Raw genomic sequence first — 72089 nt, forward strand, 5'->3', positions numbered from 1 at the left:
ATTCTGCAGAACTGTTTTCCGTGCTTTTACGAACGAGCTTCCTTGCAGTTTACGCTTACATTTTAATCCTATTAATAACTGCAATCTGTCCTCTACGATTTTACGAACGAGTTTCAACATTTGGACGTAAAACTGCATTCAGACGTAAATCGGCTTTCTTTGCTCAATCATCAGATTTCAGTTCACGTTTACGTCTTGGTTTCAACTGCATACTGCCTTCTGCGAGTATACAAACGAGTTTCAAAGTTTAGACGTAAATCTGCGTCTAACTGCGTTTAGACGTAAATCTGCGTTTAGACGTAAAACTGCGTTTAGACGTAAAACTGCGTTTAGACGTAAAACTGCATTTAGACGTAAAACTGCGTTTAGACGTAAATCTGCGTTTAGACGTAAAACTACGTTTAGACGTAAAACTGCGTTTAGACGTAAATCTGCGTTTAGACGTAAATCTGCATTTAGACGTAAATCTGAGTTTAGACGCAAAACTGCGCTTAGACGCAAAACTGCGCTTAGACGCAATCTGCGCTTAGACGCAAAACTGCGCTTAGACGCAATCTGCGCTTAGACGCAAACTGCACTTAGATACAAACTGAGAATTTGCTTTTGCATCATAATAGTTTTTGAACAAACGCAGCTTTTGGTTTTTAATCGCTGTAAGATTTCCGCTGCACTAATTCACCCCCCCCCCCCTCTTAGTGCTCTCGATCCTAACAAGAAAAAGAAGGAATGAGAGTAAGAGAGAGCAGGTGATTGTGCCTCGATGTAGTTACGGAGAAAGAAAGAAAACGAGTGCAGAAAACGAAATAGGGAGAGGAGATGGAGGAAAAGTAGACAAAGGATTCGAGCGTACACCTTCTTCGAATCTTTGGATCAAACCTTCGAAAGGCAAGTTTCCCGCTTGTTTCGATCCTTTCTATTGCAAGTGTTTCGATCCTTTCTATTGCAAATGTTTCGATCCTATCTATTATAAGTTTCTTGATCATTTCTCCTGTAATTGTTCTAATTTTTATTATTGCAAGTATTATGATCTTCCTCGTGCAAGTATTCTTATCCTTCCTATTACAAGTGTTCCGATCCTTCCTATTGCAAGCTTTCAATTATTTCATAGTGCAAGTTTCCCGATCGTTTCTCCTGTTATTGTTCTAATCTTTCCTATTGCAAGTGTCTTGATCTTTCCTTACTATAATTCTATCTCTACATTTGATTTGAATATGAGGAACTTTGAATTGATCTAGCCTTGCATTTGATATATCTCTTGTTTAGACATATCGATTCGAATCTGTGCAACGTCTGAGATTCTGACCTTTCTACCTTGTTATGATTATAACTTCATGTATTAACCTCTGATTTGGACAAAAATTATTTAATCAGAATATAGACTAATAAACCTTTCTTTTGATAGCTTTCTTGAGTATATTGGAGCACGATTGATAGTTTGAATCATTTGTTCAATGTGCCTCTTGAATTCTGCCAGAAATCGAGCTTTGGTCGATTTTGCATATTCTGATTTCATTCCTTTGGAAATTGATATCCTTTATCTTTCTTATTCAATTGAGCTTTATATTACTTCTTTGAATTCTTGTATTCTCTTGTCCTATATGTATTTGGATACCTAAATCTATTATGTAAACTTCATGTTTGTATCGTAATGTTTCATAAAGGCACATGTACATTTCGTTGGTCCGCATGTGCTTCCGATATGTCCCAATTTATTGTTCACAATACCCTTTTGTACTCTAGTGTTTGTGGGATTATTTGGACCTTTGCTAGAAATGGTAAAGGGTATGTGCTTAGAGCCCGCGATACTCTAGATTATGTTTGGTGGTCATTCAGAAATGGATGGACCATATTATGTTTGGAATCCCACTTCACCATCTATCTGTTTGATATGAAATTCAGAGCCGACCTAGCACTTGGGTAGGGTGAGAGGGCTCGAGTAGGAAAGGGCTACCCGTGGATGGAGTCGAGAACTCGTCACGTCGTGGAGCCACCACTGAGTTAAACCTCACATGCACTATGCTATGGTACGACATTTGAGCTTCTATATCGTATTCGTTCTTTGATATGCTTCGAAATGGTCCATATGTCATTGATATGTTCCGAAATGTTTCATTTGTCATTCATATGCTCCGAAATGTTTCATTTGTTATTGTTACGCTTCGAAATGTTCCATATGTCATTGATATGCTCCGGAACATTTCATACGCTATTGATATGCTCCAATTACTATATGCTCCATCTGTTATGAACCAAATAGGTTTTGAATGACATGACACATATGATTTTGTATCTAATGAGATGGTATCCTTGAGAATTCTTGTATTATGCCTTGTATTATGATATCTTACTTGTTTGAAACCGTTCCTTTTGTTCTGAATATGTTTTTTTACTTGCTAAGCTGTTTTTAGCTCACTCCGTTGTTATATAAATCTTTCAGCTCAGCTTGTCACTCTTTGAGATGTTTGAATTGGGCTGAGGCAGTGGAGAGCTATTCTGAATTATGGGCAAGTCTTGTTGGTTATTATGTTATTGTTGTATAAGCATATTTTGTATGAAATTAAATGTTGTCGATGAATCGAAATGGATATTTTGTGTAAAAGTATTAGAAGATCTCTCTTATTGGGAATTTCATAATGTTAAGTCTAATTTATGATGATATGAACTTGTGGTGAATAGTTGAAGTTCTGATTGTATAATTTATTTAGCTTGTGAATGTTGTTCATGTTTGTCAAGTTGGCTTGGGTTGCCATAAATGGGAATTATCGAGTGATGTGATATATGATTTTAAGCTGCACAGGTTTTATAGATGTGAATTTGATAAAATATTTTTCAGTGTCCTCAAATGTGTGTTTGGATCCTGGATTGGTTTGTGTTGAAAATTTTAATATCATGAATATTTTGAGGGGCGTGACAGATGTGGTATCAGAGCATGGTTTGAGGATTACTGAAATATTTGATATGTTAACGTGCAAAATATAATGAGGTCTAGTGTACTATAGTGATTGGTGGAAATTTTCTTTGATGCATTTTAGGAATCTTGGATGACGAGGACATTTAGTCCTCTTACTTCATCTGCTTTTGATTAATTAAGTGCGATGAAAGGGTTGATCGGGGATATCAAATCAGAGTAGTGCTATGAAAGCATGGTAAACCTAATTTCATTGGTGGTAGAAAAACGGATGATGTAAACAGAGAAGATATTTGACGTACAAAATTGTTCTGATGATCGAAAGATTTCTTTTGCCACCTTATATGGCAAAAATGATTGGAAGTAGAGGCTGATCATTAATGGCAAAAATGAAAAGAATTTTTGGAGATCAGTGGCAAGAATGATAAAGACAAGTTTACCAAGAAAAATATGATTGGAAATGAATCAGAAAGTGATAACAAGAGGGTCAAGATATCTGAATTTGAAAAAGGAAGTCACCATAAAATACTTAATCATGTGTGAATTGCAGGTTAAATTATGAAACAAGTTTATGTTTTTGGGTGACTAGAGCCTATTTTGCTTGTGGAAAATTGGATTATAAAATAAAAGACTGCCCTTTGAACAAGAAGAAAGAGTCATTGCCTTTTAAATCCTTATCCCATGTCAGAGTGTATGCTTTCACTGATTATGATTCTAAAGCTTTTGAATCAGTGGTCAAAGGTATTATGCATGTTTATGAAAGAATGCAAATATTTGTTTGACCATAGATCCGGGACGTCTACGATTTGATTCATAATATTTTGCTTATCACTTGGGTATTCAACCTAGACCACTGCATTATGTGCTATATGTAAATACGATCATTGGAGATTCTTTTATAACAAACTTGAATCTGGTCCTCTTGTTTGATTTTTATTGGAGAACTTGAACTTTTGCTGATTTAGTTCTCCTAGAGATTTGGAATTTTGATATTATACTTGGTATGAATTGGCTATCTTCTTATCATACCAGTATGGATTGTTATATAACTAATGATCACTTTTTGCATATTAGATCAGCCCATCTTTTATTTTCAAAGTATTGGACATGATTTATCTCCTTGCCTAATGTATCCCAAGATGATTTGCCTGAATTACCTCCAAAACGTGACTTTGATTTTGATTTGATCTTTGGGACAATTCCAATATCTAAGCCTCTCTACAGAATGATATCATTTGAGTAAGTGGAATTGAAAAAGCAACTACAAGGACTATTAAATAAGGATTTTATTTGGCTTAATATTTCATCATGGGGTGCTCCGGTATTAGTTAAAAAGATGGATGGAACATTGAGGATTTGTATTGATTATAGACAATTGAATTAGGTGACCATAAAAAAAAACGAGGATTCTCTGAAGTGACGACTTGTTTGATTAACTGTAGGATGCACAAGTATTTTCAAAGATTGATTGAAGGTCGGGTTACCATCAATTGAGGATCAAGGAGGAGAATGTTTCGGTCACTCTTGGATAATTGTGTAATTGTATTGTATTGATGAAACTATTTGAGAGCAGGAGGAGGAAATAAATAAATCATAATCCTAATCTTTTCATCGATTGAGCTATGATTAATTTAGAGGACTAATTTTTCTTTTAAGGGGGGGAGAGTGTAATATCCCTCACTTTTGAAAATTATTAATAAGGATTTATATGTAAATTAGAGGACCTATATATAAATATAGAAATTTCAAGGACTAAACTGTTAAGTTATAAAAAAAAAAAAAAAAAAAAAACTGAAATGTTTCGGTTTTATCCCACCGCCTCCCACACTCTCTGTTTCTGAAACAGAGAGAGGAGCGGTGGGGTGTGGGGAGAAGGAGAAGAGAAGTAGAGGGAGAAGAAAAGAAAAGAAGAAGAAGAGGGAAAAGAAGAGAGGAAGAAGAGGGAGAAGAGAAGAAAAGAAGAAGTAGAAGAGAGGGAAGATGGAGATGAGAAAGAGAGGCAGCTGCAGCAGCTAGGGCTGCAGCACCTCTGTTTCCCGCAGGTGGAAACAGAGGAGAGGATGTGTGGGGCATTGAGGAGGAGAAGGGAAGATGATGAAGAAGAAGAAAAAGAGAGGAGGATAGCTGCGGCAAGGCTGCAGCGAGGAGGTGTGAGGCGTTGGGGAGGAAAAGGAAAGAAGAAGACGAAGAAGAAGAAGAGAGGAGGATAGTTGCGGCAAGGCTGCAGCGAGGAGGTGTGTGGCCTTTGTAACACCCCTCATTTCCGAATGTTCGTATAATTTTGGTGATAATGTAAGCATCTATTTTAATTGATAAAAGAGATAGAGTATGGATTAGAGGTAACTTATTTTTAAGATTTGGGAGATCTGTTCAAAAAAAAAAAAGAATCTGAGGACCTATATGTAAACCCTAAGGACCTAATCGTGAATATGATAAAAACAAGGACTAATCTGCAAAATGCACCAAATGACAAATCCCACCGCTTAAGATTCTCTGCCTTCATTCTTAAGGAAGCAGAGAAGGCAGCTCATGGGTGATCAGGGAAAGAAAGAAAGAAAGAAGAATAAGAAGAAGAAGAAGAAGAGAAACAAAAATTGGGGCTTTTGGGATTCTTGCTTTAATCTTTTCACTTCGGGTCAAAATTTTCAAAGGCAAGTGTTCTAACCCCATTCTACAGGAGTATTAGACTCTGTTTTTATGTTGATTCAAAATAAATTGGAAGATTTCTATTTAGAAACTGATATGTCTCTCTTTGGACTTAAAACCATGGATTCTGAAATATTTTCGGTATACTGACCCCTATGCACTGTTTCGGCTATAAGTTTTAGCACAAAATGTGAATACAGGCAGGAACTATTTTTTTTGTAATTAGGCTCTTGCGTCTTTCTTTTGACACTGATTTTGTAGAATTTTGACACAGAATACTTACCCAAACATTTTTTTGAAATGAGACTATAGACGCTGTAAAACAGAGTTCAAGATTTCTGACCTATCGATACTAAAATGCTTATAACTCCCTGTTGAAAATTCCGATCTATACCAAATGATTTTATTTGAAACTAGACTTGAAAATCTTTCATTTGACATATAATTTGAAAATTTTGGAATTCAACTGACAACCCTATTATCTGTTGAGTCCGACCCTTTAAATTCTGCAAAACAGTGATTATGATTTTGACCTTGTGTTACCAACTCAGAGGTAACTCTGTGTTGGGAGCCCTGTTTCATATGAAATCTGTTCCATCCGAATATATATTGATATATGGTTTGACCATAGTCTTCTTATGGGTATTGGAGCATAATTGTTATTCTGAAATATTTGTTTGATGTGCCACTGGAATTCTGTCCGAAATCGAGCTTTGGTCGATTTCGCGTATTCTGTTCCATTCTTTTGGATACTTGAATTCGTCTAACCTTCTTATTTGAATTGAGCTAACTATAATTGGATTCCCTGTACACTCTTGCTTCCATTTTCCTTTCTAAAATGAATACATTTGTGATAGATTTGTGTCCTTGCGTCATTTGTTCTTAAAAAAAGGCACATGTAAGCTTCGTTGTTCCGTGTGTGCTTCCAATATATGCTACTTATTGTTGAAATTGCCCTTTTGTACTCTGGTGTGTGGGATTGTCTGGACCTTTGCCAGAAATGGTAAAGGGTATGCGCTATTTGCCCGCTATGTGGGGTCCCGTTATGTGGGATATTCTGGACCTTTGCTAGAAATGGTAAAGGGTATGCGCTTGTTGCCCGCTATATGGGTATGTGATTAGAGCCTGCGATGCTCTGCCGGCCCCCTTTGACTTCACCTAGACGTAGGTGGATGGAGATCCCAGACGTGGGAGACTTTTGTCAGGTGGTCATTCAGAAATGGATGAATTACATTCTGACTGAGATCCCACTACACCCTCTATATGTTTGATATGACATCCAGAGTTTTGGTGAGTCATTTTTGTTCATACTCTGGATAAGATTGATATGATTGCAACGTCAAGGACGACGTTTGAGCTCTTGTACGATATGTGTACCTATATGCTCTGAAAGGCTTCATTCACTGATGATTTTGCTTCAAAATGTTCCCTATGCCGTTGATATGCTTCGAAACATTTTATATGCCATTGATAAGCTCCGATATGTTTCCTTTGTTTCTGATATGCTCCAAATTACTCTATGCTCCATCTGTCAGGAACCAAATATGCATGATTGAAAGGACAAATTGTGATTCTGCACCTAATGATATTATGTCTACGAAATCGTATATTCTGCTTTGTGTTTTGAAATTGTATCTCTTTGGAAATTGTACCATTTTGATATGGATATGTTAGTCACTTGTTGAGCTCTTTATGCTTACCCCGTTTGTTGATAAATTTTTCAGGATAGCGTATCGCTTGCTTAAATGTTAAGAATGGGCTGAGGCAATGGAAAGTTTAGAAGACGTTGGGCAGAACTTTTGTTAGCATATATGTAGTTGTGTATAAGCTACCTTGCATCTAATGAAATGTGACTATGAATCTAAACCTGTGGATTTTGTGTAAGTTAATGGATCCCTCATGTATAGGGTTTTGGAATGTTAAATTAAATTCGTGTAATGATATGAACTTATGGTAAATCGATGATTGTGGTGACTGCATAGAATTCCCCACTTGTGGATTTACACTATGGTTTTTATTTTGATGAGTTGAGTTCAGATTGTATGAATTATCGAGTGATGTGTGCTATGTTTATGAATTGCACAGGGTTATGAATTGGTAGATTATAGAAGTGAAAATTTTGATCTGAATGTTTTCTTAGTGACCTCAAATGTATGTTTGGATCCTGGGTTAGTTATGATGAAGATAAAAAATATTATCGATATATTTTGTGGGGGTGTGACCGCCTTGGGGAGGAAAAGGGAAGAGGAGAAGAAGAGAAGGAGAAGAAGAGGGAAAAGAGACCGAAGAGGGAGAGGAGCGAGAGGGGTAACATCCCCCATTTTTGAAAATTTAGTAAAAGGTTTGTTTGTAAAAAATTAGGATTATTTAAGAATTATTTTATATTAAATGATTAAATATTTATGGCGAGGGACCTAAGAGTAAATATTAGATGTTTGATATAATTTATTTAAGATTCAGATTTAAGTTTAAAAAAAAAAAATTAGTGGACATGTGTCACTAGCTAACCTAATGGTGCCACCTAAATTTGCTCTAAGGATGACACCTAGCATTTTTCATACATGCTTGCCACCTTGCAACTTTGCAACCCTTGTGTTAACCAAAAGTAATTAAATAAGAGATTAAAGGAGAAACTAAATGTAACCTTCCGATACTGCAGCCAACGTGAGTTTAAGAAGAGAAGAGAAGGGAAGAAGAAGAAGAAGAAGAAGAGGAATTGAAGAAGAAGCTTTGATTGAGGTTTTGCATCAACTCCCCCCATTTGGGAATCAAATTTGCTTAAGGCAAGTGTTCTAACCTCTTCCTATAGAATTCCTAATCTCTGTTTTCCTTTTAATTCTTCATAATGCAAAAGATTTCAGCTTAGTACCAAACCGTTCTTTCCTTTTGATACAAAGCCATGAATCTGAAATTTTTTGGTAATCTGACTTCTATACATTGTTTTGGATCTAACTTTTAACACTAAACTCTGATTTAAGCAAACCTATTCCATTTAAAACTAGACTCAAATATCTTTATTTTGACACTAAGATTGAATGATTTGGAGTTTAAATGCCTACTAAACTTCTGTTTCAATTAACCCTACAGATTCTGCCAAATAGGGACTGAAATTTCTGACCTTCTGTTACTAAATTGCTCATAACTCTCTAGAAAAAATTCTGAATTATACAAAGCTTAGTTCTTTGGAAACTAGATTCGCATAACGTTATTTTGACACCTAGTTGGAAATTTTGAAGTATGTTTGCCTTCTGAAACTTCTATTTAAATCGATTCTATCAAGTCTGCAAAACAGGGATGATCAATTCTGACCTTCCTTTACTCGATTTATTGTAACTTCCCTGTTAAGAACTCAAACGATTATAAATATGAGTTCATTTGAAAATAGATTGAAACAGCTTTCCAATGACACCTATTTTTAGTGATTCGGAGCAGGCTTGGTCACTCAAACAATTCAGAAAATGTACCATTCAAATTCTGTCATAATTGAAAACTTTGTTGGGTTTTGCCTATTCAATTTTCATCCTATTGGAAATATGATTTTTGTTAAATTCTTCTTCAATTGAGCTTTATATTAGTCCTTCGAAGTTCTTGTATTGTTCATCCTGAAATTAGTTTATATCTGAAATTTATTATGTAATGCTTTGTTTGCATTTCCTTGTTTTATAAAGGCACATGCATATCTTCGTTGTTCCGCATGTGATTCTGATATGTGTCAATGTTATGGTTCATACTACCCTTTTTGTACTCTGGTGTCTTGTGGGATATTGTGAACCTTTGCCAGAAATGGTAAAGGGAGTTATGCTTAGAGCCCGCGATTGCTCTGTCGGCCCCATTGACTTCACTCAGACGTGGGTTGATGGAGCTCCCAAACGTGGGAGACTTATGCTTGGTGGTTATCCAGAAATGGATGGACCATATTATGTTATGATCCCACTTCACCTTCTATCTGTTTGATATAAAATTCAGAGCTGACCTAGCACTGGGCAGGGTGAGAGGGCTCGAGTAGGAAAGGGCTACCCGTGGATGGAGTCGAGAACTCATCACGACGTGGAGCCACCACTTAGTTAATCCTTACATGCACTAGGCTAGAGTACGACGTTTGAGCTTCTATTTCATATTTGTTCTTTAATATGTTCTGAAATGCTTCTTATGCTTCCGAAATATTTCCATATGCCATTAATACGTTCTGAAGCATTTCATTCACCATTGATATGTTCCGAACTATTTCATATGCCATAGATATCCAAAATGCTCCTTACGTCTTTGTTATGCCTTGAAATTATCATATGTCATCGATATGCTCCTTATGCCAATGATATGCTCGAATTTCCTTTCTCTTATTGTTCTGTCTAATGTCTGTTTTGAACAAGGTAAACCTTTGTGATTTTATATCAAATGAGATGACTTTAAATGAACACTTGTATTTTTGCTTTTGTTATCTTGATACTAAGCCTGCTTGAACTTCTCCTATTGCCATGGATATGTTAGTCGCTTGCTGAGCTCTTTATGCTCACCCCATTGCTATATAAATTTTTTCAGGGTAGCTTGTTATGCACTGAAAAGCTAGAATTGGGTTGATGCAGTGGAAAGCTAGAAGGTTTTGGGGTAATTCTTTCGTAATTAATAAGTTGATATTGTATAAGTTCTTTTGTGTGTATCAACGACAAATCTAAATTGATGTATCTTGTAAATATTTGGAAAGTACCTCATGCGTTGCGATTTTGGGAATGTTAAAGTTGAAACTGTGTAATGATATAAACATGTAATACATGTTGGTTTTGTGATTGTATAGATTGCTACGCTTATGGATTTATGATGTGGTTATGGTTTAGTTGAGTTGGCTTTGGATTTTGTGAATCATTAAGTGATATTATAGTATGATTATAAACTGCACAGGTTTTATGAATTGGAAAATTATAGATATGAATGACCTGAATGTTTTCTCATTATCCTCAAATGTGTGAACGGATCCTGGAATGAATTGTTGTTGAATTATAATACAAAAAAAAAATGAAAAATTCAGCTGGGCGTGACAAGAGGTGGCAGCAGCACCTCTGTTTCCTGCAGGTGGAAACAGAGGAGACGTGTGGGGCGTTCGGGGAGAAGAAGAAGAAGAAGAAGAGGAAGAAGAAGAAAAAAAAAGGATGGCTGCGGCATGGGCTGCAGTGAGAGGGCGTGGGGTGTTGGGTAGGAGAAGAGGTTGTGATACCTCTGTTTCCTGCAGAGGAAACAGAGGAGTGGGTGTGTTTGATGCCGGGGAGGAGAAGGGAAGAAGAAGAGGAGAAGAAGAGAAGGGAAAGGAGGAGCTGCGGCTGCGGCGGTGGCAACTGCAGCTGGAAGAGAAGGAGAGGAAGAAAAGAAGGTGAGGAAGAAGAGAAGAAGAAGAAAGGAAGGAGGAGGAAGAGGAGAGGGGAAAGAAGCAGCTGCGGCTGTGGCAGCTGCAGCTGTGGCAGGGAAATAGGAAGAGGAAGGAAGAAGGGAAGGAGAGGAAGAAGAGAAGCGAAGAAGGGGCTGCGACTGCGGCGATGGCAGCTGTAGCTGGAAGAGAAGAAGGAGATGAAGATGAGCAGGGGAGCAAGAAGAGGTTGCGGCCGTGGCTGCAGCCGCGATTGCAGCAGTTGCAGCTGGGAAAGAAGAGAAGGAAAGAAAGGAGAAGAGATAGGGAAGGAGAGGAAGAAGAGAGGAAGAGGAGAAGGGGTGGCAGCTGCGGCAGTGGCAGCAGCAGTTGGAAGAGAAGGAGAGGAAGAAGAGGCTGTGGTTGTGGTGGCTGCGGCAATGGCTGCGACTGCGACTGCGGCAGTTGCAGCTGGGAAAGAAAAGAAAGGAAAGGGGGAAAAAGGGGCTGCGGACAGGATTGCGGCCGCAATGGCAGCGATTGTGTATGCATCAGTAATGTCTGCGAAAGAAGGGGAGGAAGAAGGCAGTGCGGTGGAAGGGGTTGCGACTGTAGCAGCGGCAGTGGCGGTGGCTGTGGCAGCTGCGTTTGGGAAAGAAAAAGAAGGAATGAGAGTAAGAGAGAGCAGGTGATTGTGCCTCGATGTAGTTACGGAGAAAGAAAGAAAACGAGTGCAGAAAACGAAATAGGGAGAGGAGACAGAGGAAAAGTAGACATAGGATTCGAGCGTACACCTTCTTCGAATCTTTGGATCAAAACCTTCGAAAGGCAAGTTTCCCGCTTGTTTCGATCCTTTCTATTGCAAGTGTTTCGATCCTTTCAATTGCAAATGTTTCGATCCTTTCTATTGCAAGTTTCCTGATCGTTTCACCTATAATTATTCTAATTTTTATTATTGCAAGTATTATGATCTTCCTCGTGCAAGTGTTATTATCCATCCTATTACAAGTGTTCCGATCCTTCCTATTGCAAGCTTTCAATTCTTTCATAGTGCAAGTTTCCCGATCGTTTCTCCTGTTATTGTTCTAATCTTTCCTATTGCAAGTGTCTTGATCTTTCCTTACTGTAATTCTATCTCTACATTTGATTTGAATATGAGGAACTTTGAATTGATCTAGCCTTGCATTTGATATATCTCTTGTTTAGACATATCGATTTGAATCTGTGCAACGTCTGAGATTCTGACCTTTCTACCTTGTTATGATTATAACTTCATGTATTGACCTCTGATTTGGACAAAAATTATTTGATCAGAATATAGACTAATAAACCTTTCTTTTGATAGCTTTCTTGAGTATATTGGAGCACGATTGATAGTTTGAATCATTTGTTCAATGTGCCTCTTGAATTCTGCCAGAAATCGAGCTTTGGTCGATTTCGCATATTCTGGTTTCATTCCTTTGGAAATTGATATCCTTTAGCTTTCTTATTCAATTGAGCTTTGTATTACTGCTTTGAATTCTTGTATGCTCTTGTCCTATATGTATTTGGATACCTAAATCTGTTATGTAAACTTGATGTTTGTATCGTAATGTTTCATAAAGGCACATGTACATTTCGTTGTTCCGCATGTGCTTCCGATATGTCCCAATTTATTATTCAGAATACCCTTTTGTACTCTAGTGTTTGTGGGATTATTTGGACCTTTGCTAGAAATGGTAAAGGGTATGTGCTTAGAGCCCGCGATGCTCTAGATTATGTTTGGTGGTCATTCAGAAATGGATGGACCATATTATGTTTGGAATCCCACTTCACCATCTATCTGTTTGATATGAAATTCAGAGCTGACCTAGCACTTGGGTAGGGTGAGAGGGTTCGAGTAGGAAAGGGCTACCCGTGGATGGAATCGAGAACTCGTCACGTCGTGGAGCCACCACTGAGTTAAACCTCACATGCACTATGCTAGGGTACGACGTTTGAGCTTCTATTTCGTATTCATTCTTTGATATGCTTCGAAATGGTCCATATGCCATTGATATGTTCCGAAATGTTTCATTTGTCATTGATATGCTCTAAAATTTTTCATTTGTTATTGTTACGCTTCGAAATGTTCCATATGTCATTGATATGCTCCGAAACATTTCATACGCTATTGATATGCTCCAATTACTCTATGCTCCATCTGTTATGAACCAAATAGGTTTTGAATGACGTGACACATATGATTTTGTATCTAATGAGATGGTATCCTTGAGAATTCTTGTATTCTGCCTTGTATTATGATATCTTACTTGTTTGAAACCGTTCCTTTTGTTCTGAATATGCTTTTTTACTTGCTAAGCTATTTTTAGCTCACTCCGTTGTTATATAAATCTTTCAGGTCAGCTTGTCACTCTTTGAGATGTTTGAATTGGGCTGAGGCAGTGGAGAGCTATTCGGAATTATGGGCAAGTCTTGTTGGTTATTATGTTATTGTTGTATAAGCATATTTTGTATGAAATGAAATGTTGTCGATGAATCGAAATGGATATTTTGTGTAAAAGTGTTAGAAGATCTTTCTTATTGGGAATTTCAGAATGTTAAGTCTAATTTATGATGATATGAACTTGTGGTGAATAGTTGAAGTTCTGATTGTATAATTTATTTAGCTTGTGAATGTTGTTCATGTTTGCCAAGTTGGCTTGGGTTGCCATAAATGGGAATTATCGATTGATGTGATATATGATTATAAACTGCACAAGTTTTATAGATGTGAATTTGATAGAATGTTTTTTAGTGTCCTCAAATGTGTGTTTGGATCCTGGATTGTTTGTGTTGAAAATTTTAATATCATGGATTTTTTGAGGGGCGTGATAGAATGGGAAAAGTATATTTCAATTATATTGTGACAAAATACGAAAAGACCTTGGGGCTCCCAAAGATTGGAAGGTTTCCTAGTTCATTGCTAATGGTACCTAGTGTCTCCCTATTCCTATTTCTCCTGAAATGTTATCACTTTGGCCGACTATCACAGCTATTCCAATCAAGAACAACCATTCAGATGTACTTATTTGGCTTCATGACAATGGTAAATTTAGTGCCACATCCGCATGGAATCAAATTAGGCAACGAAATAACAAATGGCTCCCAAGCAGTTGGACATGGGATCAACCGGGATCACAGAGACATTCCTTATATACATGGCAGGCCCTTCTGAATAAACAACCTACAATAGACAATATAAAAAGAAGAGGTATCCATCATATTAACCGATGCTCCCTTTGCATGCAACAAGAAGAAACTGTTGACCATCTCTATTTTGCTTGTGACTATACTAAATGGATATGGAAGGAGATTCTCCAACGAATCAAACTCAATAGAATGCTGCAACCAAACTTGCATCAAGAATTAGCTGACCTCATGCAATGTTTTTCAAGAAAAGGGCCTCTTACATAATTGACAAAGGTTATATTCAGATGCGCTATTTGGTGGATGTGGAAGGAAAGATGTAGCAAAATCTTTGAGTGTCAACACACAAACAATGCTCAGCTCTTGACAGAGATTATTAGAGACTCAAGATCATGTATGAAGAATGATCTCAAAATGGAGCACCTTACACAAAGAGAAAAAGATATTTTTATCAAATTCAATTTTGCTATTAGCTAAAGATCATGGGCATGATGTCAAAAGCTATACCCATAGGAAATCTTGACATATCTGGACTTTAAATTTTATTTGTTAGCCACAGTTAAGAGTTATAGTCTATAGCATGTGTAGTCATAACTACCGCATGAGTACTCTATGAGTTACCTAGCTTCGTCTATAACTTGTATAGACAAAGCTATATGTAGAAACTTTAGACAAAGCTATATGTAGAAACTTTATACAAAATCAATTTACTTTTACTTATAAAAAAAAAAAATTGAAGAATGCACTATTGAATCATTTTGGACTTACGGAGTATGAAAATATCGATGGCCAACTCGCAAAGATTTGACAAACCTCTACAATTTAAGATTACCAAACCAGGTTTGAGAAGCTATCCTACCTTGCTCGTGATTGGACTGACCGTCAATTGTTAGGAACATTCATCGAAGGACTAAAGCCAGAGAAAAAAGTGGAGGTTAAGGCACGGCAGCCTTGTATCGTGACAACTACAATTTCTTTCGCCTGAATACAAGAAGAACGACTCAACCAAGATGCTCGGAGGATGAGAACCTCTCCTAAGCCCATGGCATAGAAACCTCCTTCTTCTCCCAGCCATCCTTCACTACCAAAAAAATTGACAAGAGAAGAACTACGTGATCGATCAGCAAAGGGTCTTTGTTGGCATTGCGACGAGCCATAGAACCGCGATCATTGTGTTAGGACTCTAGCTAGGAGAGTCCTAATTGAGAGGGATATTCATGTAAAACCTACCTAAGCTGACCCCTATTAAAGAGGTGAAGAGGCCGGCTATGGTTAGGAGGTTGTTTCTTAGAGAAGAATTATGAGTCGTAAAGGAATAGGAGTCTCCTATTAGGAGTTGGTTAGACGTAGGAGTCTTGAGTAGGAGTCCTATAAGGAGTTAGGGTTTAGAAACCCTATAAGTAGCAATGTATTCCTCCTCTTTTGATAAGCAATAGATGAATCTTTTCTGCAGCCTTTGAGCAGCAACTTGGAGGGAGGAACCCCTATAGAGTTCCAAGGAGGCCGATCCCCTAAAGAGATTAACCCCAAGTTTAGAATCTACAAGGGTTCTAACACCTAGTATTAGAGCAGCGTTCTTGACATCTCGCTGCCCTTCCAAAGCCATCCATCAACCCTCCATAATCACCCAAAGCAATTCTCACAATTGCTTAAAATATCATCGCCAAATTCCGTCGTCATCTCCACCACCACGGATCATCCTTTGATCTCCCCGTGAATTGCAACAGGTTCTGGTTTTCTACCTTACTGCTACTACAATTTAGTTATCCTTATTTGAAAATCCCAAAAAAATTATTCCTATATTCCTGCATAAACTTTTCGTCATAAAGTTTTCATCTCTACGACGAAAGATATATTGCAGAATTTCAACCGTATAGCACCGTTTGTTTGATCTTGCTACTGTGTTTTTTCTATCCAAATCTCTACAAAATTTTTTTGACATCTTTGAAATTTCCTAATAGCAGATTTCCTTTCGTTTTGTCAAAAAATTCTCAATATAAACCATTGATATTTTACGTCTAATCTGCTATACTTGAAAATATGCACTGCAAAATTTCAGCCGCATAGCACTGTTTGTTTGATCTTGATACTACGTTGTTTCTATCCAAATCTCTATAAAATTTTTATGATAGCTTTGACACTTCCTAACAGTAGATTTTTCATCAAAAAATTCTCAATATAAACTACTGATCTTTTACGTCCAATCTGCTATACTTAAAAATCTGTGCTGCAGAAAATTTCAACCGTATATTGTTGCCTTAACACATCTATTTATAATCTTTTTTGAATAAAATTTCCTATACACTTCATAGATCATCTTGGCTTCCATCTAAGATTGATCTATTAAGAAATTCATCTCTAAAAATGATTTTGTGTTGCTGCAAATTTTCGTCGTAACCCGTTGAAATTTTTCGACAAGAATTCTGCAATCGCAAATTGCACCAATTTCCTTTTTGTTATACTACCAAAATTTTCTTGATTAAATTAGATATCCTTGCTGTCATATAAACTGTGATTTTGCTATCAATTCCCTTCTCGATTCTCTCAAGTTTTTGGTGGAAATTACGTCGAGAAACCATTGTTTCTTCGACGACAATTCTACTCTTACAAGATAGTACATACTTGCTGCAACTTCCATTGACTTCTATCAAACCTTTGCTATCATCTACCACAGATTCAAAACTTTCATCGATAGCCCTAAAACTCCACCAAATCATACCCTCAAACTGCACCCAAAATAGTCACAAAACAAGCCTAAACCGTAGCCTACCTCCACCAATTCGCCAACCCTTAAGACCATCACCTCTCTCAACCAATACATGCCTTTAACCCAACAACAAAAGAGAGATCTTAACATCACAGATTTGGCGGCATATACTATGGCATCTGAGGAGGTAATCAATGCTAAATTTGAAGCCTTCGAGGCGCGAATGGAGGATAAGATTCGGACGCTCTTTACCAAACTTAGATTGGGCCGACCACTAAGCCCGAAGAAATCACATCAAGGAGAGAGCTTTTCCCAATCGCACCAAGCCCGAATATATGACTTCCAAGAGAGGGGAAGCTCTATGACCAACCCCAACTATCCATGCATGAGAGTGGACTTTCCTAGATGGGAAGAAGGAGACCCGATTGGTTGGATTTCGCGTGCGGAGCGATATTTTCGATACCACAAAACCGCGGACGCATCTATGGTGAAAATTGTAGCTATACATCTTGAAGGAGATGACATACAGTTGTTTGACTGGTTTGAACACACTTATGGAGTCTTTTCATGGTGACAATTCAAATAAGGATTGCTGATCCGCTTCAGACCAACCGATTATGAGAATATTGACGGACAACTAGCAAAGATCCGACAAACCTCCACCATTCAGGAGTACCAAACCAGGTTTGAAAGGTTATCTAATCAAACTCATGATTGGTCTCAAAAATAGCTATTAAGGACCTTTATTGAGGGCTTGCAGCCAGAGATCTGAGAAGAAGTTAAAGCGTGACAACCGTACACGCTTATGGCAGCCATCTCTTTCGTACGACATCAAGAGGAGCAATTGAACCATGAAGCTCGGAGGACTAGGGTCACTCCTCGACCAGCAATACTGAAGCCCTCAGCCCGCCTGGTACCAGGGAGGGTAAAATTGCATAATGGATTTCGAAAGAACACCAATAGAACAATTGTACAGATAGAAAATATCACAGAAGGTAATGAACGAACTCTTGAAGAAACTTCGGTAAAACGAAATATAGCTCACCACCGAGTTTAAAAATCAAAAGGGATACAAAAGATCACCACTCTAATGATAATAAACAAGGATACAGAACTGAAAGCAAAAGACTCACCACTCTTGTCACGCCCCTCAAAATATCCATGATTTTTAAAATTTTCGTCATAGACCAATCCAGGATCCAAACTAACGTTTGAGGACACTGAAAACATTCTATTCATATTCACATCCATAAAACCTGTGCAGTTCATAAACATAGCACACATCACTCGATAATTTATACAATCTGAACTCAACACATCAAAATAAATACCACAATATAAATCCACAAGTGGGGAAATCTATGCAGTCACCACAATCATCGATTTACCATAAGTTCATATCATTACACGAATTTAATTTAACATTCCAAAACCCTATACATGAGGGATCCTTTAACTTACACAAAATCCACCGGTTTAGATTCATAGTCACTTTTCATTAGATGCAAGGTAGCTTATACACAACTACATATATGCTAACAAAAGTTCTGCCCAACGTCTTCTAAACTTTCCGCTGCCTCAGCCCATTCTTAACATTTAAGCAAGAGTTACGCTATCCTGAAAAATTTATCAACAAATGGGGTGAGCATAAAGAGCTCAGCAAGTGACTAACATATCCATATCAAAATAGTACAATTTCCAAAGAGATGCAGTTTCAAACACAAAGCAGAATATACGATTTCGTATACATAATATCATTAGGAGCAGAATCATAATTGTCCTTTTTAATCATACATATTTGGTTCCTGACAGATGGGGCATAGAGTAATTGGAGCATATCAGAAACAAAGGAAACATATCGGAGCTTATCAATGGCATTTAAAATGTTCCAAATCACATCAACGACATATGGAACATTACGAAGCAAAATCAACAGTGAATGAAGCATTTCAAAGCATATCAAACTCATATGTCGTACCAAAGCTCAAACGTCGTCCTTGACGTTGCAATCATATCATAACTATCCAGAGCACGAACAGAAATAACTCACCAAAACTCTGGATGTCATATCAAACATATAGAGGGTGTAGTGGGATCTCAGTCAGAATGTGATTCATCCATTTCTGAATGACCACCTGACAAAAGTCTCCCACATCTGGGAGCTCCATCCACCCACGTCTAGGTGAAGTCAAAGGGGCCGGCAGAGCATCGCAGGCTCTAAGCAATATCCCACAAAGCGGGACCCCACAAAGCGGGCAAATAGCGCATATCAGAATATCCCACAAAGCGGGACCCCACAAAGCGGGCAAATCAGCGCATACCCTTTACCATTTCTGGCAAAGGTCCAGACAATCCCACACACCAGAGTACAAAAGGACAGTTTCAACAAATTGCAGCATATAACGGAAGCACACGCGGAACAACCAAACGTACATGTGCCTTTTCAAAAACAATGTGATGCAAGGAACAAATCTCTCACAAAATATTCATTTTAGGGAAAGAATTGAAAGCAAGAGTGTACAGGGATTCCAAGCAATCATAACCAGCTCAATTCCAATAAGAAGGTTAGGCAAATTCAAGTATCCAAAGGAAATGGAACAGAATACGCGAAATCGACCAAAGCTCGATTTCGAACAGAATTCCAGTGGCACATCAAACAAATATTTCAGAATAACAAATATGCTCCAATACCCATAAGAAGGCTATGGTTGAACCATATATCAGTCTATATTCGGATGGAACAGATTTCATATGAAACAGGGCTCCCAACACAGAGTTACCTCTGATTTGGTAACGTAAGGTCAAAATCACAATCACTGGTTTGCAGACTTTATAGGATCGGATTCAACAGACGATAGGGTGAGCAATTGAACTCCAAAATTTTCAAACTATATGTCAAAAGAGAGGATTTCAAGTCTAGTTTCAAATAAACTCAGTTTGGTACAAATCAGAATTTTCAACAGGGAGTTATAGGCGTTTTAGTTTCGAAAGGTCAGAAATCTTGAACTCTGTTTTACAGCGTCTATAGGCTCTTTTGAAACAAATTTTTGGGTAAGTATTCGGTGTCCAAAATCTACAAAATCGGTGTCAAAAGAAAGACATACGAGTCTAATTTCAAACAAAAATAGTTCCTGCCTGAATTCTCATTCTGTACTAAAACTTAGGACCGAAACAGTGCTTAGGGGTCAGTTTACCGAAAACTTTCAGAATCCATAGTTCTATGTCCAAAGAGGAACTTATCCGTTTCTAAATAAAAATCTTCCAATTTATTTTAAATCAACATGAAAACAGAGTCTAATACATATGTAGGAAGGGGTTAGAACACTTGCCTTTGAAAATTTTGACCCCCAATGAAAAGATTAAAGCAAGAACCCCAAAAGCCCCAATTTTCTTTCTCTTCTTCTTCTTCTTCTTTCTTTCTTTCTTTCCCTGATCACCCACGAGCTGCCTCCTCTGCTTCCTTAACAACGAAGGCAGAGAAGCTTAAGCGGTGGAATTTGTCATTTGGTGCATTTTGCAGTTTAGTCCTTGTTTTTATCATATTCACGATTAGGTCCTTAGGGTTTACATATAGGTCCTCAGATTCTTTTTTTTTTTTTTTTGAACAGATCTCCCAAATCTTAAAAATAAGTTACCTCTGATTCATACTCTATTTCTTTTGTCAATTAAAAATAGATGCTTACATTATCACCAAAAATTTATACGAACATTCGGAAATGAGGGGTGTTACACTCTCCCCCCCTTAAAAGAAAATTTAGTCCTCTAAATTGATCATAGCTCAATTGATGAAAAGATGAGGATTATGGTATCTTTATTTCCTCCTCCTACTCTTAAATAGTTTCATCAATACAAAGCCTCAATGTTCCATCCATCTTTTAACTAACACCGGAGCACCCCATGATAAAATATTAAGCCAAATAAAATCCTCATTTAACAATCCTTGTAGTTGCTTTTCCAATTCCACTTACTCAAATGATATCTTTCTGTAGAGAGGCTTAGATTTTAGGATTGTCCCAAGGACCAAATCAAAAGCAAAATCACATTTGGAGGTAATCCAAACAAGTCATCCTGGGATACATTAGGCAAGGAGATAAATAATGTCCAATACTCTCAAAATAAAATATCGGCTGATCAAATATGCAAAAAGTGATCATTTGTTATATACCAATCCATACTGGTATGTTAAGAAGATGGCCAATCCATACCAAGTATAATATCATAACTCCAAATCTCTAGGAGAACTAAATCAGCAAAAGTTCAAGTTCTCCAATAAAAATCAGACAAGAGGACCAGATTTCAAGTTCGTTATCAAAGAATCTCCAATGATCGTATTTACTTATAGCACATAATGTAGTGGTCTAGGTTGAATACCCAAGTGATAAGCAAAATATTACGAATCAAATCGTAGATGGGACCCATGATCAAACAAATATTTGCATTCTTTCATAAACATGCATAATACCTTTGACCACTAATTCAGAAGTTTCAGAATCATATTTAGTGATAGCATACACTCTTACATGGGCTGATGATTTAGGAGGCAGTGACTCTTTCTTCTTGTTCAAAGGGCAAACTTTTATTTTATGATCCAACTTTCTACAAGCAAAATAGACTCCAATCACCCGAAAACACAAACTTGTTTCATAATTTAACTTGTAATTCACACATGATTAAGTCTTTGGTGATGACTTTCCTTTTCAAATCCAAATGTCTTGACCCTCTTGTCATTACTTTCTGATTCATTTCCAATCATATTCTTATTGGTAAACTTGTCCTTATCATTCTTGTCACTGATCTCCAAAAATTCTTTTCATTGTTGCCAATAATAATCAGCCTCTACTTCCAATATAAGGTGGCAAAAGAAATCTTTTGATCATCAAAACAATTTTGTACATCAAATATCTTCTCTGTTTGCATCATTCATTTTTCTACCACCAATAAAATTAGGTCCACCATGCTTCCGCTGCGCCACTCTGATTCAATATCCCCAATCAATCCTTTCATTCCCCTTAATTAATCAGAAACAATGAAATAGGAGGACCAAATGTCCTCATCATCCCAGATTCCTAAAATACATCAAAGAAAATTTCCACCAATCACTATAGTTCATTAGACCTCAATATATTTTGCACGTCAACATATCAAATATTTCAGTAATCCTCAAACAATGCTCTGTTACCACCTCTGTCACGCCCCTCAAAATATCCATGATTTTTAAAATTTTCGTCATAGACCAATCCAGGATCCAAACTAACGTTTGAGGACACTGAAAACATTCTATTCATATTCACATCCATAAAACCTGTGCAGTTCATAAACATAGCACACATCACTCGATAATTTATACAATCTGAACTCAACACATCAAAATAAATACCACAATATAAATCCACAAGTGGGGAAATCTATGCAGTCACCACAATCATCGATTTACCATAAGTTCATATCATTACACGAATTTAATTTAACATTCCAAAACCCTATACATGAGGGATCCTTTAACTTACACAAAATCCACCGGTTTAGATTCATAGTCACTTTTCATTAGATGCAAGGTAGCTTATACACAACTACATATATGCTAACAAAAGTTCTGCCCAACGTCTTCTAAACTTTCCGCTGCCTCAGCCCATTCTTAACATTTAAGCAAGAGTTACGCTATCCTGAAAAATTTATCAACAAATGGGGTGAGCATAAAGAGCTCAGCAAGTGACTAACATATCCATATCAAAATAGTACAATTTCCAAAGAGATGCAGTTTCAAACACAAAGCAGAATATACGATTTCGTATACATAATATCATTAGGAGCAGAATCATAATTGTCCTTTTTAATCATACATATTTGGTTCCTGACAGATGGGGCATAGAGTAATTGGAGCATATCAGAAACAAAGGAAACATATCGGAGCTTATCAATGGCATTTAAAATGTTCCAAATCACATCAACGACATATGGAACATTACGAAGCAAAATCAACAGTGAATGAAGCATTTCAGAGCATATCAAACTCATATGTCGTACCAAAGCTCAAACGTCGTCCTTGACGTTGCAATCATATCATAACTATCCAGAGCACGAACAGAAATAACTCACCAAAACTCTGGATGTCATATCAAACATATAGAGGGTGTAGTGGGATCTCAGTCAAAATGTGATTCATCCATTTCTGAATGACCACCTGACAAAAGTCTCCCACGTCTGGGAGCTCCATCCACCCACGTCTAGGTGAAGTCAAAGGGGCCGGCAGAGCATCGCAGGCTCTAAGCAATATCCCACAAAGCGGGACCCCACAAAGCGGGCAAATAGCGCATATCAGAATATCCCACAAAGCGGGACCCCACAAAGCGGGCAAATCAGCGCATACCCTTTACCATTTCTGGCAAAGGTCCAGACAATCCCACACACCAGAGTACAAAAGGACAGTTTCAACAAATTGCAGCATTTACCGGAAGCACACGCGGAACAACCAAACGTACATGTGCCTTTTCAAAAACAATGTGATGCAAGGAACAAATCTCTCACAAAATATTCATTTTAGGGAAAGAATTGAAAGCAAGAGTGTACAGGGATTCCAAGCAATCATAACCAGCTCAATTCCAATAAGAAGGTTAGGCAAATTCAAGTATCCAAAGGAAATGGAACAGAATACGCGAAATCGACCAAAGCTCGATTTCGAACAGAATTCCAGTGGCACATCAAACAAATATTTCAGAATAACAAATATGCTCCAATACCCATAAGAAGGCTATGGTTGAACCATATATCAGTCTATATTCGGATGGAACAGATTTCATATGAAACAGGGCTCCCAACACAGAGTTACCTCTGATTTGGTAACGTAAGGTCAAAATCACAATCACTGGTTCGCAGACTTTATAGGATCGGATTCAACAGACGATAGGGTGAGCAATTGAACTCCAAAATTTTCAAACTATATGTCAAAAGAGAGGATTTCAAGTCTAGTTTCAAATAAACTCAGTTTGGTACAAATCAGAATTTTCAACAGGGAGTTATAGGCGTTTTAGTTTTGAAAGGTCAGAAATCTTGAACTCTGTTTTACAGCGTCTATAGGCTCTTTTGAAACAAATTTTTGGGTAAGTATTCGGTGTCCAAAATCTACAAAATCGGTGTCAAAAGAAAGACATACGAGTCTAATTTCAAACAAAAATAGTTCCTGCCTGAATTCTCATTCTGTACTAAAACTTAGGACCGAAACAGTGCTTAGGGGTCAGTTTACCGAAAACTTTCAGAATCCATAGTTCTATGTCCAAAGAGGAACTTATCAGTTTCTAAATAAAAATCTTCCAATTTATTTTAAATCAACATGAAAACAGAGTCTAATACATATGTAGGAAGGGGTTAGAACACTTGCCTTTGAAAATTTTGACCCCCAATGAAAAGATTAAAGCAAGAACCCCAAAAGCCCCAATTTTCTTTCTCTTCTTCTTCTTCTTCTTCTTCTTCTTCTTCTTTCTTTCTTTCTTTCCCTGATCACCCACGAGCTGCCTCCTCTGCTTCCTTAACAACGAAGGTAGAGAAGCTTAAGCGGTGGAATTTGTCATTTGGTGCATTTTGCAGTTTAGTCCTTGTTTTTATCATATTCACGATTAGGTCCTTAGGGTTTACATATAGGTCCTCAGATTCTTTTTTTTTTTTTTTTGAACAGATCTCCCAAATCTTAAAAATAAGTTACCTCTGATTCATACTCTATTTCTTTTGTCAATTAAAAATAGATGCTTACATTATCACCAAAAATTTATACGAACATTCGGAAATGAGGGGTGTTACAACTCTAGGACGCATCCAAGAGATACAGAGTTCAAAAGAGCACTCTAAGAGAGCTTCTACCAATATCCTTAGTTTTCTAAAATCTTTTCTAAGCCCTAAACCCTAAAATAAATACTAGTGCATGAAACAACCCTTCATGCATAGGAAATTTCGAAATTAAGTGCTTTACAACTGCCAACCAACTACATTAATGAATTCCTTAGCCATAAAGAAAAGCACCATGATACAGCTTTACAACTGCCAACCGTCTCCATTAATGTATTCCTTTGTGTTGGGAATATGCTGATGAGTTGTCTTATCTGAGTTGGCTGAGTTGAAGATTATATAGCAATATTGTTGGCTGAACAAAATATCATATTATCAGTATGATCCATATGAGCAGATTGTAGCAAATTAGACACTCCCGTGCCAATCTCCCCTGGTTGAAAAAGACTTATCCTCAAGTTCTTGTTTGTTTCGTCATCATGATTATAAAAAGCACTTAAGTCAGCCACATTAAATGTTGGGGATACTCCGTAATCTTTAGGTAGCTCAATCTTATAAGCATTTTTTCTAATTCTCTTAAGCACCTTGAATGGACCATCAGCCTTAGGTTTCAGTTTTCCAAATTTTCCCAGCGGAAACCTCTCCTTCCTTAGATGAATCCAAACCAAATCACCTACATTAAACTCCACAAGTTTTTTGTATTTGTTAGCAGCTTGCATGTACCTCTTATTTTGTTTCTCAATGGTTGCTTTCATACCCTCATGTAGCTTCTTTATCTGCTTAGCTCTTTCATCAGCATCTCCACTAAATTGCTTTGTTGTAGAATGAGGGATTAAGTCCAAAGGACCAGCAGGATTAGCACCATAAACTACCTCAAAATGACTCTTACCAAGACTATGATGCATAGAACGATTATAGGCAAACTCAATTTGTGGAAGAATGACATCCCATTGCTTAATATTCTTGCCAACATAGCTTCTAAGCAAATTTCCCAAGCTTTGGTTTGTTACATCAGTTTGCCCATCGGTTTGTGGATGATGCGAGCTGCTGAAATTCAAAGTACCCAGCTTCCTCCAAAGAGTTCTCCAAAAATGACTAACAAATTTTGAATCTCGATCAGACACCATAGTTCTTGGAATACCATGCAATTTAACAATCTCCTTAAAATATAAATCAGCAATATGAGATGCATCGTTCGATTTATTGCATGGAACAAAGTGAGACATTTTTGAAAATCTGTCAACAACAACCATGATAGAATTCTTATTCCTTTGAGTTCTTGGAAGTCCCAAAACGAAATCAAGACTCACATCCTCCCATGGAGCATTTGGCACTGGCAATGGAGTGTACAAACCAGAATTTTGACTTCTTGTTTTTGCCAAATGACATAATCGGCATTGCTTCACATGTCTATCCACATCTCTGAATATTTTAGGCCAGTAGAAATTTGATTGAACAAGAGCTAGAGTCTTGTCCCTACCGAAATGTCCTCCCAAAACACCACCATGAGCTTCAGCTAGAATTACTTGTCTCAAAGAACAAGATGGAACACACAAAAGCATTAGCTCGAAAAAGAAAACCATCAAAGATAAAAAATTGTTGAAAGGAACCTGATTTATAATTCTGCCATATCGAGCCAAAATCCACATCATTCTCATATAGATCTTTGAATGTTTCAAATCCAACCACTTTGACTTCCATTGTTGATAATAAAGAATGCTTTCTGCTCAATGCGTCAGCAACTACATTTTGAACACCAGATTTGTGCTTGATTGTAAAGTTGTAAGATTGTAAAAACTCCACCCAAGTTGCATGCCTCTTATTCAGCTTGTGCTGGTGATTAATGAACTTTAATGCCTCATGATCAGAATATAGAACAAATGGCTTGGAAGAAGATATTGACTCTAATGAGACAAAGCTCGATAAATCGCATAAAACTCCTTATCATAAGTAGAGTATTTCTTTTTTGTATCATTCAGCTTTTCACTAAAAAATGCAATGGGCCTTCCGTCTTGACTCAAAACAGCACCAATTCTCATATTAGATGCATCACATTCAACTTCAAACACATTATCAAAATTTGGTAGAACTAAGATAGGAGCTTCAGTAACCTTTCTTTTCAAAAGCTCAAAAGCATCGTTAGCCTTACTAGTCCATTTGAATTTGTCACATTTCAGACATTCGGTGATTGGAGCGACAATAGAGCTGAAACCCTTGATAAATCTTCTGTAAAACGAAGTTAAGCCATGGAAACTCCTCACATCATGCAACGAAGCAAGTGTTGGCCAACTGAGAATAGCCTCTGCCTTACTTTGATCCATCATGATTCCATTTTTTGAAACAACATAACCCAGAAACACCACACTAGAAGTAAAGAAATCACACTTCTTTAGATTAGCATAAATCTTTTGATGCCTCAAAATAAGAAAGATCTCTTTCAGATGATTCATATGCTCCTCTTCGCTCTTGTTGTACACCAATATATCGTCAAAATAAACTACAACAAATATTTCAATGCATGGCTTAAGTATGTGATTCATAAATCTCATGAAGGTGCTAGGAGCATTAGATATCCCAAATGGCATAACCAACCATTCATATAAGCCTTCTCTAGTTTTAAATGCTATTTTCCACTCATCTCCGGGCCTCATTCTTATCTGATGATAGCCACTCCTCAAATCAATTTTTGAGAAAATACAAGCACCACACAATTGATCAAGTAAATCATCTAACTTTGGAATAGAAAAGCGATAGTCCACTGTGATTTTGTTGATGGTGTGACAGTCCACGCACATTCTCCAAGAACCATCCTTCTTAGGCACTAACAAAGCAGGAACCGCACAAGGACTCATGCTCTCCCGGATTAACCCTTTTTTAACCAATTCATCAACTTGCCTTTGAAGTTCTTCATGCTTCCTGGGACTCATTCTATATGCTGCCTTATTAGGTAGAACAGCCCTCGGAATAAGATCAATGTGATGCTGGATATCTCTCAAGGGTGGAAGGCCATGTGGAATCTCTTCTGGTATAACATCTTCAAACTCTTCTAAGATTTGTTTCATGATTTCTGGTGTCTCCTTGTGTTGTTCATTTTCTTCTACTACTAGTAGAGCCATAACATGACCACCCTTGTCTAATTCATCTTTGCATTCACCATAGGACATAAAAGCGTTAACTTTCTTTTTTGGTGCACTGATTTCGGATGGTTGTAATGGAGCTAAAATAATCTCTTTTTCATTCAACTTAAAAGAATAAGTATGTTTGTAGCCGTTATACAATACCCTTCTATCATAATGCCAAGGTCTTCCTAACAGCAAATGACAAGCATCCATAGGAGCAACATCACACCATACTTCATCTTTATAATACTTGCCAATAGAAAATGAAACTAAACATCTTTTAGTTACATTGATGTCATTTCCTTTTTGCAGCCAACATAACTGGTATGGATATGGATGAGGGATGGTGTCCAACTTTAGCTTCTGTACCATCTCTAAAGATACCACATTCTCAAAGCTACCGTTGTCGTTGATTACCAAGCATACTTTGCCAAGAGAAGTGCATTTAGTGTGAAACACATTTTTTCTCACCCAACTTTCATCGTTGGCCACATATGACACTTATAAACTATGTTGCAATACAATAGACAAACCATGATCAGCATAAGTAATCTCTTCCTCATCATCATCGTATTTTGGTTCGTCATCAGTTTCATCTTTTCCTCCATCACTATGATCTTCAACCAAAGTTACAATCCTCCTATTTGGATAATCTGATGCAATATGCCCAAAACCATGACATTTGAAGCATTTTCGGCCACTTGGGGTAGAAGAATTAGGTGTTTTTTTGTTGCCAGCAGATTCTTCACCCTTTTCTTGCACCTTCGATATCACCTTGCTTTAGACAATAGGCTTGGAACTTCCTCCTTTTGTGTAGCCTTCTTTTGAGCCATACCGAAAACTCGTTTCAAACTTCTGTTGCTTTTTAACTTTTAATGCCAGCTTGCTCGCATCATTCAACGACCAATATGACTATAGCTGAACAACTTTAGCAATCTCATACTTCAAACCTCCCAAGTATCTTGCAATTGTTTGCTCTTTCGGTTCCGCAAGTTCTCCTTTTAACATCAAATTATCAAATTCTGCAGTATACTCCTCCACACTAAGATCTTTTTACTTGAAATCATGTATTTTGAGAAAGATCTCTTGCCTATAATTATGAGATAAATATTTTCTCTTTAGCTCCCTTTTTATTTTCTCCCATGTAACGATCTTATTCTTCCCCTCACGTTCTCTTTGTTTCTTCAGATTTTCCTACCAAAAAGATGCATTCCGCCTGAGTTTGAGTGCCACAAGTTTGACCTTCTTTTGTTCTGGTGGTTCATGAAAATCGAAAATTCTTTCTACTGTATTAAGCCAATCGATAAAGTCATCAACATTTATTTTGCCTTCAAATTCTGGAATATCAAATCTGAGGTTATATTTATTCTGCCACTCGTCTTGGACTTCATTTCTTCTCCGACATCTTCTCTACTCCCTTGGAAGAGGTGTATCATCATCAGAAGTAAACTCTCGAGCTTCATTTTCATGTTTGTTATGTCTACTTTGAAGTTCATCAATTATCTCATTTTTTTCTTGTAGGCTACGCAGCAATTTTCGTAGCTGCAGCCACAATGACTCAGCGTCATCTTCGTGGTCACTACCTTCACCAACTACATCTTTTCCATTCCACCTTGCCATGATCTCTAGCCTTTAGCTCTGATATCAAACTGGTACCGGGGAGGGTAAAAATGCAGAATGGATTTCGAAAGAACACCAATAGAATAGTTGTACATATAGAAAATATCACAAAAGGCAATGAACGAACTCTTGAAGAAACTTCGGTAAAACGAAATATAGCTCACTACCAAGTTTAAAAATCAAAAGGGATACAGAAGATCACCACCCTAATGATAATAAATAAGGATACAAAACTGAAAGCAAAAGACTCACCACTCAAGGACGCATCCAGGAGATACGGAGTTCAAAAGAGCACTCCAAGAGAGCTTCTACCAATATCCTCAGTTTTCTAAAATCTTTTCTAAGCCCTAAACCCTAAAATAAATAGTAGTGCATGAAACAACCCTTCATGCATAGGAAATTTCGAAATTAATTGCTTTACAACTGCCAACCAACTCCATTAATGAATTCCTTAGCCATGAAGAAAAGCACCATGATACAACCTTACAACTACCAACCATCTCCATTAATGTATTCTTTTGTGCTGGGAATATGCTGATGAGCTGTCTTATCTGAGTTGGTTGAGTTGAAGATTATGTAGCAATATTGTTGGCTGAACAAAATATCATATTATCAGTATGATCCATATGAGCAGATTGTAGCAAATTAGACACTCCCATGTCAATACCCGGCCTACTATCAACCGAGTCCCTACAGCAAAGAGGTTGACAAGTGAAGAGCTTCGGGAGCAATATGCGAAGGGGTTATGTTGGCATTGCGACGAGTCGTGGAGCCGTGAGCATCGTTGTAGTAAAGGGAGACTTCTTATGATTGAACTAATAGAAAAAAAGGTCATTAAACATCAAGAAGAGATCCTTGAACATGAAGAAGAAGATGCAAAAGAAGAGTCACAACCGACCAAAGTTACAGTACATGCACTAGTCGACTACTCAAATCCGCAAACGATGAAAGTTGGAGGCCTTCTTAAACAACAACCGATCACTGTTCACATCGACACGGGCAGTACTAATAACTTCCTAAATAGTAAGGTTACTGTCCGGATGGCCTTACCCATCAAGAAAGGCAGTAGGTTTGATGTTAAGGTCGCCGACGGATGGATTTTGAAGTATGATCGTAAGCGCCCGCAAGTGAAACTATTGCTGATCATGAGTCCTTACCAAGAGATAATTGCATATTTCTTCCTTCTCCCTCTTGATGATAATGAGGCCATGCTCAAAATTAAATGGTTGACGACATTAGGTGATATTTCTTGGAATTTTATGCAACTAATTATGAAATTTTACAGTAAGAAGAAATAGGTGAAACTGAACGGGAAACATGGGGGCAACATAACGACGATTTGCACACAACAAATGTAGAAGGTTTTGCATAAAGCATGCAGTGATTTTTTGACACAACTTGAGTAGCAAACTAAGGGAAAGCCAATAGAATTTGAAGATCCAAATCTACTTTCTTTGCTTGCTGAATTTTCAGATATATTTGATGAACCGCACAAACTACCTCTTACCAGTCGGTATGATCATTATATAACGATTCTTTCAGGCAAACCTCCAGCAAATACTCGGCTATATCAATATCTACATCTTCAGAAGGATGAAATAGAAATGATTATAAAAGAGATGCTCGGAATAGGAGTTATTCGGCCAAGTTGCAACCTCTACTCTTCACCGGTGCTACTTGTACGCAAGAAGGACGGAAAATGGTAAATATGCGTTGATTACCGAGCTCTCAATGGCATAACCATCAAGGATAAATACCCTATTCCAATAATATATGAATTGCTAGATGAAAGGGAGCACAAATCTTCACAAAGCTGTACCTTTGATCCGGGTATCATCAAATACGAGGGTACGAAGAAATCATATCGAAAACCGCCTATCGAACACACAACAGCCACTACGAATTTTTGCTTTCTTCAATAAAAGGTGAAATATCTTGGGCATATCATATCAGAGAAAGGTGTGATGGTGGACCCCTTTAAAATTGGAGCAATGCAAAACTGGCCTACCCCAAAAAACATAAAATTGCTACATGGCTTTTTGGGTTTAACAGGCTAATACCGTAAGTTTGTGAAAAACTATGGAAAGATCAGTGCACCACTCACTTCTCTAATGAAAAATGATACCTTCCAATGGTCGGACAAAGCCTCCGCTACCTTCGACAAACTTAAGGCAGCCATGACGACGATGCGGGTGCTAACGCTACCAGATTTCAACCGACCCTTCATCATTGAGGCCGATGCATCTGGAGTCAGAATGGGAGGAAGATGGTCGACCACTCACATACATTAGCAAAGCATTGTCTCCCCCCTATCAAAACATATTAACATATGATAAGGAAATGCTTGCCATTGTGCACGCAGCAACGAGGTGGAGATCGTACTTGATCAAGCGATGCTTTCAAATCAAGACCGACCATAAAAGCCTAAAATATCTCTTGGAGCAGAAGATATCTTCTCTCGAGCAGCAAAAATGGGTAACAAAGGTTCTTGGATATGATTATGAAATAACTTACAAAAAGGGGAAAGAGAATGTTGTTGCAGATGCGCTTTTACGACTACCTAAGCAAGCTGAATTTTTGGCCATTTCACTTTCGACTAGTGACTTCCTTGAGGATATTAAAATGAAATGGAAAGAAGATTCGGAGACCAGTAAGATCATAAAAAAATTAGAGGAAGAACCAAGCTCCATGGCTCATTACAATTGGGACTCCAAAGAATTACACTATAACAAACGCATTGAGCATATGATAAATTCTACTTGCATCTTCACGAGCAGATTTTGGACAAGGTTATTCCATATACAGGGTACTAAATTGAAAAGGAGTACAGCATATCACCCACAAACCGATGGTCAGACGGAAGTTGTAAATAGGTGCTTGGAGACAGTCCAAAACCACCCACCAAATATGACTACCCAAGGAGAACTTCAGACCCAGCCAAGTGCCATTATTGATCGACGGATCGTAACTCGATGACGATGACCCACTACTGAAGTGCTAATAAAGTGGGCGAACCTACTAACAAAAGATGCCACTTGGGAGAACTATGATGACTTGAAGATCAAATTCCCAAAATTCATGAATCGTTAGCCTCGAGGACAAGGCTGATTTGAAGAGGGCGGGTCTGTTATGACTCTAGCTATGAGAGTCCTAATTGAGAGAGATATTCATGTAAAACTTACCTAAGCCGACCCCTATTAAAGAGGTGAAGAAGCTGGCTAGGGTAAGGAGGTTGTTTCTTAGAAAAGAATTAGGAGTTGTAAAGGAATAGGAGTCTTGAGTAGAAGTCCTATTAGGAGTTGGTTAGAAGTAGGAGTCTTGAGTAGGAGTCCTATTAGGAGTTAGGGTTTAGAAACCTTATAAATAGCCATGTATTCCTCCTCTTTTGATAAGCAATAGATGAATCTTTTCTGCAGCCTTTGAGTAGCAACTTGGATGGAGGAACCCCTATAGAGTTTCAAGGAGGCCGATCCCCTAAAGAGATCAACCCCAAGTTTAGAATCTACATGGGTTCTAACACATTGCTGCAAAAGGAGCTACCTCTGTAACATCCCCTATTTAAAAAAAAAAATTAAAATTAGTAAATGCTTGTTTGTAAATATGAGGATTATTTAATAATTTTTTTATTAAATAATATTATATTAAAGTTTATGGCTAAGGACCTAAGAGTAAATATTAAAATTTTGATATGATTTATAGAATATTCAGAATTGAGTAAATAAAAATAAAATAAAATAAAATGGAGGACATGTGTCATTAACAAGGATGAGCCACTTGCATTTATTCTAAAGTTGACACCTAAACCCCCATGCATGCTTGTCACCTCACTATTTTAGCATGAGCCAAACCTAAGTAATTTAAGGTACCATTAAAAAAGAAACTTTGCAGCCAGCATTAGTTTGAGGAGAAGAAGAAGAAGAGAAGAAGAAAAAGAAGAAGAAGAAGGAGAAGAAGAAGAAGAGGAAACTTTGTTTGAGGTTTTGCATCAACGCCCTATATTTGGGAATCAAACTCATCTAAGGCAAGTGTTCTAACCTCTTCCTATAGAATTCCTAATCTCTATTTTCCTTTTAATTCTTCATAATTCAAAAGATTTTAGCTTAGTACCAAACCTTTCTTTCCTTTTGATACAAAGTCATGAATCTGAAATTTTTTGATAATCTGACTTCTATACATTTTTTTGGATCTAACTTTTAGCACTAAACTATGATTTAGGCAAAGCCTAATCCATTTGAAAGTAGACTCAAATATCTTTATTTTGACACTGAGATTGAATGATTTGGAGTTTAAATGCCTACTAAGACTTATGTTTCAATTAACCCTACAGATTCTACAAAATAGGGATTTAAATTTCTGACCTTCTGTTACTAAATTACTCATAACTCTCTAGAGAAAATTCTGAATTACACAAAGCTTGTTTTTTTGGAAACTATCTTTCTTTTGACACATAATTTGGAAATTTTGAAATATGTTTGCCTTCTGAAACATCTATTTAAATTGATTCTATCAATTCTGCAAAACAGAGATGATCAATTCTGACCTTCTGTTACTAAATTGCTCATAACGCTCTAGTGAAAATTCTGAATTATGCAAAACTTAGTTCTTTTGAAACTAGATTCGCATATCTTTCTTTTGACACCAAGTTGGAAATTTTGAAGTACATTTGCCTTCTAGAACATTTGTTTAAATTGATTCTATCGATTCTACAAAACAGGGATGATCAATTCTGACCTTCCTTTACTCTATTTATTGTAACTTCCTTTTAAGAACTCAAAAAAATTATAAATCTGAGTTTATATGAAAATAGATTAATACAGCTTTCCAATGACACCTATTTTTAGTGATTTGGAGCATATTTTGTCACTCAAACAATTCAGAAAATGTACCATTCAATTTTTGTCATATTTGAAAACTTTGTTGGGTTTTGCCTATTCAATTTTCATCCTATTGGAAATTTGATTTCTACTAAATTCTTCTTCAATTGAGCTTTATATTAGTCCTATGAAGTTATTATATTTTTCATCCTGAAATTATTATATATCTGAAATTTATTATGTAATGCTTTGTTTGCATTTCCTTGTTTGATAAAGGCACATGCATATCTTCGTTGTTCCGCATGTGCTTCTGATATGTGTCAATGTTATTATTCATACTACCCTTTTGTACTCTGGTGTCTTGTGGGATATTGTAAACCTTTGCCAGAAATAGTAAAGGGAGTTATGCTTAAAGCTCGTGATTGCTCTGCTGGCCCCATTAACTTCACTCAGACGTGGGTGGATGGAGCTCCCAGTCATAGGAGACTTATGCTTGGTGGTCATCCAGAAATAGATGAATCACATTATGTATGTGGTCCCACAGTGCCCTCCATATTTATTAATATGATATCCAAAGCTTTGTTTATGAGTTCATATTATGCTTTGGATAAAAATGGAATGCATGCTACATCAAAAATGACATACAAGCTTGTATTTATTATTTGGTTCACTTGTTATACTTTGAAGTATTTCGTTTGTCATTATTATGCCCCCAAACACTCTTACGCCTTTGATATGCGCCTAAATGCTTCATGTGTCATTTGATACATGCCTAAATACTTCTTTTGCCAATGAAATACTCCAATTTCCTTTCTCCTATGTTTATGTCTAATGCCTGTTTTTGAATGAGGTAATCCTTTGTGATTTTATATCAAATGAGATGATTTCAAATGAACACTTGAATTTCTACTTTTGTATCTTGATACTAAGCCTGCTTGAACTTCTCCTATCGCCATGGATATGTTAGTCGCTTGCTGAGCACTTTATGCTCACCTCGTTACTATATAAATTTTTCAGGGTAGCTTGTCACGCACTAAAAAGCTAGAATTGGTTTGAAGCAGTGAAAGGCTATAAGATTTTTGAGCTAATCTTTATTGGATGATAGGTTTTTTTGTTGTATAGTATACTTTACTACTGATGTAATGTTAATGATATGTTGATACTTATCATGTTTATGGAATGATGTGTTGGATGATGTGTTGTAAAAGTTTAAAGGACCGCTCATGTTTATGGAATGATACGTTTAAGTTGTATAAGGATAAGAACTCATGGTAAATAATTATCTTTTTGTGATTGTATATATTTCTATGATTATGGATTTGTGTTGTGGTTGATGTTTAGTTGAGTTGCCTTTAGATTTTGTGAATCTCTGAGTGAAGTATATTATGATTTATGTAACGTATAGGTTTATGAATTCTGAATATCCATTTTGAATGATTCTTAGTATCCTCAAATTGTTAGTTTGGATCCTGGATTGAATTGATGATGAATTATCATATTATTGATTTTAGATAGGGTCACCCCTCCTGAATGTGATAATTCGAGGGGCGTGACAGCCTCCTACTTATTGAACCTCTTGAAGACATGGAGGAGGAGATCCAAGAGTGTGAGGAAGATGTCGTGGATAAAGAATAGCAGCCGGTTGATATTACAATGCATGCCCTTGTCGGTTATGCGAACCTGCAAACGATGAAAGTGGGAGGACTTTTGATGCAACAACCTATCACAATTATTATTGACACCGGGCGCACTAATAATTTAATGAATAGCAAGGTTGCTATCCAGATGGCCTTACCTATCAAGAATTACAGCAGGTTTGACGTTAAGGTTACCGACGGATGAATTTTGAAGTATGATAGTAGGTGCCCACGGGTGAAACTATTGCTGTAAGACCAAGAGATAATTGCATATTTCTCCCTCCTCGCTCTTGATGATTATGATGTCGTGCTCGGCATCAAATGGCTGATGACATTCGTTGATATTTTCTAAAATTTTGTGAAACTAATATCAAACTTTACAATAAGGGGAAACATATGATACTTCTCGAGAAACGTGGGGGCGACGTAACGTTGATTTGCACACAACGAATAGAGAAGGTTTTGCATAAATCATGCAGTGTCTTTTTGGTACAACTTGAGTAGCAAACTAAAGGAGAGCCATTAGAATTTGAAGATCCAAACCTACTTCCTTTGCTTGCTAAATTTTTAAATATATTTGATGAACTGCGCAACCTACCTCCCCATCGGCATGATCATTGTATACCGATTCTTTCGGGAAAATCTCCAGAAAATACTCTGCCATATTAGTATCCACATCTCCCGAATGATGAAATAGAAAAGATTGTAAAAGAGATACTCGAAACATACGTTATTCAGCCATGTTGTAGCCCCTACTCTTCACCATTGCTTCTCGTATAAAAGGACGGAACATGGTGAATGTGCATTATTACCGAGCTCTCAATAGCATAACCATCAAGGGGAAAGAGAATGTTATTGCAAATGTGTTTTCATGGCTACTTGAGTAAGCTAAATTTTTTACCATTTCACTTCCGACTAGCGACTGCCTTGAGGATATGAAGAGGGAATGGTAGGTAGTTCTGGAGACCAGTAAGATCATAAAAAAATTGGAGGAAGCACCAAGCTTCATGGCTCATTATAGTTGGGGCTCAAAAGAATTGCACTATAAGGGACGCATTGTGCTTATGCCAAATTCTACTTGCATAAAGACAATCCTTCAAGAGATGTATTCCACACTTACGGTCGGGCACTCCGGGTTCCTGAGAATCTATAAGAGAATTAAGCAAAATTTTTATTGGGTAAGGATGAAAAATATTATTGCTAAATTTGTGGCACAATGTGATATATATCAAAGACATAAAAGCGAGATAGTGGCAAGTCCCAGAAAACTGCAACCTCTACTCGTCACAGACTCAATATGGACTGATATATCAATGGACTTCATCGAAGGGCTTCTCTTATCACTAGGAAAAGATACAATTCTTGTCATGGTTGATCGACTTATAGAGGATGCTCACTTTTGTGTTGTTCATAATCCCTACACTGCTTTATTGCTCACACCTTTATGGAGAATATTGTAAAATTGCATGGGATGTCGTGATCTATTGTAAGTGATCGTGATAGGGTCTTCATGAGCAGATTTTGGATAGAGCTATTCTAGATACAAGGCATTAAATTAAAAATGAGTACGGCGTATCACCCACAAACCGACAGCCAGACTGAAGTGGTGAATAGGTGCTTGGAGACATACCTCAGATGCTTCACTAGTGACAGGCCAAAAAAAGTGGACAAAGTGGCTTCCCTAGGCCAAGTGGTGATATAATATAACTTATCATTCATCCACAAAATATGCGCCCTATGAGGCTATGTGTGGCCGACCTCCCCCTGTGATCCCAAAATATGTGTTGGTTACCTCTTAAGTAGAACAAATAGATAGGAAACTACAGGACAGAGACAAAATGCTGAAGTTGCTAAAAGATAATTTCACTACAGCTCAAGCAAGGATGAAATAACAATATGATCAACACAAAGTCAAAAGAGAATTTTCAGTAGGAGATTGGGTCTTCCTATAACTCCATGTTGAATCTCGGATTTTGATGATATAATCAATTGGTGGGTTAATTGATCTAATCCATATTATTGAGTTAAGTGTGCAGGATTAACTACGATAACCAGAAAACATAAAGCAAGGATACCGGAGTCGAGCTCGATGGACGTTTAAGAGACCGAAGAATCATCGGAGATGCTGCCGGAACCATCCGAGAAGAAATCGGGAACGTGTCGGAAGTTCGCCGAAGAAATCGTCGGAGGCTCGCGGAGATCACCGAGAAGGCTCGGCTACTCGTTAAAAGTCATCACAAAGATTGGGAGCTTGCAGGGAGTCCGTCGGAAGAAGTTCGTCGGAAAGCTCGCCGGAACAAGACTCGACGTTCGCGGTTGAAAATTTGCTTAGGATGTGTTTTGGTTATGTAGTCCACTTGTAATTAGGATTAGGATTAAGAGATAATCCTATATCCTGGTTAGGGGCCAACTGGGCCCAAAGTCAGAGTTGGTTTAGGCTAAAAATTAAGCTAAACCAGCGAACTAGAGAGCCAAGATTGAAGCCCAACTAGTGGCTGAAAACACTGTAGTTGGGCTGAAATCACTGTAGGCGGTGGCACCGCCTAGTTTGGCGGTGGAACCGCCCAGCACCCGAGTGCTGGGCGGTGACACCTCCTTGGCTGGGCGGTTGCACCGTCCAGTACCCGAGTGCTGGGCGGTGGCACCGCCTGGCTGGGCGGTGGAACCGCCAGCACCGGGAACCCTAAAAGAATTCAAATTTTGAAACCCAAAATTTGAATCCTCTTGAGGCCTATAAATACCCCTCAAATCTCAACTGAGGTTACAACTTTTGAGAAGCATTTTGATTGAGAGAAAAGTCTTAGAAAGTCTTAGAAGTCTTGTTTTCAATTTGCTAGAGAGTTCTCCTCCTTCTTTCTTATTGAAAATTTGTAAGAGGTTGAGCTGCTTGTAAAAGGTTGTAAGAGGGGTGTTTACCCTTCCATTTCAAGAGACTTGCTAGTGGAAGGTGGGAGCCTCATCGAAGAGGGGCCTCGCAAGTGGAGTAGGTCATTTGACCGAACCACTCTAAAAATCGGCGTAATCTCTGGTTTGCTTTTTATTGTTGTCATTTACATTACTGCAAATCTTCTTACTGCTTTAGTTTGTATTACTCTTGCTGCGCAACTTTAAGAATACGCCTTCAAGTTAAATTTCTCAAGTTTCGTTCTTAACGTACGAAAGATTTTGATTAAAATCGAAGTTTTAATCCGCTGCACTAATTCACCCCCCCCTCTTAGTGCCGCTCCGATCCTAACAAGTGGTATCAGAGCGAGGTTATCTCTCATATTTGGTTTAATACCCAAGAGAGATGGCTTACTCCGGCATGCAAGAGGGCCATTCTATTGCACGACCACCTTTGTTTAATGGGTCGGATTACACATATTGGAAGACTCGCATGAGAATCTTCCTCATTTCTATGGACTTTGAGCTTTGGTCTATTGTCGAGAATGGATTTCAAAAATCTTCTCTTCCGATGAGCGAATGGAATGAATCGGAGAAGAAGGTTTTTGCTTTAAATGCAAAGGCTATGAATGCCTTGTTTTGTGCACTAGACAAAAACGAATTTAATCGTGTTTCAATGTGTGATTCGGCTTTTGATATTTGGAGAACTCTTGAGGTCACTCATGAAGGCACTAGCCGAGTGAAAGAGTCCAAAATCAACATCCTTGTGCACTCTTACGAACTTTTCCGAATGAAACCAAGTGAGTCCATCGGAGACATGTACACCCGGTTTACGGATGTCATCAATGGACTCAAAGCTCTTGGTAAAGATTTTACTAACTTTGAACTAGTAACTAAAATCTTAAGATCCCTCCCTAAAAGTTGGGATCCAAAAGTTACGGCCATTCAAGAGGCCAAAGACCTTAAAGCATTCCCTCTTGAAGAACTCATTGGGTCTCTAATGACCTACGAAATGACATGTCAAGCTCATGACGAGCTCGAGAACCCCCTTCCAAAGAACAGGAAGGATATGGCACTCAAATCACAAGAAGACCACTTGAAAGGAACATCAAGTGATGAGGACAGTGACAATGACATTGCACTTTTGACTCAAAAGTTTAAAAAATATTTAAGAAAGAACAGATTTAAAAATAATACAAAAAATAAATTTGAACAAAAGAAAGACCAAGTGATTTGCTATGAATGCAAAAAACCGGGACACTACAAGAACGATTGTCCTCAAGCCAAAAAGAGGACATCAAAGAAGAAGGCGTTCAAGGCAACGTGGGATGATTCAAGTGCATCCGAAGAAGAGGAGTCCAACACCGAGCAAGTTGCTCATTACGCGCTAATGGCGTTAGGAGAAGAGGTATGTGATTTATTTAATGAAGATTTATCTTTTGAAGAACTGTCTATCGCTTTTCATGAATTATTTGATGAATGTAGAACTGTTAGCAAGAAGTTAAGTATCTTAAAGAAAGAGCATGCTTTGCTACAAGATAAGTTTGATAGTCTTCAAACTCCTCCATGCTCTAAGTGTGAGCACTTAGAAGCAATAAAAAATGAAAATATGCTTCTTAAGGAAACCTTAAACAAGTTTAAGGTTGGTAGCAAAGGATTAGATATGATCCTTGCAAACAAGGGTCACATCGCAAATAGAAATGGAATTGGATTTGTAAAAGGATTACATCAAAATCCCACCACTTTCGTAAAAGGACCTACATTACATGTTTCCTCTTACGTGAAATGTAACTTTTGTTGCAAATCCGGACATATTGCCTACAAATGCCCATTTAGGAAAATTAGTTCACAAAAATTAATATGGGTTCCTAAAGGAACTATAAAGAATTCAATCATAAATAACAAAGTTAGTGGGTCAATTTTTGAGGCACCCAAAATCAAATGGGTACCTAAAAATCATCCTCTTTTGTAGACAAACCCACAAGCTAGGAGCAAGAGATGGTATCTCGATAGTGGATGCTCAAGACATATGACTGGAGATCCATCTCATTTCTCTATGCTCACTAGCAAAGAAGAAGGGTACGTTACCTTCGGAGACAACAACAAGGGCAAAATCATTGGCAAGGGAACTATTGGTAACAAATTTAATTTTTCCATTGATGATGTCTTACTAGTTGATGGATTGAAACATAATCTCTTGAGTATTAGTCAACTATGCGATAAAGGTTACATCGTTAGATTTGAATCAAATATGTGCATTATTGAAAAACCAAATCATAACATGACTATGATTGCTTTAAAACAAAATAATGTCTATACCATCAATCTTGATGAACTAAGTAATGAAATGTGCTTCTCCGCCGTAAATGATGATGCTTGGCTTTGGCATAGGAGATTAGGCCATGCAAGCATGAAAACAATATCTAAGATCTCATCTCAAGAATTAGTACGAGGAATTCCAAATATAAAGTTTATTAAGGACAAAGTATGCGATGCATGTCAACTAGGCAAACAAATAAAAACAAGCTTCAAACCAAAAAATCAAATTAGCACTACTAGACCATTACAATTGATCCATTTGGACTTATTTGGACCAATTGATACAACAAGTCTAGGTGGAAGCAAATATGCCTTTGTGATTGTGGATGACTACTCTAGATACACTTGGACCTATTTCTTAGCTCACAAAAGTGATTGCTTCAAGTGTTTCTCTAAATTTTGTAAACTCACTCAAAATGAAAAAGGCTTCATGATTTCATCAATTCGAAGTGATCACGGTGGTGAATTCCAAAACCGTGACTTTCAAAATTTTTGCGAAAGTAATGGGTACAATCACAACTTCTCAACTCCAAGAAATCCTCAACAAAATGGAGTAGTTGAAAGGAAAAATAGAAACCTACAAGAAATGGCAAGAACTATGTTGAATGAACATAGTTTACCTAAGTACTTTTGGGCCGAAGCCGTAAATACGGCTTGCTACATCATGAATAGAGTCCTAATAAGACCATCCTTATCCAAAACTCCCTATGAATTATGGAATAACAAAAAACCAAACATCTCCTATTTTAAAGTTTTTGGTTGTAAATGCTTTATTTTAAATGAAAGGGATGCTTTAGGAAAATTTGATGCTAAATCCGATGAAGGCATCTTTCTTGGTTACTCTTCCGTTTCTAAAGCTTTTCGGGTTTTTAATAAAAGAACTTTAGTAATTGAAGAGTCTATTCATGTAGTTTTTAATGAAATTTCCGATTTAAAGAAAAATGATTTTGATGATGATCTTGGTTTTGATAATTTGAATTTAAATGAACCCTCTCCTCAAAATAGCCTTTTGAATGCATCTTCTTCCGAAATTTCTTTACCAAAAGAATGGAAGTATGTAGATGCTCATCCAAAAGAGCAAATTATAGGAGATACATCAAAAGGGGTTCAAACTCGTTCTTCTTTCAAAAATTTCTGTGCTAACGCCGCTTTCCTTTCTCAAATTGAACCTAAATGCATTGACGAAGCCTTAAAAGATGATTTTTGGATCATTGCAATGCAAGAAGAATTGAACCAATTTGAGAGGAATGAGGTATGGAAGCTTGTTCCTAGACCATGTGACCACTTAGTCATAGGTACTAAGTGGGTCTTTAGAAACAAGCAAGACGAAAATGGTATCGTGGTTAGAAACAAGGCTAGATTAGTGGCCAAAGGTTTCAACCAAGAAGAAGGTATCGATTACGATGAAACCTTCGCTCCCGTGGCTCGATTAGAAGCCATAAGGATGCTCCTTGCCTATGCTAGTAGTAATAATTTTAAACTATTTCAAATGGATGTTAAAAGTGCTTTCTTGAATGGTTTTATTTCCGAAGAAGTATTTGTCGAACAACCTCCCGGATTTGAAAATTCTCTTCTTCCTAATCATGTATTCAAATTGACTAAAGCTCTCTATGGCTTAAAACAAGCTCCTAGAGCTTGGTATGAAAGGCTTAGTTCCTTTCTTATTTTAAATAATTTTACCAAAGGCAAGGTTGATACTACATTGTTTATTAAACATTTTGAAAATAATTTTCTTATTGTGCAAATTTATGTTGACGATATTGTGTTTGGCTCTTCGGATGAATCACTATGTGAATCATTTGCCAAATGTATGAGTCTTGAATTTGAAATGAGTTTAATGGGTGAATTAACTTTCTTTTTGGGATTACAAATCAAACAACTTAGTGATGGTATATTTCTTAACCAATCGAAATATACATTAGAATTGTTAAAACGATTTAACATGGATAATTCAAAAGCAATAAACACCCCTATGAGTACTACGACTAAGTTAGATATGGATGAAAATGGTGAAAGTTTCGATCAAAAAACATATAGGGGAATGATAGGTAGTCTACTCTACCTCACTGCGACTAGACCGGATATTATGTTTAGTGTAGGACTTTGCGCTAGGTTTCAATCTAATCCTAAATTATCTCATCTTAAGAGTGTTAAAAGAATATTTAGGTATCTTAAAGGAACTCCAAATTTAGGATTGTGGTATCCAAAATCTGAAAAATTTGATCTAATAGCTTATGCAGATTCCGATTTTGGCGGATGCAGGATAGATAGAAAAAGTACATCCGGAACATGCCAATTTTTAGGACATGCACTTGTTTCTTGGACTTCCAAGAAACAAAATTCAGTTGCACTATCTACGGCGGAAGCCGAATACATTGCTGCAAGTGCATGTTGTGCACAAGTAATTTGGATGAAAAATACATTAGAAGACTATGGAATTCACCTTGAAAATATTCCCATAAAATGCGATAATACTAGTGCCATATGCCTTACTAAAAATCCAATTCAGCATTCTAGAACTAAGCACATCGACGTTAGGCATCATTTCATACGCAATCATGTTTTTAACAATGATGTTGTTCTAGAATTCATTGACACAAAGCATCAATTAGCAGATATATTTACAAAAGCTTTGAATGAAGACCAATTTGAATTCATTAGAAGGGAATTAGGTATGTTAAATTGTCCCTAAACAATAAACTTGTTTGATTGGATTTTCCGTAAAGTTTTTCATCTTCTTTCCATCTCTCATTCTCCTTCAAATTCCATATGACATGTTGTGAAATCTCGAAATCGACTTTGATGACTTGATTATGAATTTCAAGTTAGCGATTTGATTTAAATAAGTTTTATCTAAATCATAATCTTGATCTTGCAAAATTGGAATCACAAATAATATCACTTGGCATTCATGAATTGATACTTACAAATATGAAAGTATTGGCATTCATGACTTGAATTTGATTGAAACATTGTATGCTTAAATTCATCATTCTCCTATGTTTCAAAAATTCTTTAAATGCCTTATGTGATGATTAAAAAGTAATGTTGAGATTTTCATGAATTTGACGATTTGAATGAGTTTGTATTCGAATTATGATCTTGACTTCGTGAAATTACTACTTGAATTTTTTATCCCAATCTCTCTCTTATACATCTACAATTTCTATTATTCATAGAAAGAAGAGATTAGATAATATGAATGCATGCTGAATTTTCCTCTAAAATGAACTCTGCATAAATATTTTTGCATACTTAATTTTCAATGATAAAATCGTTGTATGACAAAATATGTGCTTCAAGTCTCATTTTCCTTTTTGTTGATGACAAAGGGGGAGAAAAGTGATGACTTATATCATTCTTAATAGCATGACAAAATATGAATTGCAAAATCCTTGAGAAAAGTGATCGATCGATGATTATCTTATATGCCTTGCAAAATCCTTGAAAATATCACAAGATTGATAACATGAAATTTATATTGAAAATCTTTATCTTCTGTCGTAGCAAAATTCGTCCCGTATCATTTAACTTATGATTTTCATCGAAGTTTCGTACTTACTATTGTTTAATGAGGATAACGATAAAGTTCTACGATTAGAACTTATCGGGTTATGCTTGAATCCAATGGGATGGAATTCAAGTGTTTTTTATCTTCTCATAATATGGCATATAGATAGGGGGAGTTATGTTTAACTCCGTCATCAATTGATTGTCATCATCAAAAAGGGGGAGATTGTTGAATCTCGGATTTTGATGATATAATCAATTGGTGGGTTAATTGATCTAATCCATATTATTGAGTTAAGTGTGCAGGATTAACTACGATAACCAGAAAACATAAAGCAAGGATACCGGAGTCGAGCTCGATGGACGTTTAAGAGACCGAAGAATCATCGGAGATGCTGCCGGAACCATCCGAGAAGAAATCGGGAACGTGTCGGAAGTTCGCCGAAGAAATCGTCGGAGGCTCGCGGAGATCACCGAGAAGGCTCGGCTACTCGTTAAAAGTCATCACAAAGATTGGGAGCTTGCAGGGAGTCCGTCGGAAGAAGTTCGTCGGAAAGCTCGCCGGAACAAGACTCGACGTTCGCGGTTGAAAATTTGCTTAGGATGTGTTTTGGTTATGTATTCCACTTGTAATTAGGATTAGGATTAAGAGATAATCCTATATCTTGGTTAGGGGCCAACTGGGCCCAAAGTCAGAGTTGGTTTAGGCTAAAAATTAAGCTAAACCAGCGAACTAGAGAGCCAAGATTGAAGCCCAACTAGTGGCTGAAAACACTGTAGTTGGGCTGAAATCACTGTAGGCGGTGGCACCGCCTAGTTTGGCGGTGGAACCGCCCAGCACCCGAGTGCTGGGCGGTGACACCTCCTTGGCTGGGCGGTTGCACCGTCCAGTACCCGAGTGCTGGGCGGTGGCACCGCCTGGCTGGGCGGTGGAACCGCCAGCACCGGGAACCCTAAAAGAATTCAAATTTTGAAACCCAAAATTTGAATCCTCTTGAGGCCTATAAATACCCCTCAAATCTCAACTGAGGTTACAACTTTTGAGAAGCATTTTGATTGAGAGAAAAGTCTTAGAAAGTCTTAGAAGTCTTGTTTTCAATTTGCTAGAGAGTTCTCCTCCTTCTTTCTTATTGAAAATTTGTAAGAGGTTGAGCTGCTTGTAAAAGGTTGTAAGAGGGGTGTTTACCCTTCCATTTCAAGAGACTTGCTAGTGGAAGGTGGGAGCCTCATCGAAGAGGGGCCTCGCAAGTGGAGTAGGTCATTTGACCGAACCACTCTAAAAATCGGCGTAATCTCTGGTTTGCTTTTTATTGTTGTCATTTACATTACTGCAAATCTTCTTACTGCTTTAGTTTGTATTACTCTTGCTGCGCAACTTTAAGAATACGCCTTCAAGTTAAATTTCTCAAGTTTCGTTCTTAACGTACGAAAGATTTTGATTAAAATCGAAGTTTTAATCCGCTGCACTAATTCACCCCCCCCTCTTAGTGCCGCTCCGATCCTAACACTCCAGCCATACAAGCAAACGTCAATTCAGACCAAAGCATCTATGAAGCTTTCACTTCGGTTCTATGGACTCTACCAAATTTTGGAGGGCATCAAAGCGGCAGCATACAGATTGGACTTACCCGTCAGCTCCCGAATCAATCTAGTATTCCATATGTCATGTTTAAGGCTCAAGCTAAGACAAAACGAGATAGTCCAAAGCCATCTACCAAATATGACTACCCAAGGAGAACTCCAGACCCAACCGAGTGCATTTATTGATCGACGGATCGTGACTAGACAACGATGACCCACTACTGAAGTGCTAATACCATGGGTAAACTTACCAGCAAAAAATGCCACTTGGGAGAACTATGACGACTTGAAGATCAAATTCTCAGAATTCATGGAGTGTCAGCCTAGAGGACAAAGCTGATTTAAAGAGTCCTAATTGAGTTTCATTGAAAGGGCATTCATATAAAACCTACCTAGTCGGCCCCTATTAAAGAGGTGAAGAGGCCGGCTAAAGTTATGATTAGTTTCAAGGTTACTTCTTAGAGAAGCATCAGGAGTTGGTTAGAGGTAGGAGTCCTATTAGTAGTTAGTTAGAAGTATGAGTCTTATTATGAGTTGCGGTTTAGAAGCCCTATAAATAGCCATGTATTCATCATTTTTTCTTAATGAATAGATGAATCCTTTTAGTAGTCTTTGAGCAGCAACCTAGAGGAAGGAACCCCTATAGAGTTTTAAGGAGGTTGATTCCCTAAAGAGATCAACGCTAAGCTTAGAATCTGCAAGGGTTCTAACAGAATTCAGGGGTATATTGTTAGGACCATATCGATACTAAGAGAGGGGGGGGGGAGGGAAGAGGGAACCACAGGTTCATAGGCTATATAGGCTAGACTATTTGGCTGTCAACTCTTATTCTTCTCTCCCATTCTCCTCGACCAACAAGTGCGGATATTTGGGAAGTAATTCGAGGTGCATCTTCATAGCTCTTACCATGTGGATCACTACTAGAGAGGAGGATAGTTGACCTCCTTCATCTTCTCTCACAAATCTATAGGAATTCAGGGGTATACTATTAAGATCATATCGACACTAAGAGGGGGAGGGGGGGGGGGGGGGGGGACGGAGGGGGGGTGAATTAGTTCTTTCAAAGCAACCTACACACCTTATATGAGCAGTTCTTTGACACGAATCCCTTAGGTTGCATCATATACACCTCCTCCTCGAGGTTCCCATTGAGGAATGCGGTTTTCACATCCATCTGCCAGATCTCATAATCATAGTGTGCTGCAATAGCCAATAGAATTCTGATGGATTTTAGCATTGCTACGGGTGAGAAGGTTTCGTCGTAGTCAACACCTTGCCTTTGATGATACCCCTTAGCCACTAGCCTTGCTTTATAGGTCTCTACCTTTCCATCTACACCGATCTTTTTCTTAAAGATCCACTTGCAACCGATGGGTACAATACCTTCGGGCGCATCTACTAGGTTCCAAACCTTATTGGAGTACATAGAATCCATCTTAGAATTCATAACTTCTTGCCACTTCCCGGAGTCTATACTCATAATAACCCCTCGTAGGTCTGAGGATCAATATCCTCAACATCCTCTCCTCTAATATGTCCCACATATTTCTCAGGAGGATGGGACACTCTATCAGACATGCGTAAAGTTGAAACTTGTGTATTAGGTACCTGAACAAACTCGGGCTGCAGAGTGGTGCTTGAGCTTGGTTCTCCAACCTCGCTCAACTCTATCATTCTCCCACTGTCTCGGCCAAGAATGTGTTCATTTTCAAGGAACACTGCTCTCTTAGCTACAAAGACCTTTTGGTCCTCGAGATGATAGAAATAATACCCACAAGTTTCCTTGGGGTATCCCATAAATTTGCATCGCTCTATCCTTGATTCTAATTTATCGGGGTTGTGTCTTTTAACAGGGGTAGGGCAGCCCCAAATCTTAACAACCTTAAGATCAGGCTTCTTCCCTTTCCATATCTTATATGGTGTAGACACTACCGACTTAGTTGGAACTCTGTTCAGAAGGTAAGCTGTGATCTCTAGGGCATATCCCTAAAATAAGATGGGTAGGTCAGTGAAACTCATCATGGATCGTACCATATCTAATAGCGTACGATTTCACCTTTCAGAGACACCATTGAGCTGAGGTGTATAAGGAGGTGTCCATTGTGATAATATCCCATGGTCCTTGAGGAACTGAGTAAAATCTGTACTTAAGTACTCACCTCCTCGATCTGATCGAAGAGTTTTGATACTCTTTCCAGTCTGGTTCTCCACCTCATTCTTATACTCTCTGAATTTCTCAAAGGCCTCAGACTTGTACTTCATTAAGTACACATATCCATACCTTGAGAAATCATCAGTAAATGTAATAAAGTAGAAGTAACCACCAATGGTATTAGTTAACATGGGTCCACATACATCACTATGTATAATTTCCAACAGCTTAGTGGCTCTCTCTCCAATTCCACTAAATGGAGAGTTGGTCAGTTTTTCACGAAGGCAAGGCTTGCAAGTTGCATATGACATATAGTCAAATGGATCTAGATATCCATCATTTAGCAACTTTTGAATCATTCCCTCATGGATATTGATATGACCTAGCCTACAATGCCATAGGTATGCACTGTTCACCTCATCTCGTTTCCTCTTAGACACTTACATTCATAATATGTGGAGTAGTATCTTGCATAAACAAACCTTTATGCAATATTCCTCTCGTCAATCTCCCCTCAGCTTTGCTAGAATTTACAATAAATTGTAGATGTAATAAGCAATACTGGTATCCAATACCAATGCACTATCACAAAAATCTGCCAATTTGAGATTGATCATGAATGTACCTAAAGCTTCTCCAAGCTTCTATTTTGCCCTTTCTGCAAGGTACTCTTTGCAGTTCCTCTTCCAGTGCCCATCTTTACCACAGTGGAAGCACTGGCCTTTGTCCTTTGCTGGGTCTTTCTTAGCAACCTTTGCTTTACCTGGTCTGCCCTTGCCCTTTCCCTTCTTAAGGGACCTTTCTGCTTTCCTTTTCTTTTTGGTCTCACTAGTGTAGAGAACTGGCTTCTCTTTCTTAATAGTACTCTCTACCTCCCTCAACATATTGAGGAGCTCTGGGAGAGTCACCTCAAGCTTGTTCATATTAAAATTCATTATGAACTGTGAAAAGGAATCTGGTAGGGACTGAAGCACAATGTCCACACACAAGTTATCCTCTAGGACCATTCCTAGACTTGTGAGTTTCTCTATCCACTCAATCATCTTTAGGACATGGTTCTGAACCGGTGTCCCCTTAGTTATCCTAGCACGGAAGAGGTGTTGAATCTCGGATTTTGATGATGAAGTCAATTGTCATTTGTTATCTAATCTATGTGTTGAGATAAGTGTGCAGGATTAACTACGATGAGAGTAAGACAAGCAGCAGGAGTTGCGCCGGAGTCAAGATCATGATCACGTTGGGAGTTCGAGAGTTCGACGGAAGTTCGGACGGTCGTCGGAGGTTCAGAGAGAACAGATCCGAGAAGTCCAGAAGCTTGCCAAGCGAAGCTCGTCGGAACTCGCCAAGTGGATCGTCGCAAAGTCCAGGAGTATGCCGGATGTCCGCAGAAGGATCACCGAGGGTTATCGGTTGATCGACGGAAGTTGGCAGGAAACTCGCCGGAAGAAGCGATTGACGCATCGGAGCAAGCTGCAGAAGTTGTCTTAGAGATAATCGTAGTTAGCACGATGATTAAGCATGAAAATGGGAGGTGATCCCATTAGCTTAATCTTGGGGCAATTGGGCCCCTGAAAAGATTCAAAGTGGGTCGAATGGAGTGAACCATTCGGACCCTGATTGCACCAGGAGGTGCAACCGCCCCAGCCAGGAGGTGCAACCGCCTGGGCTGTGGGGTTGAGAGGTGCAACCGCCCCAGCCAGGAGGTGCAACCGCCTGGGCTGTGGGGCTGGGAGGTGCAACCGCCCCAGCCAGGAGGTGCAACCGCCAGGGCTGCACGGCTGGGAGGTGCAACCGCCCCAGCCAAGAGGTTGCACCGCCAGAGCTCAAGTTCCGAGCTCTGCCAGGCGATGCAACCACCAAGCTCAGTCTTCGAGCTTTGGCAGAGAGGTGCATCAGCCTGAGCTCAGTCTCGAGCTCTGCCAGGTGATGCATTCACCAAGCTCAGTCTTCGAGCTCTGGCAAAGAGGTGGATCAGCCTGAGCTCAGCTTGGAGCTCTGCCAGGTGATGCAACCACCGAGCTTTGTTTCGAGCTCTGCCAGGCGATGCAATCACCAAGCTCAGTCTTCGAGCTCTGCCAGGTGATGCAACCATCGAGCTCAGTCTTCGAGCTCTGGCAGAGAGGAGCAATCGGCAGAGCTCAGTCTTCGAGCTCTGCAAGGCGGTGCCACCTCTCCAGTCGAGAGGTGCAACCGCCTGATCCCAGAAATTCTGGGATTTGATCGATTTGATCGTTTTGAGCTCGAATTTTGAATTGGGTTGGGGCCTATAAATACCCCACCCATTCAGCACTGAAAAGATACAGACCTATACCGAAATTGTGATCTTTTCTGTGATTCTAAAGAGCTCAAAAGTGTTGTAAAGCCTTTAAGTCTCCTCCTTCTGTTCTTCAAGTTTTCAATTGTAAAGTGAGGAGAGAAAGGTCTGTAAAGGTTGTCTCCTAAGCCTGTCAAAAGGAGAGAAACTGTAAGAGGGAAGTTTGGCCTTCGCCCATTGAAGGAAGGCACCTAGTTGACGTCGGCAACCTCATCGGTGGAGGAAGCCAAAAGTGGAGTAGGTCAAGGCTGACCGAACCACTCTAAATCTCTGGTTTGCATTTACTTTCGAGCACTTTATCATTACTGCAAACCTCCCTCATCACTACTGCTCTCTGCGCTTTCACGAACAAGTTCTAAGTGCTGTTCTTCCAAATCTGCATTCAGACGTAAACTCGTATTTTCATACATTACAGTTTACGTTTACGTTTGATTCTGCAGAACTGTTTTCCGTGTTTTTACGAACGAGCTTCCTTGAAGTTTACGCTTACATTTTAATCCTATTGATAACTGCAATCTGTCCTCTACGATTTTACGAACGAGTTTCAACATTTAGACGTAAAACTACATTCAGACGTAAATCGGCTTTCTTCGCTCAATCATCAGATTTCAGTTCACGTTTACGTCTTGGTTTGAACTGCATACTGCCTTCTGCGAGTATACAAACGAGTTTCAAAGTTTAGACGTAAATCTGCGTCTAACTGCGTTTAGACGTAAATCTGCGTTTAGACGTAAAACTGCGTTTAGACGTAAAACTGCGTTTAGACGTAAAACTGCGTTTAGACGTAAATCTGCGTTTAGACGTAAAACTACGTTTAGACGTAAAACTGCGTTAAGACGTAAATCTGCGTTTAGACGTAAATCTGCATTTAGACGTAAATCTGAGTTTAGATGCAAAACTGCGCTTAGACGCAAAACTGCGCTTAGACGCAATCTGCGCTTAGACGCAAAACTGCGCTTAGACGCAATCTGCGCTTAGACGCAAACTGCACTTAGATACAAACTGAGAATTTGCTTTTGCATCATAATAGTTTTTGAACGAACGCAGCTTTTGGTTTTTAATTTATTATAAGATTTCCGCTGCACTAATTCACCCCCCCCCCCTCTTAGTGCTCTCGATCCTAACAATTGGTATCAGAGCAAGGTTAACTCTCTAAAGGATTAAAACCCAAGAGAGATGGCATACGCCGGAAACCAAGAGGGGCATTCGATTACACGTCCACCCATGTTCAGTGGAACGGACTACACTTACTGGAAGACCCGAATGAGGATCTTTCTTATTTCTATGGATTTTGAACTGTGGAACCTTGTTGAAAATGGATTTTCAAAATCTTCTCTTCCAATGATCGATTGGAACGATTTGGAGAAGAAGGCTTTCGCTCTTAATGCAAAGGCTATGAATGCCTTATTTTGCGCTCTTGATAAAAACGAGTTTAATCGTGTTTCAACTTGCGAAACTGCTTTTGATATTTGGCACACACTTGAAGTGACCCACGAGGGCACAAGTAGAGTGAAAGAGTCAAAAATCAATCTGTTGCTGCATTCTTTTGAACTTTTCCGAATGAAACCGAGTGAAACCATTGGCGACATGTTTACCCGTTTCACGGATGTCGTCAACGGTCTAAAAGGACTCGGAAAGAGCTTTTCGGATTTTGAGCTTGTTAATAAGATACTAAGATCCCTTCCTAAGAGTTGGGATCCTAAAGTCACCGCCATTCAAGAGGCAAAAGATCTGCAAAATTTCCCTCTTGAAGAACTAATCGGGTCATTAATGACCTACGAAATGACCTGCAAAGCTCATGAAGAGCAAGAAGACATCCTTCCAAAGAACAGGAAGGATATGGCACTTAAAACTTCTGAATGCCACTTGAGAGAAAACTCAAGTGATGAGGATTGTGACGATGACTTGGCACTTTTGACAAGAAAGTTTAAAAAATTCTTCAAAAGAAACAAGTTTAAAAACGATGTGAAAAATAAACTTGAACCTAAGAAGGACCAAGTGATCTGCTATGAATGTAAAAAGCCGGGACATTACAAAAGTGATTGTCCCCAAGTCAAGAAAAGAACAACAAAGAAGAAGGCGCTCCAAGCAACATGGGATGATTCGAGCGCATCCGAGGAAGAAGAATCCAACACCGAGCAAGTTGCTCATTACGCCTTTATGGCCATCGAAGAGGAGGTAACGGATTTATTAGATGCTGATTTATCTTTCGATGAATTATTAAATGCCTTCCATGATTTATTTGATGAATGCAAAGTTATAAATAGAAAATACAAGTTGCTAAAAAGGGTACATGATAATCTTACTTGTGAGTTTGATAAGTTAAAAGTCGAACATCATGATAGTTTAAACTCATGTATCAAATGTCATGATTTAGAAACTATACAAAAAGAAAACTTGCTGCTTAAGGACACCTTGAAGAAATTCGAGGTTGGTAGCAAGTCATTAAACATGATCCTTACAAACAAGGGTCATGCTCCCAAAAGAAGTGGGATTGGATTTGTGAGGAGTCCTCACCGAAATCCAACTACCTTTGTAAAAGGTCCCATCTTACACGTTCAACACCAAACCAAGTGCAACTTTTGTTGCAAATCTGGACACAAGACACATTGTTGTCCATTCAAGAAAATAAGTCCAAACAAATTAATTTGGGTTCCTAAAGGAACCATGATAAACTCTATGCAACATGATAGAAAATGTAGATCTATTTATGAGGCACCCAAAAGCAAATGGATTCCTAAAGATCATCCGTTCCTATAAAAACATTGAAAGTCTAGGCCGGAGCAAGAAATAATGTTCTGCTCCTTGACTCTCAATGATCATAAAATCAAAAAGGAACTCGCAACGCTTAAGTAACAAGTGGAAGCTATGAAATCACAAATACGATACAATTAGAAACATATGATATCCAAATTCACATGCCCCTGATCTTCAAAACCTGTTCATCTACGAATTAATTCTTATAGAAACTAAACATGTCATAAAAGGGACACCAAACAAACATTCGTATGCACGTTAAAAGATCTATCTTACAAAGAGCTTCTTTCTTAAATAAAAACTCATACGAAATCATGTAACAAACATCAATTGCTCTGAAACTCTCCTCAAGGCAAAGGCTCCCTAAATCAAAACATCCTAAGTGCTCACCTGCTGCAGGCGGTGGCACCTCTCCAGCTGGCGGTTGCACCTCCAGCCATCACGGGTTGCCAGAGGTTGCACCGCTCCAGCCAGAGGTGCAACCGCCAGCAGCTCTGCTCTTTAAAATCACGCTAGGGCCGGCTGAGGAACCGACCCCAACTCACCCCCATTTCCTCCTCTACTCTTCCAAGTCTCCTCCATTCCCATTTCACTCCTCTAAGCCTTCCAAATACCTCTTATTTCGGAGCAAAACATCAAGAATCCTTCCTTCTCTTGAAGATTTCACAAAGGTACTCTTTAAGAAGCTCTTAAATTCTGTTTTGTTCTTCATTTACTTTAGCTCATCATCATCCCTCTAAACAGCAGTAGTAATGGGATCTAGAAGATCCTCAAGGGACAAGGGAAAGAGGAGAGTAGTAGAAGAGTTTGATCTCACTCTTTTTTATTCCAAAAACCATGCTGAAAAATTTCTCTCCTTCGAACTAAGAAGCATCAATAAGGGAAAATACGTAGATCTGAATGAACTAAGAGATGTAGAGACTATCCATTGGTTTGCCAACCTAAATCTACTTCCCATTTTGCAGATCAACGAACCCATTTATCCTAGACTAGTTAGATTGTTTTATAACAACATGCAAAAAGATGATGAAGAAAGGATATCAACCTATCTCTTAGGACAACACATCTCAATCACTGATAGATTCATTTGTGATATGATAGGTATTCCCATGAAAAGCATAGGACTTTACTTCAAAGGATCATGGGATGAAAAAACTATTGAAACATCCTACGTTGAAGCCTTAGGAACAATCCTTGCCAATCCTAACGTAGAATCTATTCCTAAAAGTTGTGAACATCTAATGCCCTTTAACACTAAGATACTTCATCACATCATGACTAGTATAATTCTTCCTAAGCAATACCATCATGATGAAGTGAGTCAATTGGAATTAGGAATTATGTACCTAATTATGAAAGAACGTGACATTTGTCTTGGGTATCTGATCCAACAAAACATGTGGGAATTATCTACGAAAGATATGATGCTCCCATATGGTGGAATTATTACTAGAATAATGAAAGCTTACGACATTCAAATACCACTAGAAGAAGAGGTAATGAAATCAGATAGATACAGCATAATAAACAAAAATCTGCTTCACCGACTAAGATGTCACTATAGGAACGGTAACTGGGTTAGAATGCCTAGAAGAACTGATCCCCCTCAACCTGAACCTGAACCAGAGCCGAAAACCCCAGTCTTTAGGAGTACCCACTCTCCTCCGATCTGTCCCTATGAGGAAACACATCCGGTTGAGCAAACTCACACATCATCCATCGAAGATATCGGGATTCGGATGGACCGATTTGAGCAACGACAAGAACGGCTTGAACTTCGACAAGATCAAATCCTAACCGAGCTACAACAAATCCATCGACAATTTGACTCTTTATTTAGGCACTTTAATCTTCCACCTCATGAATAAGCTTGTATAAACATCTGATGTTTTTTGATATGACATGTTGTAAACTCCTTATGTTATTCATGAAGAACTTTGTCTTTATGGTTACCTGATATGCTGTACATATGTTACCCTGATATGGTTATCTTTGTCTGTGTAAGCATATTTGCAAACATCTCTTGTTGTTTATCTCGGTTTTTGCACTGAAACTAAAAAGGTTTAAAAGCCTATGCCTTGAAAATATGAAGCAACATACCAATGTAAGTTGATAAGTCAGCAGTATGACATTGATATGGTAGCTATTGCTAATATGATTGCTATCATGCCATGTATCAAACAAAAATTTGCATCATACGAGCTGATATCTTACCATGTGATACAATGCTACACTTGCTGAAATAAAAATCCTGCTATGCAATATGATATAATGCTGCACTTGAAATAATTGTGTTACTACATCAAAATTATTCGAATGCTATCACTATTACATGCCTTGACAACACTTGATCAAATAACATGTTGCAAATTATGTGACAAATATTTTTAACCAAATACATGTAAGAAGTTCATTTTTCGGGTTGTATGCTAAAAATGGGATGTTCCCGTACACTCTTATGAAAACTCCTTGGAAAATGACTTTCCTCCGTCAAGCAAAAACAATAAAGTGATATATGTGTCATGACTTCCTTTATATGCTTGATAATGCTATCATGCTTTTTGTTGATGACAAAGGGGGAGAAAAATATGAATTGATAAACACTATGTCATAGCTGAACTGCCATAATCATATCTATGTCATAGTTACAAATACTTGAGTGATGCCATAAACAATGTTATGCCATCCTTGCATCACCAAGAGATATGTGAACATGTACTATAGTTTGCATCATATCTTGATTTGATATTGTGAAGAAAATGCAAACTTACTAGAAAATCTCAAATGTGAGCATCATGTAAAAAGTCCTTCGTAGCTTTATATGATTACATGATGAATGGTTACAAACACTATCATACAAACTTGATGATGTATGTCATGCCTTGACATAATTCTTGAAGAGATACATCATGATAGGCATCATGATGGGAGCATTGATAAGTTTAACTGATCTAACTTATCAATACGTCACTTGAATTCTTAGGTCTTGAATTCAAGGTTGACTTATCTCAACTATGGCATATAGATAGGGGGAGTTAAGGATAACTCCTTTATCAATTGATTGTCATCATCAAAAAGGGGGAGATTGTTGAATCTCGGATTTTGATGATGAAGTCAATTGTCATTTGTTATCTAATCTATGTGTTGAGATAAGTGTGCAGGATTAACTACGATGAGAGTAAGACAAGCAGCAGGAGTTGCGCCGGAGTCAAGATCATGATCACGTTGGGAGTTCGAGAGTTCGACGGAAGTTCGGACGGTCGTCGGAGGTTCAGAGAGAACAGATCCGAGAAGTCCAGAAGCTTGCCAAGCGAAGCTCGTCGGAACTCGCCAAGTGGATCGTCGCAAAGTCCAGGAGTATGCCGGATGTCCGCAGAAGGATCACCGAGGGTTATCGGTTGATCGACGGAAGTTGGCAGGAAACTCGCCGAAAGAAGCGATTGACGCATCGGAGCAAGCTGCAGAAGTTGTCTTAGAGATAATCGTAGTTAGCACGATGATTAAGCATGAAAATGGGAGGTGATCCCATTAGCTTAATCTTGGGGCAATTGGGCCCCTGAAAAGATTCAAAGTGGGTCGAATGGAGTGAACCATTCGGACCCTGATTGCACCAGGAGGTGCAACCGCCCCAGCCAGGAGGTGCAACCGCCTGGGCTGTGGGGTTGAGAGGTGCAACCGCCCCAGCCAGGAGGTGCAACCGCCTGGGCTGTGGGGCTGGGAGGTGCAACCGCCCCAGCCAGGAGGTGCAACCGCCAGGGCTGCACGGCTGGGAGGTGCAACCGCCCCAGCCAAGAGGTTGCACCGCCAGAGCTCAAGTTCCGAGCTCTGCCAGGCGATGCAACCACCAAGCTCAGTCTTCGAGCTTTGGCAGAGAGGTGCATCAGCCTGAGCTCAGTCTCGAGCTCTGCCAGGTGATGCATTCACCAAGCTCAGTCTTCGAGCTCTGGCAGAGAGGTGGATCAGCCTGAGCTCAGCTTGGAGCTCTGCCAGGTGATGCAACCACCGAGCTCTGTTTCGAGCTCTGCCAGGTGATGCAATCACCAAGCTCAGTCTTCGAGCTCTGCCAGGTGATGCAACCATCGAGCTCAGTCTTCGAGCTCTGGCAGAGAGGAGCAATCGACAGAGCTCAGTCTTCGAGCTCTGCCAGGCGGTGCCACCTCTCCAGTCGAGAGGTGCAACCGCCTGATCCCAGAAATTCTGGGATTTGATCGATTTGATCGTTTTGAGCTCGAATTTTGAATTGGGTTGGGGCCTATAAATACCCCACCCATTCAGCACTGAAAAGATACAGACCTATACCGAAATTGTGATCTTTTCTGTGATTCTAAAGAGCTCAAAAGTGTTGTAAAGCCTTTAAGTCTCCTCCTTCTGTTCTTCAAGTTTTCAATTGTAAAGTGAGGAGAGAAAGGTCTGTAAAGGTTGTCTCCTAAGCCTGTCAAAAGGAGAGAAACTGTAAGAGGGAAGTTTGGCCTTCGCCCATTGAAGGAAGGCACCTAGTTGACGTCGGCAACCTCATCGGTGGAGGAAGCCAAAAGTGGAGTAGGTCAAGGCTGACCGAACCACTCTAAATCTCTGGTTTGCATTTACTTTCGAGCACTTTATCATTACTGCAAACCTCCCTCATCACTACTGCTCTCTGCGCTTTCACGAACAAGTTCTAAGTGCTGTTCTTCCAAATCTGCATTCAGACGTAAACTCGTATTTTCATACATTACAGTTTACGTTTACGTTTGATTCTGCAGAACTGTTTTCCGTGTTTTTACGAACGAGCTTCCTTGAAGTTTACGCTTACATTTTAATCCTATTGATAACTGCAATCTGTCCTCTACGATTTTACGAACGAGTTTCAACATTTAGACATAAAACTACATTCAGACGTAAATCGGCTTTCTTCGCTCAATCATCAGATTTCAGTTCACGTTTACGTCTTGGTTTGAACTGCATACTGCCTTCTGCGAGTATACAAACGAGTTTCAAAGTTTAGACGTAAATCTGCGTCTAACTGCGTTTAGACGTAAATCTGCGTTTAGACGTAAAACTGCGTTTAGACGTAAAACTGCGTTTAGACGTAAAACTGCGTTTAGACGTAAAACTGCGTTTAGACGTAAATCTGCGTTTAGACGTAAAACTACGTTTAGACGTAAAACTGCGTTAAGACGTAAATCTGCGTTTAGACGTAAATCTGCATTTAGACGTAAATCTGAGTTTAGACGCAAAACTGCGCTTAGACGCAAAACTGCGCTTAGACGCAAAACTGCGCTTAGACGCAATCTGCGCTTAGACGCAAACTGCACTTAGATACAAACTGAGAATTTGCTTTTGCATCATAATAGTTTTTGAACGAACGCAGCTTTTGGTTTTTAATTTATTATAAGATTTCCGCTGCACTAATTCACCCCCCCCCCTCTTAGTGCTCTCGATCCTAACAAGAGGCTGTTAGATATCTCATATCACTGAGTCCTTCCCTATTCCTCAAATAATTTACGGACATATAGGAGAATGGATCTGGCATCCATCTTTTCATGTTGTCTCTATAACTCAGGAGTCATAGAGCCCAACATATAGCACTGAGCAAGAGTGGAGTCATCAATGTACTTCACGTAGTGAGCGATCTTATCCTTGTTTGCCCCTTCTTCTGGCGTAGGCATCATTGTATCAAGGACGTACACGATTTTCTCCGCTATGAGAACAATTCTCAAGTTACAGAGCCAATCCATATAATTTGGACCAGTGAGGCGGTTGACATCAAGTATGCCACGTAAGGGATTTGAAAGCGACATTTTCTGAAAATAAAGATGCAGCAGAAATGAATAACATGCAGATTTTATAAGAAATAAACTATCAAGATATGGACTTCTATCTTAATATGCTCCCACTATTTTACTAACGAGTCACGCGACACCCTCAGCACGTGAAACGGAAGTCTCCGGCAGACTTCTAGTGGGGATCAGGATCCAATCAGTGTCTTAGTGTAACCTCGAGGGACTCGACCAATCACACTAAACCTAAAAGGTAGGCAACTCTTGCCGATCACAACTCCTTGTGATTCCCATCCTGTTCGGCCTCCGAATCACCATGGCCTCGAGGGACTCGACCAACCATGATGCTCGGTTAAGTCAACACCTTCGTTACAAGATGAGTCTGATTTGATGATATACCCTCGAGGGACTCAACCAAGCATACCATACCCTCAGGTCACTGGTGACATCTCTATGTCGTAAGCAAGATAGCGAATCGCGATATAGGTGAGTCTTGAGGGACTCGACCAACTCAACCTACACCGGGAATCGGTTCCTACTCATAACGATGGAAGGCCACGTGGGTCAATCTAATTGCCTCACGTTTACCAACTTAATATTATCGAGAGATGTTTCTATGATTTGGTCTCCTAATATGACATGTCACACATATACATATTTAATATATATCTACATCGCATGCAAATATATATACATATCTAGTATGTGTATAAGCAATCACACCAGATGATCATGGACCATAACCTAATATGATTAGGCCCGAGCCAGTAGGCCTAATCACTTACATCAAGATCTATATGTGCAACGGTGCATCTCCATGCCCTGTGATCGTCCATCTCGTCCTCGTTGGTTCCGTCGACATTTTGATGCATCTTGATGCATCGCGATCGTCCATCTCCTAGGTCTCGCTATCGCATCCACGCTCCTGCTGCGCCTCCTCATGTGATTACAACGTAATCATAGGTACGCAGGCTCGACAATAAACGAGAAATATAATTGAGGCTCGCACACCTCAATAATAATAATCACAAGTACACACATCACACGGTCTATGATCATCCGTCCACACATCATACATCACATGTATAAATAATCATCATCATGTAGGACTACTAAATAATAATAAAAATAATAATCAACTAAACCTTTTAATTAATTAATATTTTCTGAAATCAAGGACTTATAGGAAATTTCTGAATTTATAGGGGTATTTTCGTAATTTGGACAAAAGATAGAAATTGGAATTTCTCATATTCTAAGGGGCAAAACTGTCTTTTGCTCAAAAAATCCCTAATGCCCTACTACCCTTTGCTGCCGCTGCCACCCTGCTGGCGGCGGCCTGTGCGGCGAGGGGCGGGGCACTGCCCTCGCCTGCGGGCCGCACGCACGCCGGCGGCGTTGCCGCTGCAGGTGGGCGCCCCCGTGGGCGTCGTCGCCTCCGCGGGCAGTTCTGCTGGCGGGGCAACGCCCGCAGGCGGTGCTGCCCCTGCAGGTTAGCGCCCCTACGGGTGCCGCCGCCTCCGCGGGCGGTTCTGCCCACGAGGTAGCGCCCGTAGGCGGTGCTGCCTCGTTGGCGGCCGCCCCTGCGGGGTTTTTGCCCGTGGGTGCAGCGGCCACAAGCGCCGCTGCCCTACGGTGCCTCAGCTCGCGCTGTTGCCCCGCGGCGCCTCTGCCCGCAGGCTCAGCGGCCGCAGGCGCCTCTACCCGTGGGCTGTCGACCCCGCCGGCCGCATGCCTGCTGTAAGCAGACCGCCGACCGGCTGCTGCAGGCACAGCGCCTGCGCATCCGCCGACGCTCTGCTGCTTGGCTGCGACTGCGGCTGCCGCTGCTGGTGGCTGCAGGCATGCAGATCGAGGGTAGCAACTGTTGCTGCCCTTCCTCGTTTTTGCGTCAACGATTTTGACGTCAAAATTCTTCCTAAACACAACACATGTAGTTCAAAACCAATCATTCGCACGAACAACCTGGCTCTGATACCACTGTTGGGAAATCTTGGGGGCGACATCATATGCGCAGCGGAAGAACAAGAAAACAAAATCCCCGATTCCCAAAGAGATGTTCGTCGTCGTGCGATGATTATTATGCAAAATCTACGAAACTTAAAACTGCGTATAGAGTAGATTGTGTTACCTAAGGAGATCGTATATCCCTGTTTCCTTGCAGATCCTTAGGAGAGAGTGAAGGAGATCAAGCGTCCTCCTCTCTAGTGGTGATCCACACTGCAGGGTTGCAATGACGTTCCTCAAAACTCCAGGCCTGCTCTGAGGTGGAGAGGGAGAGGAGAATTGGAAAGGCAAGCAAAGACTCTAGCCTTTGAGGCTCTGAATCCCTCCTATTTATAGAGGTCCCCTGTCAAACCCTAATGGGTCCTCCCCTAGTGGGTATTCGATCTGCATCCAATAAGACAAGGGCTCCGTCGGATATCTCATATCTGAACCTCTACTCATCGCAATGCCTACCATATGTGTGTGACCCTCTAGGACCAATATCGAGCTGGCCGTGAGTCATACCTATCAGAACTCCTTCTAACTCAGTGAATTATTATATCTGTAATAATTCACTTGACTCATCGACTACGGACGTACTAGGCCACTACGCCGTAGTCCCCAGACGATACAAGGGAATCCAATCCATTGGACCTGTCTGTCCTCAGTTACCGTGTACCTATAATCCCTCATCCATGTAATATCCCAGAGACCGTATATCGAGCATGGTGTTGTCAGACCCATACGGTTTCTACTCGAGTCTCGCTCTAATCGGATTCTCCCGGAGAACTCTTTCTCTCTCAACCCGAATGACCCTGGCCAGGGATTTGTCTAAGCAAGAACACATAAGATATTCCTCTCATGACGCCGAGAGTGGATGATCCTCTATCGACACTCAATAGCCCTCGTAAGGTCGACTACCACTCCCAATGACCAACTATACTAGATCTGGGACAGCCAAACCTATAAGTCTGGTATCAAAGAGTGGAGCACTCATACAGGACATCCTTGGTGTCTCAAGTCTAAGGACTAGATACACCACTAGGACTACGGAATCGTTGTCTGACAATAAGGCATCATCAACCATCCAGCATTCCGTAAGCGGATCAATCAGTGAACTCATTCTCCAATGAGCACCTGTACTGTATCCCTAGTGTCCCTACACGAGCAACTATGAGACCAGCTGCATCCATTATATGGATGGGTATACAGCACACCAGTCTATCCGGTTATCACGATGTCCCTCTCAAGTAACCTATGATCGGGATTATTTAGGATGTGTTTAAAGGTGAATCGATCTCATTATCGTGATCTCATCACGATCTGATTCCCATTGCACAAATCCAAGGACATCACAATATATATATGCATATATGCAATAGTTATAAAGTGATATACGCCAAAATATAATAAGCAAAAAGATTCTGTATCAAGTCACACGTGCCATCACTCACGTGATTGGCTTGCTGGGCACCTATGACTAGCACTAACTACGAAATCCTAAGACATTTGCTAAGCTGAACAAGTCGCTATGTCTATTCTTCCGGCGATCTTCCGGTGAACTTCCGACGATCTCTCAACAATGTTCCGACGGACTCCCGGTAAGCTCCTGGACTTCATGACAATCTTCATGGCAAATTCCAATTAGCTTCTCTGGCAAGCTCCGAGACTTCTCGACTAGTTCCGACAGAACTTCCGACGAACTCTCGAACTCCCAACGAAATCGTGTCCTCGACTCCGGGACTTCATTTTGCTTTATGCCTTGCTATCATAGTTAATCCTGCACATGTAAAACACACTTCGATCTAGACAATTAATACTAAGCATTAATTAAGTTGTCCGGCATGTCATTGGTCCCTCGACGCTTCGTCCAATTCTTCGACGCATCATCCTCTCTTGTGGCCTATTACCCAATCGACTAGTTGACTCTGCAACTCTGATATCCTTGGCACAATATTTGCTCTTCTTGGCCCGATGCCCGAATTCACAGCCCGAAGCCTTCTGTCGATTCGTTGACTGATCCATCAGTCCAACGTCCAATCTTATGACAGGTTTTCCTCCGACAGAACATAATTTTTCCTGCTTTAATTGTCTCATCTTGATCGAGGCATCCTATGTCACTCATAATGTAGATTAAAACATAAATACTTATCGATTGTTTTCATCATCAAAATCCAAGATTCAACATCTATATGTTGAGAAAAGTGTGCAGAATTAACTACGATAGCAATATGATATAAAGTAGGTGTTGTGCCGGAGTCAAGATCGAGATCACATTGGGAGTTCGAGAGTTCAACGGGAGTTAGGACATTCATCGAAACTCACCAAGAAGATAGTCGTAGAGTCCAAGAGCTTACCAGGAGACCACCAAAGCATTGCCGAGAGTTAGTCGGATGTTCGCCGGAAGTACGCCGGAAGCTCGCCGGAAGAGCAATTGATGCATTGGAACATGAAGTGCAGTAATCATGTCTTAATTATCGTAGTTAGAGCATAAATTAAGTTAGGTTTGGGAGGTAATCTCACTAACTTAATTAGGGGCCAATTGGGCCATATGTTGGGCTGGTTTGGGTCGGATTCAAGCCCAACCAGGACACTGAATTCCTAGTCGGTAGTGGCATTGCTAGGGCTGGCGATGGCATTGCCTGGGAGACTCGATCTCCCAGGAATTCTTGTCACGCCCCTCCCAAATTTAATTTTCATTCAAGAGGTGTGAACCTAACTCAAGATTGATAATATTATAATTCAATAAAAAATCCAGGATCCATTCACACATTTGAGGTCACTAAGAAAAATATTCAAGTCATTCACCTCTACAATCCCCAATTCATAAAACCTGTGCAATTTATAATCATACATCATGTCACTAGATAATTCTTAAAATCCAAAAACAACTTAACTAAATCATAACTATATCATAAATCCATAAGCGCGGTAATTAATACAATCACAAAACTAACATTTACTACATGTTTATATCAGTATACAGTTTAAACTTAACATTTTTAAAATCCTGACGTAAGAGGTACTTTTCAAATATTTACAAGATACATCAATCTAGATTTGTCATTGATATTTTAATACACCCAAAAGGAACTTATACAACATCAACCTATAAAGTACGAAATATTTGCCCCAAAATCTTCTAGCCTTCCACTACCTCAACCCAATTTACACGTTTCAGTTGTTGAATCTCGGATTTTGATGATGAAACTAATTGATTGTGTTTAGATGTTTAACTGCATTTTGAGTGATGCAGGTCTACTCGATCAGGATTATACAATTAACGCAGGAGGAATTGACGTTGCGTCGGAGGAGATCACGTTAAGATATTGGATGGCAAAAGGCTTCGGACGTCGGGCTTCAGGCCAAGAGCGAAATTGCGCCAATGATATCGGGGTTGTGGAGGTCAACCGTCGATTGGGCAACAAGCCGCAAGAGAGGATGATGCGCTGAAGAATCGGACGAAGCGCCAACCAATGACGTGCCGGGCAACAGAATGTCAATTCGCGTTGTAATAATTATCTATATCGGAGTAGAGTTTTGGCTTGTGTGTGCAGGATTAACTATGATAACAATGAAGACATAAAGCGAAACAAAGTGTCGGAGTCAAGCACGAAGGATTTGTTGCGAGTTCGAGAGATCGACAGAAGTCCGAAGGTTCATCAGGAATGCTACCGAAACTAGCCGAGAATGAGTAGGGAGCTTGCCGAAGGGTTTTTCGGAAGCTCGCCGAAAGGTTCATTGGAAGATCGCGGAGCTCGCCAAGAAAGATCGGAGCTTGCCGAAGAAGCTCGTTGGAACTCGCCAAGATTAAATCGTGAAGTCTAGGAGCTTATCGGGAGTCCGCAGAATGGTTTCCGAGAATTCGTTGGAAGACCGCCGGAAGTTTGCCGAAAGCTCGCCGGAAAAAGTCTTGAGTTGCGGACTTTGTAATAGCTTAGGAAATGCCTTTAAATTCGTAGTTAGTACGTTAATTAGGGTTAGGATTAGGTGTTAATCCTATAACCTAAGTAGGGGCCAATTGGGCCTGAGTTCAGACTAGTTTGGGCCAAGTTTGGAGCCCAACAAGTGAGCTGAAATAGTGTAGGCGGTGGCACCGCCAGATTAGGCGGTGAAACTGCCAGATTAGGCGGTGGCATCGCCTAGAACCTGAGAGCCAGGCGGTGGCACCGCTTGGCTGGGCGATGGCACTGCTAGTCCACTATCAATGTCAGACACTGACAGGCGGTGGCACCGTCAGCATCGGGAACCAAAGAGAATTCAAATTTTGGAGCCCAAATTTGAATCCTCTTGAGGCCTATAAATACCCCTCAAATCTCAGCTGAGATTACAACTTTTTTTGAAGCAATTGATTGAGAGAAAGGTCTTAGAAAAGCCTTAGCAAGTCTTGTTTTCAATTTGCTAGAGTGTTCACCTCCTTCTTTCTTGCTGAAAATTTGTAAGAGTGTGAACCGCTTGTAAAAAGTTGTAAGAGGGGTATTTGCCCTTCCCCTTCAAGTGATTTGCTAGTGGAAGGTGGGAGCCTCATCGATGAGGGCCTCGCAAGTGGATGTAGGTCATTTGACCGAACCACTTTAAAATCGACGTGATGTCTGGTTTGCACTTTATTATCACTATTTACATTACAACAAACCTTCTTACGTGCCTTATTTTGTCATTACCTTTGCTGCAAACTTTTAAGAACACACGTTCAAGTTAAGATTTTCAAGTTCGATTTTTATCGTATCGAAAGATTTGTCAAAACCCAAGTTTTAATCTGCTGCACTAATTCACCTCCCCCCCTCTTAGTGCTGCTCCGATCCTAACAATTGGTATCAGAGCCCGGTATTTCTCATTTCGGATATACACCGGAGAGAAATGGCTCTTCATGGCTTTCAAGAGGGCTTATCGGTTTTTCGTCCACCGTTGTTTAACGGATTGGACTACACTTATTGGAAAACTCGAATGAGAGTTTTTTTGATTTCTATGAAGTTGGATTTATGGAATATCGTTGAAAACATTTTTCAACTTCCCTCTAAACCGATGAACGAATGGTCGGATTTGGAGAAGATGTATTTTTCTTTAAACGCAAAGGCTATGAATGCTTTATTTTGTGCTTTGGACAAAATTGAGTTCAATCGGATTTCTACGTGCGAAACGGCATTTGATATTTGGCGAACACTTGAAATCATGCACGAGGGAACTAGTAGAGTCAAAGACTCGAAAGTTAACATTTTATTACATGATTTTGAGCTTTTTCGAATGCAACCAAGCGAGACTATATGCGACATGTACACCCGTTTCACGGTTGTCGTCAATAATCTAAGAGTTCTTGGTAAATCTTTTTCGAATTTTGATCTCGTAAGCAAGATCTTAAGATCCCTTCCAAAAAGGTGGGATCCTAAAATAACTACAATACAAGAAACAAAAGATTTAAATATTTTTCCACTTGAAGAACTAATTGGTTCGTTGATGTCATATGAAATGATGCACAATACACATGATGAACATGATGAACAAAATCACCTTCCAAAAAACAGGAAGGATTTGGAACTCCGGACAAATGAATACCACTTGAGCAATGACTCAAGTGATGAGGACAATGATGAACTTGAACTTCGAACACTAAATCTTAATAAGTTTATTAAACAAAAATCTAAAATAAACAATGAACTTGAACCGAGGAAGAGGCCAAAGAAGAGGAAGGCAACTAAGGATGAATCAAAAACTTCCAAAGGCGAAACGGCGAATTGGGCTTTGATGGGCTTCGACTACAAGGTAAGTAACTCAACTCTCTTGAATTATTTTTAAATTACTTGAAGTTTTTCATGAGTGCTTAATTTAGATAGTAGGAATAGAAAATAAAAAATTATTTTTTAAAAATTATATCATGTTTTTCTTTTTAGCATCTTTGAAAAATTAAAAAAAAATTGATCATGAAAAGTATATTGCTAAGGTTTCTTGCATGTTGTGTTTTGAAATGTTGAATGATATATGCAACATTAGGGATGATAATTATATGATATGTGATAATGCTTAGGATTAATCTATGCATGTGTATCTTGATTTTATGTCATGCATGAGTTTTTGAAGTAAATGTTGATTTGAAACTCTCATTTTAGATTAACATGTTTTTGGTCTAATCATTTTTATGATAAATTATGATGATATTCTCATGATATATTAAGATGACATAGTGCATGTACATCTATGTATAAATTTCTTGATAGTCTTTTGATGATAGATGTGATATTATGATGTGTTTGGTCTTGACGGCTTCATGACGAAACTTTTATTTCGATTTTAAAATGATACATGTTTTCATAAAAGACTTGAATACCCTCACATGAAATCAATTGTCTGAAATGAAAATAAATTTTCTATCCTATTGAAATTAATGAATTTATTTTACCAATCTTGTGAATTTCATGAAAATAAACATGATGAATATTTTGAAAATAAATGAGTGTATAATGTATTTGGTCTTAATGATTTCTCTTAAACATATTTTTTGAAATCAAACTTGATGATGAATATTAAGATATTAAAAGAATGTTATCATGGAATCATGCTTGATGGTTTGTTTTACGAAATTTACCTTTCCGTCTTAAATGTTGACACTTGTTTTATCAAAGGTAAAGGCATGCTTATAAGAAGCAAATCACATGAATAGAAATTTATAAAAATGAAATATGATCCTCTATCTTATCGACTTTTCAATAGATCTATGCTTGTCATGTATAAATTTATTGAATGTGATTTTGAGGATGATTTCGGATTTCACAAATGCTTGATTCATACTTATGACATGAGATACATTTTAAATATGAATCATTTTAAATGCTTCAATCATATTATATCTCCCTTAATTCATTTTGTTCTCCTAGATTTATTTACCAAAGAGAAGAATCTTTCGAAAATGAAATGATACAAATGAATCACTTATCGATATGTCTTCTTGAAATATCCTTTTAATGTGATGTTGATAATTTGAGATGCCTATTGGAATTCATGACATGAGATAATTGAATCCTTGACTTACTCTAGCTTGAAAATAGATGTTTAAAATCTTGCTTGATGAGTTGTTTTATAAGATTTTGCCTTTACGTCTTGAACTTTCATGCTTATCTTGATTTGGCATATAATGACCAAGGCATGCTAAGATGAAAAAGAATCACTTAAAAAATGCTTTTCCCATCTGATCGAGATTAATGATTTCATGATATTTTGTGAATCTCGAAATTGATTTTGATGACTTGATTATGAATTTCAAGTTAACGATTTGATTTGAATGAGTTTTATCTAAATCATAATTTTGATCTTGCAAAATTGGAATCACAAATAATATCTTTTGGTATTCATGAATTGATACTCACAATATGAAAGTATTGGTATTAATGACTTGAATTTGATTGAAACATTGCATGCTTAAATTAATCATTCTCCTATGTTTCAAAAATTCTTTAAATGCCTTATGTGATGATTGAAAATTAATTTGCTTTATGATGAATCTTGAATCATGACTTTATCTATGATATTGATATATTTTAATCATGATCCTTGGTTGTATAATTCTTTTGCTCTATTAAAAAGATTTATCCAATGAATCATGTCCTTCTTGAATTTTCTTGAAATCATGACATGATTTTATAATATGGCTTGTATAATGATTAAAATTTTTTAGCCATTGGTTTCTCCCTTCTTTTTGATAATGATAAAAGGGGAGTTAGTTTACTAGCCTACATATTTCAAAGGAAGGAAAATTTGCTAGCTCAATCATTTCATTGAAAGAACTTGTTATCATGAACACTACCAATGAATTACAAATCCTGCAATCTAAAGAGGAGCAAAGAATTGCTATCTCCAAAGAAGCAAAAAATGCAAAACTTAGAAAACTTGCAATATAATTGCTCTTATCATGCTTTGTATAAAAAATAGGTTGATATCCTTAAAAGCATCGCATTAAATTTTTTAGTCTATTGCAATGTATCACATGTATCGCAAATTGAAAATTTTGAGACTATTATTATATCATGTTTAACAATTGATATCTTTCATTGATATGATAAATTATCAATCTCATGATGTATCGCATAATGATATCATGATTTGTGATTGTATCATGTGATCCTTAGTGAATTTTCACATTGATATCCTTCATTAAATGATTTCTTTGCATTATTGTCTTGTATGCATTATGTGATGTTTGTGTTGAATCTCGGATTTTGATGATGAAGTCAATTGTCATTTGTTGTCTAATCTATGTGTTGAGATAAGTGTGCAGGATTAACTATGATGAAAGTAAGACATACAGCAGGAGTTGTGCCGGAGTCATGACAATGATCACGTTGGGAGTTCGAGAGCTCGACGGAAGTTCGGACAGTCGTCGGAGGTTCTACGGGAACAAATCCGAGAAGTCCAAAAGCTTGCCAAAGAAGCTCGTCGGAACTTGCCAAGTGGATCGTCGCAAGTCCAGGAGTTTGCCGGAAGTCCTCAGGAGCATCATCGAGGGTTCATCGGATATTCGACGGAAGTTCGCCGGAAACTCGTCGGAAGAAGCGATTGACGCACCGGAGCAAGCTGCAGAAATTGTCTTAGGATTTATCGTAGTTAGCACTAATGATTAAGTTAATAATGGGAGGTGATCCCTTTAGCTTAATCTTTGGGCAATTGGGCCCCTAAAAAACCCAAAATTGGGCCGAATGGATCAACCCATTCGGACCCTGGTTGCTGTGGGAGGTGCAACCGCCCCAGCCAGGAGGTGCAACCGCCTGGGCTTAGTCTCCGAGCGAGACTGGGCGGTGCAACCTCTCCTGACAAGAGGTGGCACCGCTTGAGCTCAAGTTTCGAGCTCTCCCAGGCGGTGCAACCGCCCCAGTCAGGAGGTGCAACCGCCTGAGCTCGGTCTTCGAGCTTTGGTAGAGAGGTGCAACCGCCCCTAACAGAGGTGGCACCGCCCAGAGGCTCAGTCTTCGAGCTCTGCCAGGCAGTGCAACCGCCCCAGTCAGGAGGTGCAACTGCCTGATCCCGGAATTCCGGGAATTAACAGTTTTGAGCTCCAAATTTGAACTGGGATGGGGCCTATAAATACCCCACCCATTCAGCACTGAAAGGTAGCAACTTACACTCGAAATCTTGATATCTTTCTGTGATTCTTAGAGCTTAAAACTGTTGTAAAGGCCAAAAGTTCTCCTCCTTTTGTTCTTCAAAGGTTGAGTTGTAAAGAGAGGAGAGAAAACTTTTGTAAGGGTTGTCTCCTAAGCTGGTCAAAAGGAGTGAATCTGTAAAAGGGTGGTTGGCCTTCGCCTATTGAAGGAAGGCCTCTAGTTGACATCGGTGACCTCGTCGGTGGAGGAAGCCAAAAGTAGAGTAGGTCAAGATTGACCGAACCACTCTAAATCTCGGTTTGCATTTCCTTTCAGCATTTTACCTTCACTGCAAACTTCTCAATAGCTTACTGCCTTCTGCGATTTTACGAACAAGTTTCTAAGTTCAGAACTTTCCGAATCTGCGTTTAGACATAAATTGTTTTTCTATACGATCATTATATTTCAGTTTACGTTTACGTTTTGATTTCAATCATAACTATTTACTGCCTTCTGCGATCTTATGAACAAGTTTCTAAGTTCAGAACTTTCCAAATCTGCGTTTAGACGTAAATCGACTTTTATCGTACTTAGTGCTCTTGATCCTAACAGTTTGAAATATTGATTGATGCAAAGTTGATGTAAAAGTCTAAATCATTGGTTCCTCTCCTTTTTGACATTGACAAAGGGGGAGAAAGTTATTGCTAGCTTGCACACTTGAATGAAGAAATTTGCTATATCAAACATCATAAATATTGTTACTTGCAAAGAAAAGCAAAGTGCAATCTTGCACAAAAATTCAAGTGTTGAATTGCCATGATTGAACTTAAGAATCTTGGTATGCTTGTGCTTATATGTTGTGATGAAAATCTAGCTTCATGTTATAAAAACTTGAATATATTTTAAAATAGCTAGAGCTACTTCTCCTTTTTGTTGATAACATAGGGGGAGAATTATATTGATGACTTCATGCATTGAATTGAATATTTTATATATATTTGCATGATGGTTTAAATGTTTTTCATAACATGTGATGAATGTTACTTGGATTTGGGATAATCCAAGTGTTCTATCAATGGCATATTGATAGGGAGAGTTTGGTTAAACTCCGGGGAGTTAAGGTTAACTCTGTTAGTCATCAATTAGTTGTCATCATCAAAAATGGGGAGATTGTTGAATCTCGGATTTTGATAATGAAACTACTTGATTGTGTTTAGATGTTTAACTGCATTTTGAGTGATGCAGGTCTACTCGATCAGGATTAGACAGTTAACGCAGGAGGAAATGACGTTGCGTCGGAGGAGATCACGTTAGGATATTGGACGGCAGAAGGCTTCGGACGTCGGCCATCAGGCCAAGAGCGGAATTGCGCCAAGGATATCAGGGTTGCGGAGGTCAACCACCAATTGGGCAATAAGCCGCAAGAGAGGATGATGCGATGAAGAATCGGACGAAGCGCCAACCAATGACGTGTTGGGCAACAGAATGTCAATTCACATTATAATAATTGTCTAGATCGGAGTAGAGTTTTGGCTTGTGTGTGCAAGATTAACTATGATAACGATGAAGACATAAAGTGAAACAAAGTGTCGGAGTCAAGCGTGAAGGATTTGTTGCGAGTTCGAGAGTTCGACGGAAGTTCGAAGGTTCGTCGGGAATGCTGCCGGAACTAGCCGAGAATGAGTAGGGAGCTTGCTGAAGGGTTTTTCGGAAGCTCGCCAAAAGGTTCGTTGGAAGTTCGCGGAGCTCGTCGAGAAAGATCGGAGCTTGCCGAAGAAGCTCATTGGAACTCGCCAAGATCAAATCGTGAAGTCTAGGAGCTTGTCGGGAGTCCGTAGAATGGTTTTCGAGAGTTCGTCGGAAGACCACCGGAAGCTCGTCGGAAAAAGTCTTGACTTGCCGAGTTTGTAATAGCTTAGGAAATGTCTTTAAATTCATAGTTAACATGTTAATTAGGGTTAGGATTAGATGTTAATCCTATAACCCAAGTAGGGGCCAATTGGGCCTGAGTTCGGATTGGTTTGGGTTAAGTT

At 39.0% G+C, this 72089-nt stretch overlaps 2 long non-coding RNA genes across 2 annotated transcripts; both read right to left on the reverse strand.

The window, feature by feature from the left end:
• Nucleotides 1-18114: 18114 nt before the first annotated feature.
• On the reverse strand, nucleotides 18115-20875 carry LOC135633563 (uncharacterized). Its single transcript, XR_010495055.1, has 2 exons — nucleotides 20094-20875; nucleotides 18115-18381 (listed from the first exon to the last, which is right to left on the reverse strand). It is a non-coding gene; the product is annotated as an uncharacterized LOC135633563 (long non-coding RNA).
• A 1285-nt stretch (nucleotides 20876-22160) lies between these two features.
• LOC135633564 (uncharacterized) lies at nucleotides 22161-24567 on the reverse strand. The gene is made up of 2 exons (XR_010495056.1): nucleotides 24140-24567; nucleotides 22161-22427 (listed from the first exon to the last, which is right to left on the reverse strand). It is a non-coding gene; the product is annotated as an uncharacterized LOC135633564 (long non-coding RNA).
• Between the last annotated feature and the right edge of the window lie 47522 nt (nucleotides 24568-72089).

This window comes from Musa acuminata, chromosome BXJ3-3, assembly GCF_036884655.1.
Source record: "Musa acuminata AAA Group cultivar baxijiao chromosome BXJ3-3, Cavendish_Baxijiao_AAA, whole genome shotgun sequence".
NCBI lineage: Eukaryota > Viridiplantae > Streptophyta > Magnoliopsida > Zingiberales > Musaceae > Musa > Musa acuminata.